We start from the raw sequence: 72,089 nt of genomic DNA on the forward strand, positions 1-72,089 counted from the left end.
TAGCAGCCGGCGGTCCCCAGGAACGCCTGGACCTGCTTTTTCGTGATAGGTCGAGGCCATGCCAGGATGGCGTCCACCTTTCCCGTGTCAGGTTTCAGGGTGTTACCCCCCACCCGGTGACCTAAGTACTGCACCTCGGTCATGCCAATCTGACACTTACTCGGTTTAACCGTCAGATTGGCCATGGCCAGCCTCTCTAGTACCTGGGACAGGTGTTTGAGGTGTTCTTCCCAGGTGGGGCTGAACACCGCAATGTCATCCAGATACGCTACAGCGAACCCTTGCATTCCCTCTAGCAGGTCGTTCACGGCCCGCTGAAACGTGGCGGGGGCGTTCTTCATCCCAAAGGGCATCATCGTGAACTCGAAGAGGCCGAAAGGGGTGATGAAGGCCGACTTTTGCCTCGCGTCAGGTGCAAGTGGTATCTGCCAATACCCCCGGCTCAGATCCATGATTGATAGGTACCTGGCTGATGCCAGTGTATCTAGCAGCTCATCAATGCGAGGCATGGGGTAGGCGTCTGTAGTGGTGATGGCGTTCAGTTTCCTGTAGTCTACGCAGAACCGAGTTGTCTGGTCCTTCTTGGGGACCAGGACAACAGGGGCTGCCCAGGCACTACTGGACTTTTGAACCACCCCTAACTCCAGCATCTCCCTCACCTCCTTCTGCATGTCCGCCTGTACCTCGGGAGAGACACGGTAAGCGGATTGCCTGATGGGGGGATGGGTACCTGTATCTACCCCATGCACCGCCATACTGGTCCGCCCCGGGATACCGGAGAAGGTGTGCTGGTACTGGCCCAGCACCTTCTGTAACTGCTCTTGCTGGGCTGAGGCGAGCTGTGGATTGACGTTTAGGTCGCCGTCCACATCTCGTACGTCAGCCAGCAGGTCTAACAGGGGGTCTGCCTCTCCCTGCTCTAACCGGCTGCACACTGGCAGCGCATACTGGGTCCTGTCATGGTGGGCCTTCAGCATGTTTACATGAAAGCTCTTCTGCTTCCTGCCCCCCATGTTCACTAGATACGTCAGAGGGTTTAACCGCTGCACTACAGTAAAAGGCCCCTCCCAGGCTGCTTGCAGCTTGTTCTGCCTCACGGGAAGAAGGGCATATACCTTGTCACCCACATCAAATGACCGCTCTCCAGCAGTGCGGTCGTACCATGCTTTTTGTTTGGCCTGAGCCTGGGCCAGGTTGTTGGTCACTACTGCGGACAGGGACTCCATTTTGTCCCTGAACTTGAGGACGTAATCGACCACGGAGACATCAGTGGGGTCGCCCTTGCCCTCCCATGTCTCCCGCATCAATTGTAAGGGTCCTCGGACATTCCTCCCATACAGGAGTTCAAACGGGGAAAACCCGGTTGACTCCTGCGGCACCTCCCTGTACGCAAACAACAGATGAGGCAGGTATCGTTCCCAGTCCCCACCTTGCGACTCAACAAACGTGGTCAGCATTTGCTTCAGCGTCCCGTTGAACCGTTCACACAGTCCATTGGTCTGCGGGTGGTAGGGACTGGAGACAATGTGCGTCATGTGTATCTTTTTGCACAGGGCCTCCATGAGTTCGGACATAAACTGGGATCCCTGATCGGAGAGCATCTCCGCAGGGAACCCGACTCGGGAGAAAATGTTAAGTAGCGCGTCTGCTACCTTGTCCGCCCTCAGGGAGGAAAGCGCCATGGCCTCAGGATAGCGGGTGGCGTAATCCACCACCGTCAGGATGTACCTTTTGCCACTGCTGCTGGGAGTGGGCAATGGTCCAATTATGTCGACTGCCACTCTGTGAAAGGGCTCACCTATGATTGGCAGTGGACACAAGGGAGCCTTGCGGGGGTTCCCAGCCCGTTTTACCTTTTGGCAAACAGTACATGAGCGGCAATAGTTGGTCACATCGATCCGCATCCTGGGCCAGTAGAAATGACCCTGGATACGGTCAAGTGTCTTGTGGATTCCCAAGTGCCCTGCCAGGGGAATGTCATGTGCGGACTTCAGCACATGCCCCCGGAAGGCACTGGGTACCACAAGCAACTTGGTACCCACACTTGTTTCACCTTCGGTGGGCTGTACAGGCTCGCTGTACAGCTTACCACCTTCCCAATATACCTTGAAGGTATCTTCATTCGTGAGGGGCTCCGAAGCCTGCCTTCTGAGTGCCTCGAGGCTAGGGTCAGTCTGGAGTGCTTGCACAAATGCAGCACTCTCGCTCTCAGCCAGCTGGCCCGTGGCATATGCAGTTAGTGGCTGAAGGCTACCATCCCTGTGGTCAGAGGAGGGGGAGGAGGCCGGAACCTCTTCCACCTGCTCTGAGCCCAGGTTCTGAGCAGCGCGGCTGCGTGTTACTGCCAGTACAGGTACACCTTCAGACTGGCACATACTGGCATTACTCACATCCTGGCTGCATGCATGAATTACAGTGACAGGTACAACAACATTTTCATCACAAACAATCGGTATATCAAACACAGGTACCTGTGACACAGGTACTATTGGACTCGGTACCCCTGGACTGGGCACATTCAACCCACCTCCCCCCTGTTCTTGCCCCTTGGTGCAAAGTACCTTAGTGTGGGCGGAGAGTCCGTCTCCCTCCTGGCAGTCTGAGGGGCTTGGGGCAGGTTCATAATAGGACACAAGCTTGCCCAGGTCGGTCCCCAACAAAACTGGGACCGGCAGTTGGTCCAGGACCCCAACAACCTTCTCTTGAACCCCCACCCCCCAATCGATGGACACCCGAGCCTGGGGAATGCGAGAAAGAGTGCCCCCCACTCCAGTGAGGGTAAGGTATTTGTCAGGGAGGATATTTTCCGTCGGGACCAGGTGCGCACGCACCAGGGTGACATCCGCTCCAGTGTCGCGGAAACCGGTAACAAGCTGGTCGTTCACTGTAACCAGCTGGTGGTTGCTCGTAGCGGAGTGGATCCCTCTCCCACCTGCGAACATGACGTTGTTGGGTGCTCCCGGCTGGGGTGCGCTGGCTGGCGGCAGTTGCCGTGGGCGAGGTGTAGGTGGTGCAGGAGCTGGCGCGGTCTGCCTCCGCTCCGGGCAGTTAAACTTCATGTGTCCGGGCTTGCGGCAAAAGTGACAGGTGATGCCCTCTGTTACTGCAGGCCTGGACGCAGCAGCTGCGCTGGAGGGCCTCTGGGGCGCACGGCTCACAGAGGTAGGAGAGTCTGCAAAATTGTGGGACTGACCTCCTCTCCAGCTAGATGGGGCAGTCCTGCGGGTCTCCGGCACCCTGGTCGTTGCAAAGGTCTCAGCGAGGTCTGCAGCGACCGTCGCTGACGCCGGTCGGCGCTCCAGCACAAACTGGCGTACATCAGCCGGGCAAATGTTCAGAAACTGCTCCAGGACGATTAAGTCCTCCAGGACACCGTAAGACCCTTTAGTGAGGCCTAGCGTCCACTGGCGGAGTGTGGTGAGCAGACTGCTGACCACATCTTGATAAGAATCAGTAGATTTTTTCTGCCAGGACCTGAACCTTTTCCGGTAGGCTTCTGGCGTCAGCTGGTACTTAGTGATTATAGCCTCCTTTATAGCGGTATAATCATTGTCCTTTTCCACAGGCAGCTCTGAGAAAGCATCAAGCGCTTTGTAGCGCAGCAAGGGTGTCAGATGTCTGGCCCACTGGTCTTGGGACAGACGATACTGACGGCAGGCCTTTTCGAAAGACCTCAAAAACAAGTCAATGTCAGTGTCTTTTTCGATAATAGCAAATTTAAATTTTGCACTTACTGGAGCGGCAGTCCCTTCAGCAGGGAGGCTGGGCGTTGAACTCCGGCTGGCTTGCTGCACTTTCGCCATGTTCAGCTCATGCTGTCGTCTCTCCCGCGCCTCTGCAGATTGGCGTTCCTCTCGCTTTTGCTCCGCCATGTACTGCAGGTACTTGTCCACATCAGTTTCCATCAGCTTTTGCAATGCCTGCTGCATTACTGGATCAACATAACTGGACAGTCCAGTACTGGCCGGTTCCAGGCGAGTACTTTCAGGGGTTCTGGGGTCGGGGATCACACTGACAGCCTCCTGCGTATCTGTTGCCGCATTGCCCGCGGGTTGCTCAACCTCGGTACGCACAGGATCTTCAGTCTCTGGTTCCCCTCGACTTGCGTTAGATGAGCCGGTGTCCTCCACAGTGGACACCTCCAGCGTCCGCAGATTCTGGCTATCCCATCGGTACAAGTCCGTTATCAGGTCCTGCTGTTTCTTGCCGCGGATGTCCATGCCTCTCGCCTCGCACAGACTCTGCAGGTCGGATAGGACCATGACCTTGTAATTCCCGGACATTTCCATGCCAAATAAAAGAAAACTTAGGGGAGGGGTACTGGTTACACAGTCTCTCTGTATATATGAAAAATATATTGCACTCAGTCACTACCAACGAATTAGTTCGTTTCTCGATAGGGCTAATTCGATAGCCCTACCTGAGATACTATCAGCACACACAGATCCCAAACGCTGCCGACCACTGTCACAAGAGCCCCACTGGCCGTGAACACGCAAAACCGTCCGATCCGATTCTAGCACACAGATTGAGAGCTATGGACGCAATCTGCGTAGAATTGGCGGAGTTTGAGCGTCACGACGCAGTAGGGAGCCTGTGAGGTTACGAAAATACACTTTTACTCCAACCCAGGGGTAGATTTGCCACCATCTCTGTTTTCTATCAGCCCAGAGATAACTGCTAACTGGCTATAGACCTGTGAAACAAACAACCGGTTAAAACTGTGCAATTCCTATCTATCTATCAAAACAGTAGCGTCCCTTCGGAAGTTTAGGTCTCGTCTGTGTATACTGAATAGAAGGTTTTACTGAGAGGTAAAGACCTTTTAAAAAGCCTTTATTTGTTACAATATAAATAATTAATATATACAGACAATCGTGAACAATTAAACGATGAGAGACAGTGATAACACAGTACATAAAAGAAAAAGGGATAAAAAGAACGAATACTTATGATTCTGTGGAAAGTCCGTTCGGGAAAAGTCAAAGTTCCTTTGTTGCAGTTAGTTCGCAATATGGCCGAACCACATGGCCGTTGCTCCGCCTGCAAGATGGCCACTGCTATTTCCCCAAGCAGTGGCAGTCTTTTCGGTATGATGGAAAGTGGGGGAATTGGCTGGGGGTCCTCATGCAATCAGTTTTGAGCACTGACATTTCTGGGCGGAGTCTCAAGCTCAGCCCAGGGGCGTGTCAGGCAGTGAGTTCTCAGGGGAGGAACTTCCAGCCATCCACAAAATATGTCCAATTTCATACCCCGCCGGGGTTTTGTCGCACATGCAAACCGATTTCATATTCAGATTGGGCTGAGAATACACGTTCATAGGACATCAAACTTGCAATATTTGGGGCGCACGGGGACCCCATTATTCATATCTCAGCCCCTGCTCGGGTTACCTGGCTATGTCTAGTATCACCATATTCTACAGAATTAGGGAAACAAAATTATGTAATTTTCATATTCCTCCCATGGATGGTATTTGCAAAATGTGACAAAGTTATCAACACCATGCATTCCATACTCAGTTTAGTCGGTGCCGTCAAGACTGGGAGGAATGTAGGTGTCAATAGACCTCATGCTGTGCTAGCTTCCCCTGTTGAATAGACTCTGTTGGTATTTCAGCTCTGCCCAATTAGCACATTAGTGTCACCAGAGCTTTTCCGGGAGCCTTAACAGGATTTCTTGCTAAACCAGGTTGCTTTAGCCATATGCTAACGCAGGCCCATTCAGCCCTCATGGCAAAAGGGGGGGGGGGGGGGGAAGGCAGGAAGGAAAAACTTCTATTTTAAAAATAAAGAATGTCAGTTTTCCGATCACGGTTGCGATCGGACAATCGGCCGCGAATCCTCGGACGACTGGGCGTCGCCCGGCGTCACACTCCCCCCCTTTGCCGCGTCATATTGCTGTACACACATGTGCCTGGCACTTCCTGCAGTGCTTGTGAAGTGTATGCAGACATGCGCTGACCCGGAAGCAGTACCGCGATTGACGATGGGTTCAATATGGTGGCCACGGTTTTATTTTACAAACCAAAGGCAGATTGAGGACTTGGCAATGGTAATTCTTGCACCACATGGAAAAGAAGGATGCAAATTATCCATCGGTATGTCTATTTTAACAAACTTTGGCTGTGCTCAGGGTCCCTTTAAGGGAAGCAGAATATAAATATGCTGTATAACATTAGGAAAGATCTGGTGGTGATGGGGACCTCTCTATACACTACTAGATATAATTAGACCAAGTCCTAGAATGTGCTGCTGGTATTGCTTAAAGGGAAAAAAATATGGCTGCCTCCATATACCTTTCACTTCAGATGAAGAATCTGCCGACACGCCTTACCACCCTTCCTACCTGATTCTTGAGCTTATCTTCTGCTTTTACTACTTTCTGAATTATTAGGTTATATAGTATAGGCAGGTTAGTGGTTTGCCTTCACAATGAACATGCTGACTGTTGCATGTCTGTTGTAGACTAGACTCTATAAAGGCCAAAGACTCATCTTGTCAGTCATGTGGAATTTTTAAATGGGAAAAAAATGGCCGCCTTAATATGTCTCACATTTCAAGTGTCCACTAACTGATATTACTGGTAAGATTCACATTACATCAACTTCAATCTTCATTATAAAACGAAAAAAAAAATGAATAATACAAGCAATATAAGCTCATAGGTCTCATTTATAAATGTGTGGAGTTCCCACAGCTTTCAGCTTTTGATACATTGATAAACTGATAAAATATATTAAATGTAATTTGTGGAACAGATGAAACATTTACTCACTCCAGAATATTATCAAACTCAAAACCCCCCCCCCAAAAAAAAAAAAATCAAAAACAAAAAAATATTGTGCTTCATATTTCCCCATTCGAAAAATGCTGAAAATCTTTCAAATAAGTACACTATGTTTTCCCCAACTAGAGGGTCAATGGGAAACCTGAAATTACCACCAGAAGCCCAGAGGTAGGAGAGTTGCTAAGCACCTTTAATTGTTATAATTTTTTTGTACTTCTGGTGTACATCTTGCTACCCCAAATACTTGTTGTCTACTTTGTAGTATTATGCCTGAAGTAGTTCTTGGTTCACCAATCATCATCACTATTTGCCATGTAGAGTTGATGCTACATCTAGCAAAAAGATGGCTAGGGGCTTTTTTGGATGATGGAAATTTGAAACTGTTCCAAAATTGTAAACTGGACCCCGAGTCAGATTTACTTTTCCAAAGCCCATGGGCACAGAAAACTAGGAGCCTTATACTGTCACCAAATTAACCCAAACCCCAAGTCACTTATGCTTATTCCCATCACTCTACTCCTCCACATGTCCAGGTTCTGCTGCTGACATCCTTTTTGTCTGTGCTTTGCACATTTTGCACCAATTTTTCACCATTTCAGTGCATTTGAAATGAGTCTCAGGGCAGTTATGGTGCCAATTTGTGTATTGTTTCTAAAGTAATTTATTGTTAAAAATATACATATGCATCATTATAAATACAGAAATTGCACTGCAAAGAAAGTTTTTAAAAAGAAAACTGACACAAAGAATAACTAGCTGTCACTATATAAATCAGCATTGTTAAAATGCTGCACATCATCAACTTGTATCTACGGACATTAGATAACAATTAAAAGATTAAATTAGGAAATGTTCTTACTGACAACCTCAGCATTCCTTGGCCAAACCCACTCCAGGAAAACCATCCAAGATAAACTTTGTTCAGATGATCACTATTGTTCTTCTCTTTGGTCCTCTCCATCGGAAAAAACATGTACACGTACAATTGATTGAAGAGTGGAATTAGTTGCTTGATTGGTTCTGCACATCCAGCAGTCATCTAAAGCCAGTATGTAGTTTAAGACTGCTCGATTGCATAGCTTTATTTCTTACACACAGACAACAGACCATATTAAAACTCTTATGACCAAATACTGTATATAATGTCTTTGTCCTTGTCTGTGTCTGATGAGCTGAGGTTTTTTGTAAGAGAATACTGAAGACATAGACTATATACAACTGTGCTTTGGTTTTGATGCACACTTGAACCGTCACTTAACAAGCTGCAAGCTTATTCAGTGATCTATCTCCGTGTTCTTCTTCCGGATACTGGCAACTCCATGTGTCTCCATCTCCCTTTGCAATCATTGGAAAAGCCACATGAGGTGGGACCTGGTCGGCTAGAAAACAACAACATTCAGTGTTTGTAAGCCAAGATAAGGGCTTTAGCATTATAATTGTATTGTAGGTGCAAAACAGTTTGCAAACAGTAAAATAATTGTGTTCATGGTATAGAGAATTGATTTGTTACACATGCACAACAGCAAGCTTAGCTTACCTTATCCGTGCCACTGCCAACCATCTCACATCAGAATTCCTTTGGAACTTCCATTGGATTTTTTGTTTAAAGGGCGACTCAATATTTCATACAAGAAGACCACTCAAACCTGAGTTGAGATGGATTTTCACCGTGGTTGCCATCAGTGCAACCTATGTTAGTGAGTTTCTCTTTTTAATTACTTTATATGCTTATTGTCCCTACTTTCTAACCCCCTCTTCTAATGCCTAACACTAACCCCCTTCCTAGTGCCTAGCACTAACCTCACCCTCGGGCCGCTAGTTGTAGCCGAACAATTCTTCCCTATGTAGCAGCTGAATAGCTGCTGTCTGCATCCAGTGCCCAACTTACTGCACCCGATTACCAATACTTTACATTGGCACCTATTAGACACCTGCCGATCTTAGCACCAAAATGACTTGATCCGTAAATAAGGGACTTTTCTGGCACTATATAATAATCTAAATACACAGTGGGCTTGATTCACAAAAGAGTGCTAACTCAGCATGCCTAAAAGCTTTTGGCGTGCTAACTAGGGTGCTAAGGAGTTAGCATGGCCAAAGCTTTTATTGATCGCGCGCAAAGTTTAGCGCTGCGCAGTGTGCGCGAAACTAAAGCGTCGCACAGGGTGCGCCCAAAATGTTGCACAGTGCAACGTTTCGGATGCACCTGGTGCGACGGTTTAGGGGCACCCGTTGCGATGTTTTAGTCGCACCCGGTGCAACGTTTTGCGTGCACCGCGCAGTGCTAAACTTTGTGCGCACTAAGTTAGCACGCAGAACTTTGCGCGTCCTAAGGGGCTTTAGGCAAGCTAAGGGGCTTTTAGACATGCTAACTAAGTTAACACCCTTTTGTGAATCAAGCCCTATGTTTACAAATGATGCAATCCTAATGCTTTTAATAAATGACCACTATCATTCAAATGGATGTACTGACCTTGGTCCTAACCTAAATGCCAAATGCTGACTATGCATACAGCAATCTGACTGATCAATCCACAATGTTAGGTCAGGTGCAGATATTTGAATTTAGCCGGCCAGAATTATTACACTTTGGTTGACAGACAGATTGTTATCAGTTCTGTTACAGTTCATGTGTGTGTTGCCTTGGCCTATGCTCAGAGGGGGAAAGACAGAGGGAAAATGCAACAACTGGGAATAAAGGAATCATGACAAAATCCACTGCAGACAACCACTTTATGCCTGTCACTAGCCATAGAAGATGGGAGATGTCTGTAAAGGCATCAAAGTGACAGCTAAAGTGACTACAAATCATTCTTTCAATCAACAGTTTAAAGTGTAGGGGAAAAAATGCTCCTCCGGGGTACTCACTTCGGGAAAGGGAAGCCTTTGGGCTCGATTCAGTAAACAGTGCTAACCCAGTTAGCACGCCTAAAGGCTTTGGGCATGCTAACTAGGGTGCTAAGTAGTTAGCACATACAAACTACTTAGCACCGTAGTTAGCACATGCAAACTTAGCACCGTAGTTAGCACATGCAAACTACTTAGCACCGTAGTTAGGACATGCAAACTACTACTTAGCACCGTGCTAACTAGGGTGCTAAGCTCCATGGTTAGATACCCCTGGTCTTGCTAATTATGATCTTGTAAAAGATAGACTATTTGGAAATTTAAATTCAATCTGAGCTCTATATATTATGTGATGATCATTATATTATTGTAAACAATACCTCTCATCTTCCACAGTGATAATTGATGCTGAAGCTACTGTTGGAAAAGTTAGGAGGCGCAACGCTACGCCGCATATTCTGTCATATGTTCCTTTTCTTTGTTGAATAAACACTGATTTAAAAAAAAAACTAGGGTGCTAAGTAGTTTACATGTGCTAACTACGATGCTAAGTAGTTTACATGTGCTAACTACGGTGCTTAGTAGTTTGCATGTGCTAACTACTTAGCACGTGCAAAGCATGTTAGCACATTTTCACTGGCGTGCTAACACTTAGCACCCTTTTCTGAATCAAGCCCTCTGGATTCTAGAGAGGCTTCCCCTGTCCTCCTCCTCCGGCCTGTTCCAGCAATGGGACCACCAAAATATAGCTTGGTGGTAGTGTTGGGCGAACATCTAGATGTTCGGGTTCGGGCCGAACAGGCCGAACATGGCCGCGATGTTCGGGTGTTCGACCCGAACTCCGAACATAATGGAAGTCAATGGGGACCCGAACTTTTGTGGTTTGTAAAGCCTCCTTACATGCTACATACCCCAAATTTACAGGGTATGTGCACCTTGGGAGTGGGTACAAGAGGAAAAAAAATTTAGCAAAAAGAGCTTATAGTTTTTGAGAAAATCGATTTTAAAGTTTCAAAGGGAAAACTGTCTTTTAAATGCGGGAAATGTCTGTTTTCTTTGCACAGGTAACATGCTTTTTGTCGGCATGCAGTCATAAATTTAATACATATAAGAGGTTCCAGGAAAAGGGACCGGTAATGCTAACCCAGCAGCAGCACACGTGATGGAACAGGAGGAGGGTGGCGCAGGAGGAGAAGGCCACGCTTTGAGACACAACAACCCAGGCCTTGCATGAGGACAAGAAGCGTGCGGATAGCATGCTTTGTACCACCATGCAGTCATAAATGTAATAAAGATAAGTGGTTCAATAAACAGGGACCACGCGGCAACGCTAACCCAGCAGCAGCACACGTGATGGAACAGGAGGAGGCGCAGGAGGAGAAGGCCCCGCTTTGTGAGACACAACAACCCAGGCCTTGCATGAGGACAAAAAGCGTGCGGATAGCATGCTTTGTACCGCCATGTAGTCATAAATGTAATAAAGATAAGAGGTTCAATAAACAGGGACCACGCGGCAACGCTAACCCAGCAGCAGCAGCAGCAGCAGCACACGTGATGGAACAGGAGGAGGCGCAGGAGGAGAAGGCCACGCTTTGTGAGACACAACAACCCAGGCCTTGCATGAGGACAAAAAGCGTGCGGATAGCATGCTTTGTACCGCCATGTAGTCATAAATGTAATAAAGATAAGAGGTTCCATAAACAGGGACCGGCAACGGTAACCCAGCAGCAGCAGCAGCAGCAGCAGCACACGTGATGGAACAGGAGGAGGCGCAGGAGGAGAAGGCCACGCTTTGTGAGACACAACAACCCAGGCCTTGCATGAGGACAAAAAGCGTGCGGATAGCATGCTTTGTACCGCCATGTAGTCATAAATGTAATAAAGATAAGAGGTTCCATAAACAGGGACCGGCAACGGTAACCCAGCAGCAGCAGCAGCAGCACACGTGATGGAACAGGAGGAGGCGCAGGAGGAGAAGGCCACGCTTTGTGAGACACAACAACCCAGGCCTTGCATGAGGACAAAAAGCGTGCGGATATAGCAGCAATGCTTTTTGCCGCCATGCAGTCATAAATGTAATACAGATGAGAGGTTCAATAAACAGGGACCGGAAACGCTAAACCATCCCAGATGTTCATCGGTCATGTTACTTGGTTGGGGTCCAGGAGTGTTGCGTAGTCGTTTCCAATCCAGGATTGATTCATTTTAATTTGAGTCAGACGGTCTGCATTTTCTGTGGAGAGGCGGATACGCCGATCTGTGATGATGCCTCCGGCAGCACTGAAACAGCGTTCCGACATAACGCTGGCTGCCGGGCAAGCCAGCACCTCTATTGCGTACATTGCCAGTTCGTGCCAGGTGTCTAGCTTCATGCCCGGTTTCAGGTCCAGCGGTGCCAGCCACAAATCCGTCTGTTCCTTTATTCCCCTCCAAATTTCCTCCCCTGTGTGCTGCTTATCCCCAAGGCAGATCAGCTTCAGCAACGCTTGCTGACGCATGCCAACAGCTGTGCTGCACTGCTTCCACGATCCTACTGCTGCTGGTGCTGGGTTAGCATTTCCGGATGAGGTACAGCTTTGAGATGCGTTGGAGGAGAAGGAGTCAGAGAGGTAGGTGCTGCTGTTGTTATCCAGCTGTTTGCGGCGTGGGCAACACCCGCGCCGTAGCAGGTGAGGAATCGCTGCCAGGCTCCACAAGGTTCACCCAGTGCGCGGTAAGGGAGATGTATCGACCCTGGCCGAACGCACTCGTCCAGGTGTCAGTGGTGAGGTGAACCTTGCAGGCAACGGCATTCTTCAAGCTTCGGGTTATTTAGCTGACCACGTGCTCATGCAACTCAGGCACTGCAGAGCGCGCAAAGTGGTAGCGGCTGGGAACCACGTAACGTGGGATGGCCACTGACATCATGCCCTTGAAGCTGTTTGTCTCCACCACTCGATATGGCAGCATTTCGCAGGCCAGAAGCTTGGCTATGCTGGCTGGCTGTTACTGCCACGGCCCGGGGGTCATTTGCTGGCAATTTCCTCTTGTGCTCAAACATCTCAGAGACAGACAACTCAACCGTAGCGCTGCACACCGAAGGGCTGTTGGTTGTTGTGTTTGATGAACACTGGGAGACCTCAAGAGCACTAGTCCGGAAAGTGACAGTGTCAGCATCGTCTGATGTTTGTGAATGTTGTGAACCACGCAATGGCTGGGCTACTGCTGCTGCTGAGGCGGGTCTGGTGGTGAGTCTGGTGAACCCAAGGGAGGCAGTGTTGCTGGTGGTACCCTGTCCTGCCGCGTTTGCCCACAGAGTGGGATGTTTGGATAGAATGTGGCGGCTCATGCTGGTGGTGGAGAGGTTGTTAATACTTTTCCCCCTGCTCAGGCGGGTCTTGCACACCTTGCAAATCGCCATGGTAACATCCTCAGTGCAGTCTTCAAAGAAAGCCCAGACTTTAACTGGCTGAGGACTCGGACCTCGTGCGTGATGTGCTGGTGCTGCTTAACCCACTGCTGGACGCTTGAGAGGTCATCCAAGTAATTATCTGGTCCTGTTCTTTTGGATCTGTGAGGGTTGTTGTCCTGGACAACATGGGCAGTATTGAGTGGGTTTTCTTGGGTGCTCCCCTGTGGCCTGTACGTGAACCGTCAGGGGAAACACCTCTTCCCTTGCCCCTCCCTCTTTCACCGGATTTCTTCCTCATTTCACTTATCCTTAAAGTACACGCTGACTGGCAGCAGTACAGTGGCAGTACAGAAATGCTATACAGTGGTGGGTGAGCGGTGTACCACTATTGTCAGCAGTGACACAGAGCACAATGCTATACAGTGGCGGGTGAGCGGTGTACTACTGTTCCCAGCAGACACAGAGTGGAAGTAAACACAATGCTATATAGTGTGGCTGAGCCGTGTACACAGAGTGGCATTAAACACAATGCTATATAGTCTGCTATATAGTCACCCCGAACAGGGTGATGTTCTGCAGAACCCGAACAGTGGCAAACACTGTTCGCCCAACACTACTGGGAGGGAACGCAGATTTTAGTACCTAAACACACGATACAACATGTTTTCCGGGGTCGGACTCTGAGGCACATACAGATGGTCCCGATCATCATCCTCATCATACAACTCTTCTCCTGAGTCTGACCCACCCACCACCTCTGCCACCCCAACATCCCCAGACACAGACCCCTCATCGTCCTCAACATTAACTTGGGATGCTGGCCTGAGCCAGACCTCCTCCTCCACATCAGGCCCCATCATCTCCTCAATGGCAGCCCTCATTAATCGCTCTGGCGACGGACTGATGGACACAACGTTCTCCTCCGGGGAGGGCTGCTGCTGACCACTGGCTGCTGGGGTGGATGTTATAGCTTGCGTGGGGCGTTGGCTGTTGCTGTTGTTGGGAGTGCTGCTCACAGCGGAGGTCTCTGGGGAACTCATGTTGAGCTCATATAGTGGTTGACGGTGAGTGGAGTATTACTGATCCCAGCAATATACACACTGACTGGCAGAGTACGCAATGCTATATAGTGTGGCTGAGCGGTGTACACAGAGTGGCAGTAAACACAATGCTATATAGTCTGGCTGAGCGAGCGGTGTACTACTGTTCCCAGCAGAATCAGAGTGGCAGTAAACAATGGTATATAGTCTGGCTGAGCGGTGTACACAGAGTGTCAGTAAACAATGGTATATAGTCTGGCTGAGCGAGCGGTGTACTACTGTTCCCAGCAGAATCAGAGTGGCAGTAAACAATGGTATATAGTCTGGCTGAGCGGTGTACACAGAGTGTCAGTAAACAATGGTATATAGTCTGGCTGAGCGGTGTACACACAATGCTATATAGTCTGCTATATAGTGTCAGTAAACAATGGTATATAGTCTGGCTGAGCGAGCGGTGTACTACTGTTCCCAGCAGAATCAGAGTGGCAGTAAACAATGGTATATAGTCTGGCTGAGCGGTGTACACAGAGTGTCAGTAAACAATGGTATATAGTCTGGCTGAGCGAGCGGTGTACTACTGTTCCCAGCAGAATCAGAGTGGCAGTAAACAATGGTATATAGTCTGGCTGAGCGGTGTACACAGAGTGTCAGTAAACAATGGTATATAGTCTGGCTGAGCGAGCGGTGTACTACTGTTCCCAGCAGAATCAGAGTGGCAGTAAACAATGGTATATAGTCTGGCTGAGCGGTGTACACAGAGTGTCAGTAAACAATGGTATATAGTCTGGCTGAGCGGTGTACACACAATGCTATATAGTCTGCTATATAGTGTCAGTAAACAATGCTATATAGTGTGGCTGAACGAGCGGTGTACTACTGTTCCCAGCAGACACAGAACAGTACACAGAATGCTATATAGTGTGGCTGAACGAGCGGTGTACTACTGTTCCCAGCAGACACAGAACAGTACACAGAATGCTATATAGTGTGGCTGAACGAGCGGTGTACCACTGTTCCCAGCAGACACAGAACAGTACACAGAATGCTATATAGTGTGGCTGAACGAGCGGTGTACTACTGTTCCCAGCAGACACAGAACAGTACACAGAATGCTATATAGTGTGGCTGAACGAGCGGTGTACTACTGTTCCCAGCAGACACAGAACAGTACACAGAATGCTATATAGTGTGGCTGAACGAGCGGTGTACTACTGTTCCCAGCAGACACAGAACAGTACACAGAATGCTATATAGTGTGGCTGAACGAGCGGTGTACCACTGTTCCCAGCAGACACAGAACAGTACACAGAATGCTATATAGTGTGGCTGAACGAGCGGTGTACTACTGTTCCCAGCAGACACAGAACAGTACACAGAATGCTATATAGTGTGGCTGAACGAGCGGTGTACTACTGTTCCCAGCAGACACAGAACAGTACACAGAATGCTATATAGTGTGGCTGAACGAGCGGTGTACTACTGTTCCCAGCAGACACAGAACAGTACACAGAATGCTATATAGTGTGGCTGAACGAGCGGTGTACCACTGTTCCCAGCAGATACAGAACAGTACACAGAATGCTATATAGTGTGGCTGAACGAGCGGTGTACTACTGTTCCCAGCAGTGACACACAATGACTGGGGGGGACCCTGGCTAGCGTGGCTGGAGCGCGAACTACCCTGCCTGCCTACCCAAAGCTAAACCCACAGACAAATGGCGGAGATATGACGTGGTTCGGGTATTTATTTACCCGAACCACGTGACAGTTCGGCCAATCAGAGCGCGTTCGGGTCCGAACCACGTGACCCGTTCGGCCAATCACAGCGCTAGCCGAACGTTCGGGGAACGTTCGGCCATGCGCTCTTAGTTCGGCCATATGGCCGAACGGTTTGGCCGAGCACCGTCAGGTGTTCGGCCGAACTCGAACATCACCCGAACAGGGTGATGTTCTGCAGAACCCGAACAGTGGCGAACACTGCTTGGTGGTACAAGCGCCCTACGATGGACCCACTGCTTCTCCAGCAGAAAAAGCCGAGCCCAATCGGGTCCATGCTACTGAGCATAGGTGAGAAGTCTGTGGCTGCACAGTAGTTCAATCGGGTCTGTGCTACTGTGCAGGTGCAGTATGGCCGTGCTTTGAGGGTCTCATCGCTGGATCGAGCCGGTGGAGGAGGACTGGGGCAGCCTCTCGAGAATTCAGAGGTTTCCCTCTCGTAAGGTAAGTATCTATATTTGGACATTTCAAGTCTCCCAGGTTTTCATTAACTGCCTGACTGCTCAACGCCAATTGGCTCCACTCCGTCACCAGCCTCCCAACGGTGATCGCCACCAGGGACTGTTAGACGGCGAAACCGCCATCTAATAACACTGTACAGCACTGCGATCTAAGGCAGCGCTGTACTGGGGACAGACCGTGTGACACGGCTGTCCCCCTGGGCAGCATAAAAGTGATTAGCTGTCATATGACAGCCGATCATGCTGATTGGCTGGCAGGGGGAGGGAGGGAAGGATTAAAAAAAAAATTGGAAAATTTATTATAAAAAAAGATAAATATTTGCAGAAAAAACAACACTTTGGAGCGATCACAGCCCACCAACAGAAATCTCTGTTGGTGGGCTGAAAAGGGAGGGGGGGGGGATCACTTGTGTACTGAGTTGTACGGCCCTGCAGTGAGAGCTGCAGTGGCCAATTTTGTAAAAAATTGTCTGGTCACTCAGGGGTTTAAGACCGCGGTCCTCAAGAGGTTAAAGTCACACTTTAAAGTCTGTATATACCAGAGAAGACAGACAGATATGCACCTGTGGCTCCTCATTTCTCCTCACTAGGTTAGGTAGGATCATTAAAGGGGGCACTGATTGCTTTCAATGATTAACAATTTCAACATTTCCTATAATGAAGTATTTCACTCCTACTATTATCCATATAGAGATAGTGTCTGGAACACACTGTGGCTTGATGTCTAAAGCATGAGTCGCTACAAATCAATCATTAGAGATTCTTGTATGGCCATGCCATTGAGGTTTGTCATTTGTGAGAAAGAGGAAAGGATCTGATTGTCACACATGCTATGCTTGATGACAGTATTATCTGTCTGTCAATCGGTGAGGGAGCACCTGTGTGGGGTGTGGTGGAGGAGTACTGGATCCAGGATCCCTTATATAGTGTGGACATAGCGCCAAACTATTTACAATATACAACATTTGCATTGGACTGAGCACCCTTGCTTCTTCTAGGCTGGTACAAGGACTTTTTATACACTCATTTTTTTCCATTATCTGAAACAAATCTGACTCAATTTAGGTGACACTAATCAGAGAGAGATCTGTTGGCTGCCAATACATCACAGGCTGATTCCCGATCAATTTCAGCATGAAATCTCTCAGGAATCGTCCTTGTAACACCACCTCTGCCACCTCCGTCACTGTCCTCCCAAATGTTATTGTGCCCGCACATTAACTACTCTGTGACTGCCTAACGCAGGATGGCGGCCACAGAGTGACTTCCTTGTTCAACGATCATGCTATATGGCGTGATCTTGCGAAGAGCAAGATGAGATGGGAGCTCGTGCTCTCACGAGTGCGAATGCTCGTCAGTAAATAGAGCCAGCCACAGTGATCAGCCTGCCAGCCCGTGATCAGAGCTGGCAGGCTGATTTTTTTACTTACAGGGAGAAATATGTATGTATATAGCGCTGCGATCTCCCGCAGCGCTGTACAGAGGACAGCCTTGTCACTTAACTGTCCCATGGAAGGGCTCACAGTCTAATCCCTGCCATAGACATATGTCTATGTATGTATCATGTAGTGATTGTAACGTAGTCTGGTGCCAATTTATGGGGGGGATGGGGGCAGAGATATATATTAGTTTAAATGTAGGTCTTTTTTTTATTAATAAAAAAAACCGCAGCAGCAATCAAATATCACCAAAAGAAAGCCCTATTTGTAAGAAGAAAAGGGGGTAAAATTAATTGGGCGCTACGTTGTATGACTGAGCAATAAACCGTTAAAGTTGTGAAGTGCTGAATTGTAGAAAATGGCCTGGTCACTAGGGGAGGTATAAACCTCTGGTTCTCAGGAGGTTACAATCTCTCACCTGTCCGGCTGTCGGAAGTCCCGCTGCTCCTTCTTACCAATTCAAGTCCCATGTGGTTACCACGTATAGGAAGTTACTTGTGTGGGGTTCCATTGCGTTTGTCGCTCTTGCCGTTATCACGCGGTGTTGCCACTGCACACCCTATTGACCAGATTGACTCAAGATTTTCCAGCTTGCTCGATTGATACAGTGACCGATTTCAGACCGAAATCGGTCAAATTGCCAATTGAGCTTGCTTCCTGCGGCACCAATTTTCATCCGATTTAATAATAATTATCAAATTGTATCTGCCAAAAAAATCGCTAGATGGATGACCACTTTTATGCTCTCACACCATTTACATGTTAGTATTTCTGGCCGGAGGCTAATCAAGTGCTGCTTTGCATTAATGTTAGTGGGAGCTACTTCCATTTGTCATACTAACCTTCAGCTTTTAAAACTTTTGCTGCCTTCAGTTTCCATATAAGGACGTGGACAGTAATTGTGATAAACAACAAAATAAGCATCACAGAAACAGAAAATAACACCAGTGGTGTAATGCTGCTGGAAGGGGAAGCTAGGGAACAAAAGAGAAAAAACACAATAGCTTCAATATCAAGTATTGTTTCAGCTAAAAGACTTCATTAATATGAGACTTTTTTCAGGCTGAAAAAATATAATGTGTTAGTAACAATTATCTGAAAAGATCAGCATGTAACCTCACCTGGAGGAGCACCTGGTGCTTATTTCTAACCTGTCAAGCTAAGCCAGTGCCACTAGTAGATGGCATCATTTGAAAATGGAAGAATACAATAAGATTAAAGTGCTCTGAGCACCAGTACACTTTTTTTTTGTTTACAATGAACCTCCCCATGAATGAAGTATTGAAATGTAGTATGCTGTTGGAGGACCGGGTGGTTAGGGGAGCGGTATTGTGGTATCATAAAAATATGTGTCTATGTAGAGGACATAGACAGCTCCATTCACTCGTATTGAAAGGGAATCTGAAGCATTTTTTTAAATAAAAAAAACTCATCTAAGGAGAGTGAAGGCTCTGGGTCCTATAGAGGCTCCCCGTTCTCCTCCAGTTGTTTGCGTTCCCCCGTAGGACTGCTCTCTTCCGAGTTGGGAGACTTCAGAAGTCTTCGGAAACACTTGACCTTCTGAAGACAGGACGCTCCATACTGCGCACGCACGAGCGCCCTCTCTTGAGCACTCGCACATGTGCAGTACAGAGCCACTGCTCTTTGGGAGCCCGAACGCTTCCAAAGACTGCCAAAGTCTCCTGCGGTAGGAGATTCAAACGGAGCCTACGTTGGAATGAGGACACCGTGCGGAGAATGGGAAGGCTCTGTATGATCCAGAATCTTCCCTATCCTTAGGCAAGTATCTGTTTTTTGTTTTTAAAACCACTTCAGACTCACTTGAATAAGGCTGCACCACTCCATATTCCACCTTGGTCAGCGGCAGTGCCTGGAAGTGTGCACCGATCAGCAACTGCATACAAATAATGCCTTGATTTAGAAGTTGACCAGCACATTTGATTGAACATTTTAACAGATAAATGCATTTATGATTATTTGTACGGCATACTTAAAAGAGGGACAATTGAGGGATGAAGAATTTGGTCACAAAGCAGAGTGTGTTTGGGGAAGCTGTGTAGCAAGCTTGGTAACACAGAGAGGGGGAAATAGACAGCATGTATATCTCCAAAAAGGAAGGGATGAAAATGGGGTTGAATGGTACTAAAAAGCACACAGGACATAGAAACACAAATATTCATGTTTTCTTGTCAGACATTGCATCAAAACACAGCAGGAAACTCCTACAGTTATAAGATTTTTCAAACATAGATAAGGCAGAGAGAAGGGGCAGTCTTCAGATGCGATGTGGTTTTCTGTGAAAAGTGTTACGTTTTCCAGGGTGCCTTTTATGTAGAAAGTGTCAGGAAGTCGAATACTCAGTTTTCAGAAACCACTTTACAACTGGCCACCTAAGACTATGCTGAAACAGTTTTAACGTCCGGTTACCTTCAAAAAAGTTGCATGTGTGAAATACATGTATTTCTCCATCATGTTATTGCTCAACTCTTGGACTATCTTGTAAGATAACAAGCATGCGGAAAAACATTTAACGGCTTTCGGCAACTTTCAGCAGTGTTCTGCGGCTTTTACCCCCACAGGGGACACGGAGGTGTGGCAGTAAATGGCCCTGAAAAACCACCTGTTGCATCCAAGGTCAGCTCAAAAGGGGATAAAAATGCAGAATTTGTGCAAACCATGATACACGGCAGAAAATGATGGTACCAACGCTGCCTATTCACTTAACTGGGCATCGAATAAACCATGAGCGCCTTGGCCGCTAATAAACAATGTTTAAGCGTTTGTGTAAACCGGCCTTAAAGGGGGACTAAACCTTCACCAAATATTTACATATCATAAACCAGTTTTCAGTAAACTGTTATTTTTTTTTAAAAATGTCCTTTTTGTTTTAGTCTGATACCGGTTACGGTGTCCAACCAAATAAATGAAAATGTGATTAAAAGGCACAACGATGGTAAACTATTCGGCATACAAAATGCCCCAAAGTTCCTTTTTATCTGCTGATGAAAAAAGACAAATGCTTAAAAAAAATATTTCATTCATACGGGTAGGTAACCTCCGTATTGAGCTGCCCCGCTACCATCAGCACATCACCTGCCCCACCAGGAATGCAAACACCCTCGACCATTGCTACACGGTCCTGAAAGATGCATACAAAGCGACTCCGTGGGCAGCACTGGGCTCATCTGACCACTGCATCATCCACCTGATACCTACTTACAAAAGGCGCCTAGAAACCTCAAAACCTGTCACCAAATCCTTCAAAGTGTGGTCAAGTGAGGCTAAACTACAACTTCAGGCCTGTTTTGACTGCACAGACTGGAAGGCTCTGGAATCGCCTAAGCTGAACGAGTGGGCAGACAATGTATCCTCGTACATTGGCTTCTGCGAGAACTCCTGCATCTCTACAAAATATATCCAAACGATAAACCGGGGTTCTCAAAAAGACTTTGACAACTGCAACGCAGCAAAGAAGCTGCACACAAGTCCGGCAACCAGGAGGACTACAAGAGGGCAAGGAACGACCTAAACAGGGAACTGAGCTCCGCAAAGAAGTGCTATGCGGAAAAGCTGGAACAGAACCTCTCCTCAAACGATTTACGAGCTGTGTGGAAAGGGCTTAAGGCTGCCACCAACTACAAGCCTCCCCCTCAGCATGCTACACCCAGCACTAAGCTGGCAGAGAGTCTCAGCGACTTCTACTGCAGATTCGAAAACCAGCCAACACCTGCAGGACTTCCACAGCTGCCTGCACAATCCTCTGACATTGACGCCCTGAGCCCGAACCCGCCCCCACCATCAGTGAGGGAGGCGGATGTACTGAAACACTTGCTAAGGCTAAATGCTAGGAAAGCCTCTGGTCCGGACGGAGTGTCACCAGCCTGCCTGAAAACTTGCGCTCACCAGCTTGCTCCCACCCTCTCTTCCATCTTCACGAGGTCCCTCTAGGGAGGCAAAGTGCCCGTGTGCTTCAAGAGGTCCACTATTATCCCTGTCCCCAAAAAGCAGGGAACCCTTGACCTCAACAACTTCAGGCCCGTGGCAGGCCCGCGTACAGAGCAAACAGGTCCACTGATGATGCCATTAACATCTGCTTGGAGCTCGTCTATGAACACCTGGATAGACCAGACTCCTACGCCAGGATCCTCCTACTGGACTTCAGCTCAGCATTCAATACCATCAGCCCCAAAATACTGCAAAACGATCTTGCCGAAACAGGAGTCTACCCCACCCTACGTCTGTGGATCACGGACTTCCTCACCAACAGGTCCCAGGTTGTTAGGCTGGGCACCATCTCCTCGCAACCTAGGACCACCAACACAGGAGCCCCACAAGGCTGCGTTCTGTCGCCATTTCTGTTCTCTCCAAATAACTGCAAATCCACGTCAGACTCGGTAAAAGTAATCAAATTCGCTGATGACACGACCATTGTCGGTCTCATCACCAATAATGATGAGAAAGAGTACCACCACCAGGTTGAAGGTGTCTGTCACTGGTTCAGAGAGAACGGATTGGTCCTAAACACAGCGAAAACTGTGGAGATGATTGTTGATTTCAGGAGATGCGCCTCCACCCCGCCCCCAATCTGCATCGATGGCAAGGAGGTGGAAAGAGTCCCCAGCGTCCGCCTTCTGGGCACAACCATCTCTAATGACCTGAAGTGGAAGGCCAACACTGCCTCCACACAGAGGAAAGCCCAACAGAGACTTTTCTTTCTCCGCCAACTAAAAAAGTTAGGTATGGCCCAAAAACTTCTGACAAACTTCTACTCCGCTACAATCTAATCTGTCCTATGCTCTTCCATCCTGGTTTGGTATGTCAGCTCCTCTGCCAGCGACAGACTCAAACTACAGAGGGTCATCAGATCAGCGGAGAGGATCATCGGGAGATCCCTTCCCTCTCTGGACCTTCTTTACCATTCCAGGCTGTACTCCAGAGCATTAAAGGAAAACTTAAGTCAAAAAAAAAAAATGACATTTACTCACCTGGGGCATCCCTCAGCACCCCGAAGCTGGATGGTGCCCTCGCAGCCCCGCTCCGATCGTCCTGTCCCCGCCGGCGGCTACTTCCGGTTCGGCGACAGCCGCCGACAGGCTGGGAATGCGGCTGTTTTTCCGCGTTCCCAGCCGCTGCTATCACCCTCTATGCTGCTATAGCGTATATACGCCAGAAGGCGGACGCTGGGGACTCTTTCCACCTCCTTGCCATCGATGCAGATTGGGGGCGGGGTGGAGGCGCATCTCCTGAAATCAACAATCATCTCCACAGTTTTCGCTGTGTTTAGGACCAATCCGTTCTCTCTGAACCAGTGACAGACGCTATAGCAGCATAGAGGGTGATAGCAGCGGCTGGGAACGCGGAAAAACAGCCGCATTCCCAGCCTGTCGGCGGCTGTCGCCGAACCGGAAGTAGCCGCCGGCGGGGACAGGACGATCGGAGCGGGGCTGCGAGGGCACCATCCAGCTTCGGGGTGCTGAGGGATGCCCCAGGTGAGTAAATGTCTTTTTTTTTTTTTGACTTAAGTTTTCCTTTAAAGATCACCAACGACCCCTCACACCCAGGCCATCGCTTCTTTAGTCAGCTCCCCTCGAGCCGGAGACTCCGGTTCCGGTCCATCTTCACCAAGACCTCAAGGCATAAAAACAGTTTCTTTCCCTCGGCTGTCAACCTTCTGAACTTTCTCCATGTAACTGCCCATCCCCACAACACCATGCCGGCACGGAGGCACTCTACACACAGATAGACGGCGCTCTAGCTCAAAGTGACTTTTGGGCTGTTTTTTTTTTTTTTTTAATGTCTTTGTGTTGTTACTTATGCTACATTGTCTATCTCTGCAAATGTTGTGTTCCTTTCTAACTGCTTGATTTGTCCTGTATCTGTATCTGTATCTATATCCTGTATCAGTACCCTGTACGTGCCAAGCCCAATTCCGGGCACGACCCAGTCGTGCTTGGCGATAATAAAGATTCTGATTCTGAATTGGCAGCAAGAACATCTTAAGGGATATTTGGATATAAATTTCCCATTTTCTTTTTTTCCAGAAACCCAGTGCTGAAATTGCTTACACTTTCCACTCATCAGTGGTGTGATGCACAAAACTTTTGTAGTGCCCCATGTTTACATTTTTTTCTGTCTTTCCTTTACCTCATAGTTAACTAACTTTTAACACTTCTGAGAAAATATTTTCATTAAAGTAAACCCAAAGTTAGAAAACTCACTTCAGATTTGATAATTACCTAAACAGAGGGAATACTCTGTATAGCACAGAGCATTCCCATTTCTTCAACCCATCATTCCAGCATCATCCCGGGGTGTAGCTATTCCACCTACTTGGTCAAATAGCTCTTTAGAACTCCTTAGGCAATACAGATGTGGTCATCTTCAAAACTACATTGGGGACAACAGTAGTTCCATAGATTGCCTGAGGAGTTATTTGGTGGAATGGCTACAATCGGGAACAGCCCTGGAACGATGAGCCAGAAGGAGGAATGGGATGGCTCTATCTATGCTATTCAGAGCCTTCCCTCTACTTCAAACCTGAATGAGTTTCTTCACTTGCTTGTTTACTTTAACATGCATAACTAACAAGTTCTTGCAAAAGTTTTATTAATGTAGTACAGCATGTTTGCTATCATTGGAACATCTCAGCTTTCCCGCAGTAACATCAGATAAGAATGCTGGTGCACCCTTTTTTGGTTTATCTATTTGACTATTTTGTGTCGGTGCTTACCAGTAGGAGCAGCCGAAGTCTTAGCCGCCAATACCGTACTTTTATTTCTGTTTTCTTCAGTTGTAGTGATTGGTCTATGGATGCAAAAAAAAAAAAAAAAAAAATAGCAATTACAATCTACAACACCTCCAATGGATTAGACATTTATAAAAGTTCTGAAACATTTCACATACACAAATCTTGTCTTTTCCTGTCTCTGGGATAGCGATAAATGGAGGCCTGGACCTTACTTGTTAATTTTGAATGGATACATTCTACGAAAACTGCCCTGTCCTTTTAAGAAAACAAATTTTATAACAGAGCTAACAACAACAAAAAATGCACCTCAGCAAGAAGAAAAAATATATTTGTAGCAACTATGGATGTCCAAAGAGGCCAATGATTCCAGCTTGCATGTAAATTTAGTGCAAACGGTATTTTAGGCCAATCCCAATCAGCAAGCAATGAATTTGATTGGTTTACCTTATATACTCGAGTACAGGCCGACCCTCAGCGTTTACCTTAAAAAAAACAAATCAAACAAAAAAAAAAAAAAAAAAAACCTGGAAAAATGAGTGACCCGAGTATAAGCCGAGGACAGAAAAGGCATCACCTTCTGAAGACCTGGGGCTCTCTGATCCCTAACCCAGAGCTCTGTATAGAGCTATTTTAACTTGAATTCATCCATTTTGATTCAAAATCATTTTGAGTCAATAGGAGCTTTTCTGTATTTGTGACAATCAATGGAGGAATGGCCAAACATAGCTTATATTCTCTGAATCCTCTCATGTGGTGGTGGGCAGCACAATGTCGTAGTGGTTAGCGCTCTTGCCTTGCAGCGTTGGGTCCCCAGTTCGAATCCCAGGCACGGCACTATCTGCATGTAGTTTATATGTTCTCCCCATGTCTGTGTGGGTTTCCTCTGGGCACTTCAGTTTCTTCCCACATGACAAAAACATACAGATAATTTAATTGGTTTCCCCCTAAATTGGTCCTACACAATGACACATACATAGACATATGACTATGGTAGGGGTTAGATTGTGAGCCCCACTAAGGGACAGTTAAGTGACAATACAATATACTCTGTACGGCGCTGTGCAAGATGTTGGTGCTATATAAATACTAAAAAATAATAATAATGTGTCGTATTAGCTTGTTTTATGGAATCAGTTATATTTTGTGGATGTCCGCTATTATGCGGACATCCTTGATACACTTCCAAATTCTTTGATTGGCCAAATACTTTTGAGATGGAAGCATTGGACCAATCACAAGCTGCAGAAGTTTTCCATATTCTGAGGTAATCCTCCGAATTCTATGATTGGTCCAATACTACCGAGTATTCCGAGTCCTGTGTTTGGCCTAAAATTTTAAATTTTAGGCCAATCACAACACTCGAAATCTGGAAATAGGCAGTATTGGACTAATCAGAGAATGAGGTAATTTACCACAGAAATCAGAATACCATGGAAATTTATGACCAATCACATGACTCAGATACTGAGTTTTACTGAGTCTTGTGATTGGTCTAAAATTTCCACAATTTCCATCGGAAAATTCTGCAGCCCGCGATTAGTCCAATGCTTTTACGCTCTGTCATTGGGCTAAAAAAGTTGTGATAATGCGGCATTTTCCCCCCTCCACACCGATGTCCAATGCTCTGCCCTCATGCTGCGACCCCTCCTGCACCCCAAAACGGCCCTAAGTGCCCCCCCCCCCGCGTGTGCAGGGGCTGAATTCCCTATTGTTATGCCCCTGACCTCAGGGGCATCCACATTCTTGCAGAGGGGACCGGTGTCTTCTAGTTATGCCCCTGGATGAGGTCCACGAGTTGGGCCGAACGGTTCGCCTGCGAACGGTTCCATGCGAACTTCAGTGGTTCGCGTTCGCGTCCCGCAGGCGAACTTTTGCGGAAGTTCGGTTCGCCCCATAATGCACCATGAGGGTCAACTTTGACCCTCTACATCACAGTCAGCAGGCCCAGTGTAGCCAATTAGGCTACACTAGCCCCTGGAGCCACTCCCCCCTAATACAAGGCAGGCAGCGGCGGCCATTACGCTCACTCGTGTGCCTGCGTTAGTGAGAGTAGGGCGAGCTGCTGCAGACTGTCTCTCATAGGGAAAGATTAGTTAGGCTTAGCTTGTTCCTGGCTGCATACCTGTTCTGTTCAGTACCTGCATACCTGTTCAGTGAACCTGCCACTGCATACCTGTTCTGTGAACCCACCACTGCATACCTGTTCTGTGAACCCACCACTGCATACCTGTACTGTGAACTCACCACTGCATACCTGTTCAGTGAACCCACCACTGCATTCCTGTTCAGTGAACCCACCACTGCATACCTGTTCTGTGAACCCACCACTGCATACCTGTTCTGTGAACCCACCACTGCATACCCGTACTGTGAACTCACCACTGCATACCTGTTCAATGAACCCACCACTGCATACCTGTTCAGTGAACCCACCACTGCATACCTGTTCTGTGAACCCACCACTGCATACCTGTTCTGTGAACCCACCACTGCATACCTGTTCAGTGAACCTGCCACTGCATACCTGTTCTGAGAACCCACCACTGCATACCTGTTCTGTGAACCCACCACTGCATACCTGTACTGTGAACTCACCACTGCATACCTGTTCAGTGAACCCACCACTGCATACCTGTTCAGTGAACCCACCACTGCATACCTGTTCTGTGAACTCACCACTGCATACCTGTTCTGTGAACCCACCACTGCATACCCGTTCAGTGAACCTGCCACTGCATACCTGTTCTGTGAACCCACCACTGCATACCTGTTCTGTGAACCCACCACTGCATACCTGTACTGTGAACTCACCACTGCATACCTGTTCAATGAACCCACCACTGCATACCTGTTCAGTGAACCTGCCACTGCATACCTGTTCTGTGAATCCACCACTGCATACCTGTTCTGTGAACCCACCACTGCATACCTGTACTGTGAACTCACCACTGCATACCTGTTCAGTGAACCCGCCACTGCATACCTGTTCTGTTCAGTGAACCCGCCACTGCATACCTGTTCTCGCCATGGTGCGCACCAGTCCAGCACGGCCGTCACTACACAAACAGCTGTTTGCGGTGCGTTACACGGTGAGTTTGGTGTGTCAGTCTGAAGCAGTACCTTAATTACACTACCTGATTGATGTATACACATGCAAGATGTTTTAAAGCACTTTAGGCCTGTCATTTAGCATTCAATGTGATTTCTGCCCTTAAAACGCTGCTTTGCGTCAAATCCAGATTTTTCCCGGTGACTTTTGGCATGTATCCCACTCCTCCACCTGGGGGTCCAGGTGTTAGACCCCTTGAAACATCTTTTCCATCACTTTTGTGGCCTGCATAATTTTTTTTCAAAGTTCGCATCCCCATTGAAGTCTATGGCGGTTCGCGAACTTTTATGCGAACCGAACCTTCCGCGGAAGTTCGCGAACACGGTTCGCGAACCTAAAATCGGAGGTTCGGCCCCACTCCACACACATTTTTTTAACAACTCAAACTAATTAACCGCTTGCCGACCGCGTCACGCCGATTAGGCGTGGCCGCGGCAGCAGCCCCAGGACCGCCTAACGCCGATTGGCGTAAAGTCCTTGGGGCTCGCAGTGCAGGAGATCGAGCACAGGCTGCTAGACGGCGGACGCCGTCTAAATACATTGTACAGCGCTGCGATCAGCAACAGCGATGTACTGGGGACAGCCGTGTGACACGGCTGTCCCCCTGGGACACTGGAGAGCGATCGGCTCTCATAGGCAGAAGCCTATAACAGCCGATCGTCATGATTGGCCGGCTGTGGGGAGGGAGGGAGGGAAAGGATTTAAAGAAGCAGCAGGTTTTTTTTAACAAAAACAATAACAAAAAAGGGGGGGGGATCACTTGTGTGCTGTGTTGTGCGGTCCTGCAGCTTGGCCTTAAAGCTGCAGTGGCCTATTTTACTAAAAATGGCCTGGTCGCTAGGGGGGTTTAGCACTGCGGTCCTCAAGAGGTTAATGAGGCTTAATCAGGAAAGGTGTGGTTCAACAGGTAGAACACACTTCTGCATTTCTCAGTCCATTCTAAACGCTGGCATGGATTTGGTCCTCGAGGACTGGAGGTCAACACCTGTGTTCTACTGGATGCAGTTGGGCACACAGTGCACTCTGAATAGCTATTAGACACTGATCCTGATGAAGTAGGGCTGCCCATGAAACATGTTGATGGTGTTTGTTTTATGTTAACCACTTCTCTACCACAGGTTTTTTCCCCTTCAAAAGCTCTTTCCATTCATTTGGTAATAACTTTATCACTAATTAATCACAGTGAAATGATCTATACATTATTTTTTGCGGGAAAAGCTAGCCGTTTTTTGGCCAGTACTTTATGCTAAGAATTATATTATTTTATATGCATTTGACAATGAAGAAGAAGAAAAAAATGAACAAAAAAATCACCATTTCTCAGCTTTCAGCCGTTGTAGTTTAAAAATAAAATGTGCTATTGTAGATAAAACAGACACATTTTATTTGCCCATTTGTCCCGGTTATTGAAATGTTTAAATTGTGTCCCTAGTACAAAGTATGGCGATAATATTTTATTTTGGGTTAGGGGTGAAGGAGTGTCAACAATAATGAAAATGTATTTAATTTTTCTATGATAAGTGAATAATGGTGTATTTGGAAGTAGTTTTACTTTTTGGCCACAAGATGGTGCTATACTTACTCAGTTTTCTAAAAATAGAAAACAGAACCAAACATTTACATGTGTTTATAGGTGTTTATAAACAAGGACGTAAAAAAGCGTGGCAGAAGTTGCTAAGTGGATAAATAAATGTTCAATCAGTGCCTTGACTGTTCATATAGGGTAAGGTTTACATACTTTTTTTTTTTAGGTCACCTTTGTTCTACAACTTTGTGCAGACTTAAATTTTAGCATGGTTTTTCCATTCTTTTCAAAATTAAACAAATGACGGCTCTCCCTGCTGCCGCAAAACTCCCCGGCAGCGTTAAATACCTTTCCCCTCCGAGTCGAGCAACTCGGGGGAGGTGTAATCCCCAAATTACTCTTAATGGACAACTAAGGTGACATGGGACATGATGAGATAGACATGTGTATGTACAATGCTAAACTCACAAATAACTAGGTTGTGTTCCTTTTTTTCTTTTTCTGCCTGAAAGAGTTAAACATCAGGTATGCCAGTGACAGTTTCTATGCGGGTCGGGACTGGGTCGGAATGGATCAGACTATAGCATAACCCTCACTGATAAGTAATTACAGCCATAAAACACTTTCATGTCAGTAAGGCTTCTGAGAACAGGAAACATAAAATGGGTCAATAATTCATAGATTTGAGCTCTAGCATACTTCAGTGAAGGTGTCATTGAGCAGAGACAATGAAACTGTAAAAAACTTAAAAACCAGATTTAAATATAAAATAATATTGGATATCTAAAAAAAAAGTCATTTTTAGGAGAAGGAGGATATATACAATTGTTTTTCTCATCAGTTTATTTTCACCTCAGATGTCCTTTAAGCGCCCCGCGCAGTATAACATTGCTGCTATGGGGCGGCTGGTTTCGGGCACCAAAACCACCTGTTTTTACCATAGACATTCAGAGAAACAAGGTAGCTCTGCTAATCCTACACAGTAAAAAGTGTGGTCAGTTGGACTTATATACTTACCTTTTCTTGCACTCTCCACTTAGCATTTCTAAAAATGTTCCATTCGGACAATTTTCACAAGAGTAGTGATAGGCACCATTTGTATCTAAAAGAGAGTTAGAAATGGTTAAAGTGTGCCTGAACTTAGATGGCCTAGAAAAAAAGCTTGGACATTATAAATTGAGTATATGATGATAACATACAGTGGGATGCGAAAGTTTGGGCAACCTTGTTAATCGTCATGATTTTCCTGTATAAATTGTTGGTTGTTATGATAAAAAATGTCAGTTAAATATATCATATAGGAGACCCACACAGTGATATTTGAGACGTGAAATGAAGTTCATGGGATTTACAGAAAGTGTGCAATAATTGTTTAAATAAATTTAGGCAGTTGCATACATTTGGGCACTGTTGTCATTTTATTGATTCCAAAACCTTTAGAACTAATTATTGGAACTCAAATTGGCTTGGTAAGCTCAGTGACCCCCTGACCTACATATACAGGTGAATCCAATTATGAGAAAGAGTATTTAAGGGCATCAATTGTAAGTTTCCCTCCTCTTTGAATTTTCTCTGAAGAGTAGCAACATAGGGGTCTCAAAATAACTCTCAATGACCTGAAGACAAAGCTTGCTCACCATCATGGTTTAGGGGAAGGATACAGATAGCTGTCTCAGATATTTCAGCTGGCTGTTTCCACAGTTAGGAACATATTGAGGAAATGGAAGACCACAGGCTCAGTTCAAGTTAAGTATCGAAGTGACAGACCAAGAAAAATCTCGGATAGATGGAAGTGACAAATGGTGAGAACAGTCAGACTCAACCCACAGACCAGCACCAAAGACCTACAACATCATCTTGCTGCATATGGAGTCACTGTGCATTGTTTAACCATTCGGCGCACATTACACAAGAAGATGTGGTATGCAAGAGTGATGCAGAGGAAGCCTTTTCTCTGCCCACAGCACAAACAGAGCCGCTTGAGGTATGCTAAAGCACATTTGGACAAGCCCGCTTCATTTTGAAATAAGGTGCTGTGGACTGATGAAACTAAAATTGAGTTATTTGGGCATAACCAAAGGCGTTATGCATGGAGGAAAAACAACACAGCATTCCAAGAAAAACACCTGCTACCTACAGTAAAATATGGTGGTGGTTCCATCATGCTGTGTGGCCAGTGCAGGGACTGGGAATCTTGACAAAGTTGAGGGATGCATGGATTCCACCCAGTATCAGCAGATTCTTTAGACCAATGTCCAGGAATCAGTGACAAAGCTTAAGCTGCGCCGGGGCTGGATCTTTCAACAAGACAATGACCCTAAATACTGCTCAAAATCCGCTAAGGCATTAATGCAGAGGAACAAGTACAACGTTCTGGAATGGCCATCTCAGTCCCCAGACCTGAATATAATTGAAAATCTGTGGTGTGAGTTAAAGAGAACTGTTTATGCTTGAAAGCCACCAAACCTAAATTAACTAGAGATGTTTTGTAAAGAGGAATGGTCCAAAATACCTTCAACCAAAATCCAGACTCTCATTGGAACCTACAGGAAATGTTTAGAGGCTCTAATTTCTGCAAAAGGAGGATCTACTGAACATTGATTTAATTTCTTTATTGTGTTGCCCAAATGTATGCACCTGCCTAATTTTGTTTATACAATTATTGCACACTTTCTGTAAATCCAATAAACTTCATTTCACTTCTCAAATATCACTGTGTGTCTCCTATATGATATATTTAACTGACATTTTTTACCGTAACAACCAACAATTTATACAGGAAAATCATGACGATTAACAAGATTGCCCGAACTTTCGCATCCCACTGTATACTGTATATTCAGAGGTTAGCTTAAAGTGGAGATAGAAAGAGGCTAGGATGGGGAAGGGGGCAAACTTTTTGGCTCATGGGTCACATAGCCATCTTAAATTTACATTTCACTTGGACATAAACTAAAAACCATCTTCTTCTATGATCTCTAACATTATGCCTTACATTTAAATCTTCTACACTGCTGTTTAAATGAGCTCTGATCCCTATCCTAGACCTAAACTTTCTAACCCTACATGATAAAATTCATCAATTGCCATTCCTGATCCTATCACACCTTAAGACCTTCACACACTACTACCTATCCACCATCTCTAGTTTTCCATGACCAGTACATTGAAATAACAGTCATCCATGTAGCAAAAATCAAATACTAAACAATTTTCCAATATAGAAGAATTTGTAAGGGGCTTATCACTGAATAACAACAATTAAAACACAGCAGCAGGTGGCAAAAAAGCAGAGACTCATGCAATAAGGACAAGGAACAGTAAAGAATAATCACAGCTAGGTAACATCTGGATCTCACGCCAATAACGCAGACCGAATGTATAAGCACATCCAAAAACATCACGCCATAAAGAGAGGCAAAAATTCAACAGTGTGATAACACAAGGAGATATATAAAAGAATGTGTAAACAAGGTTCGCTTACCTCTAGGATTCATGTAATTGCTCCGCCTCTCATTGTCCCCCGCTGTGCCTGTCTCACGTGTATCACAGATAGTTCTGCTTCCTCCGAGCTGTGATTATCCTTTATTGTTCATTATTGCAGGATTTTCTACTTTTTGATACACGCTGCTGTGTTCTAATATTGGACAATTGTTTAGTATTTGATTTTTGTTACATGCATGTCTGTTGTCTACATGTGCTGGATACTCAGTGGCGTAGCGATAGGGGATGCAGAGGTTGCGACGCAATGGGGCCCCTGGACTAGAGGAGCCCACTAGAGGCCCTCCTTCATCCATCTTATTAGCTTTTAATTTGTGCTGTGCTGGTATTAATGACCACCTCTATATGCACATTGCACAGTGGTAATCCTTAACAAGACACAGAACATTTATATTGCGCTTTTCTCCTGGCGGACTCAAAGCGCCAGAGCTGCAGCTACTAGGGCACGCTCTATAAGCAGTAGCAGTGTTAGGGAGTCTCGCCCAAGGTCTCCTACTCAATAAGTACTGTCTTACTGAACAGGAAGAGCTGAGATTCGAACCCTTCTCACCTGTGTCAGAGGTAGAGCTCTTATAGAGTACCCGAGGCAGTGCGGCAGGGGGCAGATGAAACACAGAGGCATGTTCCCTGCTGCACATGCCTCTGAGTCCCACCATGCCGCTCTATGCCCCCCACCTTACCCCAATATTGGTGATATATGAGGGTAAGGGAGGAGAGGTATTTGCCTGCTTAACCTTCCTGGCGGCAAACCCGAGCTGAGGCACCGCTCAGGCCCCGCTGGGCCGATTTGCATAAATTGCTTTTTGCTACACGCAGCTAGCACTTTGCTAGCTACCCGCCAATCCGCCGCTATCCGTCGCGCCACAGCCGCCCCCCAGACCCCGTGAGCTGCCTGGCCAATCAGTGCCAGGCAGCGCTGAGGGGTGGATCGGAGTCCCCTTTTGATGAAGACGTCAGTGCGTCATCCCGTCTCGTCGCCATGGTGATGGGGGAAGCCCTCCAGGAGATCCCGTTCTTTGAACGGGATCTCCTGATCTCCAATCGCGAGGGGCTGGGGGGGGGGGGGTTTCCGCCGAGCAGCGGCTATCATGTAGCGAGACCTTGTCTCGCTACATGAAAAAAAAAAAACGGCTTTACTGCCCCTGGCGGATTGTTATAAACCGCCAGGATGGTTAAACGCCCACTGGGGGCGTTCCTGCAGGCCTTCCCCAGCTGCCATTCGGCAGCTCTGTCTCTTCATGGTTGCTCACCCTGCCACTCCACCCCCTCCCTGCATGCTACTGTGTGTGTGAGATACAGAGCAGCGTCTTCCAGCGTTGTGACTCCAGGGGTCATAAAAACAAAACCTTAAAGGAATCATCAACCAAATTTGAAAAAAAAAAAAGCTTTACTCACCTGGGGCTATCTCCAGCCCCTTGAAGCCGACTGTCCCACGACAAACTGCTCAGCTTTCCGCCACTGTCCCGGTCTTCGCGCACGAGGCCGACCCCTGTGCCTGCGCAGTAAGCCGCGTACAATGTTGGCTTGATTGACAGCGGCGGTTCGCACAGGCGGATCTGAGCAGCTCCTGTTTTCAAATAGCTGAAATCCAGCCTTGGTGTGAAGTTCAACAAGTCACTTTTATCATTATTATTATTATTATTAGTTAGTATTTATATAGCGCCAACATCTCCAGCAGCACTGTACAGAGCAGATCGTCTTGTCACCAACTGTCCCTCGGAGGAGCTCACAATCTAATTCCCTACCATAGTCCTATGTCTATGTATGTATTGTGTAGTGTATGTGTTGCAGTCTAGGGCCAATTAACCTATCCGTATGTTTTCGGGATGTGGGAGGAAACCAGAGTGCCCGGAGGAAACCCACGTAGACACGGGGAGAACCAGGGCATAGCAATAGGGGTTGCAGAGGTAGCCACCGCATCAGGGCCCTTGGCCCAGAGGGGCCCCTAAGGGCCCTTCCGCAACTACAGTATTAGCTCTCTATTGGTCCTGTGTTCATAATAATGACTTCTATAGATACTTTGAATAGTGGTATTCATTAACAAACTGCTCCCCATTCACTTCTTGCACCTCAGACACTGTAGTTGCCATTGGCAGGTTTTGGTGCGCCGTATCAATTGCTATGTATAAAATGCTTGGGGGGCCCCATTGTAAAACTTGCATCAGGGGCCCACATCTCCTTAGCTACGCCACTGGGGAGAACATACAAACTCTGACCTGGCTGGGATTTGAACCAGGGACCCAGTGCTGCAAGGCGAGAGCGCTAACCACTAGTGTTGGGCGAACACCTGGATGTTCGGGTTCGGGAAAGTTCGCCGAACATGGCCGCAATGTTCGGCATGTTCGGGCCGAACCCCGAACTCCCTGAACATCCCGCTTTTGGGGGCCCTATGGGGTCGCAGGCATAAGGGGGGAGCATGCCCCGATCGCGGGGGGGTCGGAAATTCCCCCCACCCCCTCCGCTAGCGCTCCCCCCTCTGCCCGCTTCCCCATACAAAAGTTTCAGGAAGTACCGGTCCGGTGGTAGTGGGTGGCTGGCAGTGGGCGGCACTGTGAAGTGAGTGACTGAGGAGGAGGAGTCCGGAGAGTGACGCGTTGAGGGAGGCCGGGCAGCGGGCGGTTCAGCAGTAGTACGGTACTACTCGGGGCATGCTCCCCCCTTATGCCTGCGACCCCATAGGGGGGCAGCCCTGTTCGGCCCTGTTCGGCGGCCATTTAGTAGTTCGGGGCGAACCCGAACTTAAAAGGCCGAACACCATCAGGTGTTCGGCCGAACGCGAACATCACCCGAACAGGGTGATGTTCTGCAGAACCCGAACAGTGGCGAACACTACTAACCACTACACCACCATGCCGCCACCATCACTTATCTTATCTCTTATCTCTGTTGCTTGCGACCGCTCGGCTGGAGAAAGAGGATTACTGCCTGTAATTTTAACCCTTAAATGTAAAAAGATTAAAATTAACTAGTACACTGTGACTAGTACACTATCCAACTGTTTCCTTAGTCTGATTACACCTCTCTAACACTGAAGCTGTCCATGGTCGGTTTTGAGGCTCCATACCAATACACTGCTTAGGGCCTCATGTAAAACTCGCACTGGAGCCCCAAGCTCCTTAGTTACACCACTGTCTTTACTTCATCCATGGCAATCTATTTAGATTATTTGAGTTGGCCCTACACATTAGTTAGTTAGTTGTAGTTAGTTTTCCATGACCTTTTTAAAACGTCAAACTTTGAATACTTACTTGTTGGCATTGTGACTGCTAATACTTGCCGTAATAGGCAGCCAGATGATCTGGTTACCAAAAATGACCTGTCTGACTGCACACCTATCATTATTATTCTGAAAAAGATAAACACAGTGTTTGCTCTACCAATCAGCCAGGCATCCTTACTTATTCGTTTCAGCCTCTGATCTGTGTCACATTTAAGGATCTCTATGCAGGTAACACAAGACGTTGAAGCGCAACCATAGCCCTCAGCACATCGGCAGAAGTTGTTCTCACTCCCAGCATCTTCTTTACATGGCTGATCATTTTTATCTAGAATGACAAAGAATCATCTTGACATTTAGGTGTATTGTTTCTTATGTTTTGGCTTTTGTTTTAAACATTAACAAGCATAGCAAATGAAGGCTTTTCACTCCGCATATTCCATTCAAACAGAATAACATGCTCACTGCAATTTTTGAAGTTTAATTTATGAAGATTATACAAAATAGAGGTGCGCAACCCCCCCCCCCCAAAAAAAAAAAAACAACAACAAAATAAACCTCAAAACACAAACACACACACATATTGCATATCCAAATTCAAACTGAACTGTTCCCAATCCTTTCAGGTGATTTGTTGCGGTGCGGTTTGATGGCTGCTTTGGAACGTGGCTTACCGTATTGCAATGCAAACCTATGTGACGTTCACAGTGAGGCAGTAGTGTTGCGGTGAAACGGGTTGTGGTATGGTAATGCAGTGCGTTACTGCTAAACACTTCACTGTATGCAACGCAACACGTCCGTAATGTTCTGCACAACTTTTTTTGGTCTGTTGCATTGCATTCCTGTTATACAGGGGATACAGTGCAACTTCCCACGGTGAAAATTTAATAAAATACATTTTTCCTTTCGGCATCCCCACAGTTCTTTGTTTTTTTCTCTCTAGGCCCTCCTTTACCATAATTTGTAATGATTTTTTAATTTCAAACATTATAAACATTAAATAAAAACATTTTTAACATTTTAAGCAAAGAACGTACCCCTCCTCTTCATAAAAGCAGATCTATTGCCACAATAAAAATCAAAACATATAGCATTAGCAGGTGGTAATAAAAGTCCTTATTTACCGCTATATGTTGCATTTGCATTGCAGCAGGTTTTCTAGCCTCAGGTTAGTTTCCCACTTGTTGTGGCGGACCATGAACGGCCAGCAATAGCGGGCTGTGTAGTGTCCGCTCCGATGGTCCGCTGAGCTCTGGCTGGTACCCGGGGCAGACGTGTTTGAACCATAGGCTATATGAAAAACACAATAGCCTTGATTCACTAACCAGCACTAAGCTGGTTAGTGTGCCTTATCACTTAGTGGGCACAAACTACAGCGCTAACCTTATCTGAGGTTAGTGTGCCTTATCTGAGGTTAGTGTGCCTTATCTGAAGTTAGTGTGCCTTATCTGAACTTAGTGCCCCACTAAAAGATGCACAAAGCTACATCGCACACTGCACCGCGCACAGCGTAATGCGTCGATCTTTGCACGCAGTGTGACGATAACGTTGCACCTGCTATACTGTATATGATGCGACCATAAGGTCGCATAGGATGCGACGATAATGGTGCACTGATGCGCCATTTAGGTCGCATCCTATGCGATCGACCTTAAGGTCGCATCATGTACAGTATAGCGGGTGCGATGTTATCGTGCAGTGCGTGATGTAGCTTTGGGCATCTTTTAGTGTGCACAAAGCTACTTAAGGGGCACTAAGTTCAGATAAGGCACACTAACCTCAGATAAGGCACACTAACTCAGATAAGGCACACTAACCTCAGATAAAGCACACTAACTCAGATAAGGCACAATAACCTCCAATAAGGCACACTAACCGGCTTAGCGGCGGTTAGTGAATCAAGCCCAATAGCTCTTCCAGGAAAATTGCAGGTAGCAAGTGCAGTCTGCTTACTGCTTCGAATCCAACGTATGTTGCAGACATCACGTGTGAACGGATCCTATTTATGAAACAGAATCCGTTCACTGTCAGTTTTACAACGTGGAGAAACAGACCAAACAATGTTAGTTTTCAGCTTGAGCAGGAACACAGCCCAAATGCTAGTTTTTACAGACAAAAGGTATGAAATAAATGATAAGTGCAGACAGACTAGTGTAGAGGTTATGTTAGAGCAGGGTTCCTCAAACTTTTTCGGTCAAGGGCCGAGTCAACATACTTCAAACTAATGGGAGGAAGGGGCGGAGTCAGAGCCGGGACAAGGTCCTCCAGCACCCAAGGCTGAGACACTAAAGTGCGCCCCTCCATCCCTCCCACCCCAGGTGTCACACACCGATTGCTATTAGACTAAGAGGCACTACAGGGCCCACAACCTCCCCAACACCTTAATATCTAGTTATCTGGCTTGCAGTCACTGCCATGTATCCCCTTTTCTTATTTCTTTCTGCTTCAAACACAATTAGGAATGACAGCTGAATGAATTCTGCGCCCCCTCCTACACTGCGCCCTGAGGCTGGAGCCTCTCCAGCCTATGCCTCGGCCCGGCCCTGGGCGGAGTATACATAATATGATGTAGAAAACATTACATTGAACCTAGGTAGTGTAAACTTTTATCTGTTAACACGTGCAGCTCTTTTGTCTCCCATTTAAGCAGATATTATGCCCCGAACACAGCATGTGCAGATGGGTGGGTGCGCGCGCACGTGCAATTTAAAAGACAGACCTAGAGCCCGTTTTTAAATGGGCTTGGGTCTACTAGCTATAATAATAAAACAATAATATAAAAATAAACACAATTCTGGATACAACATTTTTTTCTGATAATTCACAGATTCCAATTCAGTGTGTGATCTCTTACATATTCATGTGATTCCATTCATATACAGTGCTACTTAACATTCTGTATGTGCCCCTACTAAATTTAGCAAGGCTTGGTGTACAGAGGCGCCAGAGTAGAATAAAAACATTTAAAAACCGTCTAAAAGAGGGGGATGTTCAGGTGGACTTACCTCCCTCAAAAAATGAAAACTCAATTGAGTCACAATATATCAATACAAAAATATTTTATTGAACTCCACTTAGTGCAACGCGTTTCGCAGGTGTGGTCCTGCTTTATCAGGCAAACAGGAGTATAACTCAATGGGTCTAGATGCAGAAGTGAGCGCCTCTGACAGAGTGACTGAATTTGTCACATTACACACAGGCAAGCTGATAGCATCTCCAGCCCTCAGCCTGTGACAATGTGACGAATAGAACATGGCTGCCTTCGTTGTATCACAGGTATATATAATCATAAACTATTGAAGCTGTTTGCAGCTAGATTTGCTGTGTAAACTATATAAACTTTAGATAAGATATATAGACAAGTTACTTGTTATAGTTAGTTTTTCATCTCGAATCCGCTTTAACCACTGTAACTATTTCTGAATCTATGAGACCAGGGGCATAGCAATAGGGGTTGCAGAGATAGCGACTGCATCATGGCCCTTGGGCCAGACATGGGGCCTTTCCTCAACCAAAGTATTAGCTGTTTATTGGTCCTATGGTGGCAATAATCATTTCTATAGATGCTTTGAATAGTAGTAATCATTAACAAACTGTTCCCCATTCCATTCTTCCCCTTCTGGCACTGTGGTTGTCCTTGGCAGGTTTTGTTGCGCCGGATCAAGTGTTACATATAGAGTGCTTGGGGGCCCATTGTAAAACTTGCACTGGGGCCCATAGCTACGCCACTGCATGGGACTACTGCAGCTATGGTTACCTATACCAAGGCATTTGTGGAAATCTGTTACTACCCCTGCACATTACTGTGGCATGTGGGTGAATTGTGCATGTTACTTCTAATTTTTCTCAATGCTACTGTCAATACTCTTCAATGTGTTTTGAGACTCGCTTATGTACATGACCTGTCTGTCTTGCAATAAAAGAATCACTACTGTACTAGGCTCCTTTCACCAATTATCACTCATCGTTGTGTCAACCAGCAACCCTGGCACACCAGAGAGACTAAAGTGCAGCAAGGCAGCTGGACTGCTGGGATAAAAGTAATTAAAAAAGATTTTCAGAAATAGAAATGTATTCTACATCAGTTCAGAGAAGTTCCGTCTTCAGCCAAGCAAACCTATTTCCTCCTTTGTATCCTCAGAATTTTTTTTAACACCTAACTCTCTGCTCCCTCTTCCTCCTCCGCCCTCCACATCCTGTTTAGTTTGACTAACACTTTGTAGATAACATCAGTGACATTAAACCTACTTGACCATGACACAGCCTTGACAGCCTTGCCTTTTTGTACTGTTCCTTCCCCACATTTCTGCTTTAACCTTTTCACTGAACAACAACTATGCATCCTAATTCATAAAGCCCACTTCACTACCTATTATGTTGACCTCATTCACGGTCATGTTATTCCTTACCTATCCTCCTTCAAAGATTCCCTAACTTCTCTATGTAATCTATCTCTTTCTGCTGGGATCTTACCCTCCTCATTCAAATATGCAATCATACAGCGCCTCTACAACTCCGCTCTGTAAAGCCCTACACTGGCTCCTCATCAGCTTTAGGATCAATTTCAAAATCCTGTGCTTGGCATACAAATCAGTGCACAAGACCTGCCCAACCTACATCTCTGATCTGGTCCACAGTCACATACCAGCCCGCCCCCTCCGATCCTCCAATGACCTGCGCCTAGTCGCACCACGCATATCTCAGTCACATGCACGATTGCAGGACTTCACCAGGGCTGCACCTACTCTCTGGAACTCACTCCCACCAGCCATCAGACTCGCCCCCACCTTTAATACCGTCAAACAAGCTCTCAAGACTCACCTTTTCATGCTCGCATACTCCCCTACACCAGCACCATAATATGTTCTGTTAGACACCCTCTCAAAAGATGCACCTATTGTCTCCACCCCCACCCTTTAGATTGTAAGCCTCTGGCAGGGCCCTCCTCCCTAGTGTTTCCAGCTTGATTATGCAATCTTACTGACAATCACCCCTCTTGTGGACTAGAACAGTCTCTATTTTGACCTATGACACTATTGTTATCAAATCATTTGCATGATCTTGTTTTGTTGTGAGTTTCCTGTATGTTCTACCTTGTATGTTAAGCCATTTATCTATTGTGCAGCGCTGCGTAATATGTTGGCGCTTTATAAATACAATAAATAATAATAATATAACCAATTCAAAAGAGATGCTCACTGGACACATCAGTGCACTCTGTTGACACATCTACCTTATTCCCTTCTCACTCAAACTACTGGAATAGCTATTTAATGCAGATTTGATTAGACACCTCTGTAATACTGCTGTGTTTGACCACCTGTCACAAGCTAGTGGCCGGACTGCACAATGCCTTCCAATCGGTTTCAGCACACAGACCATGCAATCTGTGGACGCAATAGGTGTGCACAAACCGCTGGGATTTTGGCAGCAGATTGACTAGAAGGGACCTTGTGAGTTACGGTAATACAATTTACACTCTATTTCAGGGTATAACTGCCACCATCCTACAGAAGGGTAGGAGCCCTAACTATACTGAGACAAATACCTGCAAATAAAAACAGTTAAACACACTCTATTTTGTCTAGCTATCAACAATAGTAGCGACTCTTCAGAAGCTACAATTCTTTCTGTGTGGCTGAATAGCAGGTGTAGCCGAACAAATAAAACAACTTTTTAGTCGTTTATTATTAATGCAATATAAATAATTAATATATACAAAAATCTTTTTTACAATTATAGAGACAAATAATAGCACAGTATGGAAAATAAGAATAAGGGAAGAAAATACTTACGTTCGTGGAAATATGTCCTTTCTGGGAAAACACATGCAGTTCTTAGGCGTACGTTAAAAAGGGGCGATGGGAAAAAAGGGCGCCGGGATTTTAACGATAAACATGGATTACGTTTAAAAATGTATTTCGTTTAAAAGTAATGTTTTTAAACGTTATAAATCATTAAATAATGTGTATTAAATCGGCAATTGTAAAAACGTTAATCTTTCGTTTAAATAATGAAACGCATAATAACGTTTAAAATTTTTTTTACTAAGTAACCCTCCCTGTACCTACCCCTAACCCCTAGACCCCCCTGTTGATGCCTAAACCTAAGACCCCCCCTGTTGGTGCCTCAGTAACCCTCCCTGTACCTACCCCTAACCCCTAGACCCCCCTGTTAGTGCCTAAACCTAAGACCCCCCTGTTGGTGCCTAAACCTAAGACCCCCCTGTTAGTGCCTAAACCTAAGACCCCCCTGTTGGTGCCTAAACCTAAGACCCCCCTGTTGGTGCCTAAACCTAAGACCCCCTGTTGGTGCCTAAACCTAAGACCCCCCTGTTGGTGCCTAAACCTAAGACCCCCCTTTTGGTGCCTAAACCTAAGACCCCCTGTTGGTGCCTAAACCTAAGACCCCCCTGTTGGTGCCTAAACCTAAGACCCCCCTGTTGGTGCCTAAACCTAAGACCCCCCTGTTATTTTTTTCGTTTAAAAATAATGTAAAAAAAAAAAAAAAAAAAAAGTAATGTTTTTCGTTTAAAAATAATGTTTGGGAAAAATATTGTACTGGTTTTCGTTTAAAAATAATATTTAAACATGTATAAATCATTAAATAATGTGTAATCATGAGAAACAGTAATAAAACATTAAGTCTCCGGGCGCCGCTTTTAAAACGTTAGTTTTCTCCGGCGCCCTTTTTTCCTACCGGGCGCCCATTAAACGATATTTATTATAGAAGTGAATGGCGGCGCCCGATTTGTCCACTAGCCTCAGGCGCCCGAATTTACTGTTTCCGTTCTTAGTTTCAGTTCAGGAGCCAAAGTTCAGACAAGATGACTGCTGCCCATCCTCAAGGCAGCAGCAGGCTCACATGGAGATGGAATTGGAGGAATGCCCCTCCCTGTATGCACTCTGGTTTTATGGAAGCTAGTTTTGGGGGTGGAACAAAGCCAGCCCCCTCCGGTTCACAAACCAATTACAGTTTATTCCCTCGGAGAGAGATTTAGGTTTAAACTTATAAAACGATGTAATTCAAAGCCGATAGATGCCACATTTGCGCTGATAACAGATTAATATTCCTCAGATTATGACAATTCCTATGACATCAGACTTGATTAGGGTAGAGGGTCCAGTTTCTGAGAAGTTTAATAACTTGGTTGTCGCATACCCCTTGCCCCTCAAGACTGGTATCAAAAGGTTCAGCAAGACCCTACAAACCGTAAATAGGCAAAAAATCATATACCGCCTTCAGTTTCTCTCTGCTTCTGACGGAGTCAGGCAGTCTGGTCTCATGCTGAGTTTATCCTGTCTCTTAAAAAGGCAGTACCACCTGCCATTTTGGGCTTACTGCTGGAGACACCTCGGTGTCACCGGCCAGGAAAGGGACTCTTTTGATCAAGTTAATTAACCACACAGGCTTTATCAGAGAGCATACTTGGCTCTCATAAAAATAACTCTGCTAACACCTATGAAGACAACAGAGACCCCCAGGCTTGACTGTCTGGTATCCATAGACATAAGATTCTGACCTGGCACGTCAATTGACACTTGCTGCACCTCAAATATAATCTCTTCAGGTAAGAACAGAATATGACCTTCCATATATTACCCAGTTTCTGATCCAGCTTGGATAGTCAGGAACCAACAGCTTACTAACTGCATCCTCCTTACGCTTCATGCCTTCATTCCTTTAGACCAGGGGTTAGTAACCTTTTTGGCTGAGAGAGAGCCATAAACGCCACATATTTTAAAATGTATTTCCGTGGGAGCCATACAATAGGTTTCAAACTGGGACAGTGCACATGCGCAGGCTGTCCCTGTTGCCATGGTGATATGTATACAGTTGATCCGCCGGGCAGCGGAAGTGACAGACATGTCTTCAGCTTCTCTTGGGTTTCAGCAACATCAGCAATTTCTCAGAGAGCCAGACAGGAGAAATACTGACTAACAGCTTGTATAACTAGCTAGCTAACTTGGGGGTTGATTCACTTTGCAGGATGAGATCACCGCACTTTGGCCCAATAGGCTGCCTGTCAAGTGACAGGCAGCCTATTGGGCCAATCAAAGTATGGGGATCTCATCCTACAAAGTCACTGGACCTGACAGGGTCCAGAGTGGGACAATTGAAGCAGCTGTCCGTTTTAGTGGAAATAAGGCGAGTAAGGCAGTAGCGTGCCTGTTTGAAAATTTTTACTTGCGCTGCCACACTAAGCTGCCCTGCTTGAGCAGGGCAGCTCAGTGAATCAACTCCTGCTGATTTGTGTGTGAGCCAGATGTAGTCATCAAAAGAGCCACATCTGTCTCCCGAGCCATTGGTTCCCTACCCCTGCTTTAGACTGTGAGCTCTTATGAGCAAGGCCACCCATCCAAATGTGTCATAGCTGTTTATTGTCTAGCCCTTCTGATATGTGCTTTCTACCGGTATAACTATGTATTACTTTATATCTATTGACTTGGTTTGTACCATGTAGGTGCATCCATATTTTATTCATGTCCCTGTAATTGTAAAGCACAGGTCCGGATTTATGTCACATGAGCCTATAGGCACAGATGTCCTGCCATCCTAAACTTCACCGTACAGAAACCCACAAACCCCCGCTGACCCAGCTGTGACTTCTCCCTTACCAGTCATAGGTAGCTACAGGTGTCCCTTAGCATTAGGTAGCCAACTAGTGGTGCCCCAACTGAAGGGAGATCTTGTCAGTGGAATGCCAAGAGTCAAGTGACTAAACTCTCATTTAAGCTCAGCTCAGAACTTTGCATAGGGAAAGAGGGAAGCACTAAGGGAGGGGAGTGAGCCGCCCCTCCATCATCAGGCGCCTGTAGGCACGTGCCTACAGTACCTTATGGTAAATCCGGCCCTGGTAAAGTACTTCAAAATAGGCTGAAACCATTATTATTATTTATTGTATTTATAAAGTGCCAACATATTACACAGAGTTGGACAATAAATAGGGGCAACTTTGTCAATATATGCTGCTACTGCTACTACCACTACCTCCACTATTGCTACTACTTCATCATCATCAATATCCACATCCAGACTTTTACATAAGATGACAAAATAAATGAGACTTTCAAGGATAGATGTACATATAAATAAATATACTACATTTTCTTGATGCACCGGGACCTGATAGAATCCCTCCAAACTGAATACAATTTGCATTCAGTCCAGAAATATTAGCATGTCATTGGCCATCTCTAGAGAGCAGCTCAGCCTCTGCAGAAGATAACACATGCCCTGCAGTGTAACTAGAACTTACTAATGCCAGGTCACCAGAAGTCACTAGCCCTAAACTGAGCAGGATTCCAGCAAGCACTGCTCCAGGGCAGCTACTGCTCTAAAGAGTCTCATTTTGCCAAAATCAAATTGAAGCATTACTAGAGTCTCCTCCTCCGTTGTATACTGAATCCTGATTTCAAATTTTCTGCCAAGTTGGTCATTATCAAACAAAACAAACAACTAGGTCTCCACCTGGATGTTGGCCTAATTACAGTAGGTTTATTCCATAAGCTTCACAGTACAGATGCACAATGTTTTGATCTATCTGACCATGAGAAAGGTCCCATACACCAAAACGTTGTTCTTCTGAATCTGTATTGTGGAGATCATTGTTTGAACCAGCCTAATTAGGCCAAAATCCAAGTGGAGACGCAGTAGTTTCTTTTATTTGGATGTTTACTAAACCTTTCTGGACATTGGCTAGTTTGACTCCCTGGTGCGTGGAATTCTGTGGTTTGCAGCTCTTAAGCTCTCTTTGTTGAAATTGGGGATGATTTCAACTCTGAACACCTTAACATATCAAAAGAACACATCTGCCTTCTATATGTAAAGCCACCCTTCGAGGATAACCCAACAACAGTCAAAGCAGAACAGACCGAAGAGTGCAATTTTAATATATCTCAGCAATACTCTGAGAGGAACAGGTATGCATGAAGAATTGCAGAGTCAACATTTTTCACCATTTCAGTCACAGAGGAAAAGTATGCAGAAAGATTGTAAAGGCAGAATGCTCTACAATCAGGGTTGCCACCGCATCCCTTTGAATACTGACACATCTACGTTATACAGGTTCTGGGGCTACTCACACATATTCAGTGCCTAAACTGCATATAACTAGCCACAAGACATGTATAATTCATATGTATATTTAAAGGGATGAGGTGGCAATAGTAAAAACAAATGTGCAGGCACGTTGCAGCATCTCTCACAATTCCCTGGAGATGACATCCTTCTTACTGTAACTGTGTAATACAGACTACTATAGTTCATAGTGACCCAGTACTACTACAATATTATAAGGGGCCCAAACAGTAGCATAATAAATACTAATAGGCCCCTATACAAAATTGTTATAGGTCCCTCAAGCCCAACACACCCACTGCGCTGTCAGGCATATACATCCAACCCCCTCCCCATGCCCAGTCACACATATTTCTCCATCCAATCCCCATCCCCAACTGCTCGGAAGAGTAAGCGCAGGGAGCAGTGTGATAATTACCTGCTCCTACTGCATCAGGTCTCCTCTCCTTCCCGGAAGCCACTCACTCTATGGTGCATACCCGGGCCCCAATCACATGACATGCAACATGAGCCAGAGAATGGCAGCATAGCGCTGCTGGAAGAGGAGACCCAATGCAGCACTGGAGCAGGCAAATGTTACACTGCTCCTTGTGTTACTCTGCAAAGTGTGAGGAAGGAGAAGTGGGCCTTCATAGCCCTGAGTCCCTCCAGAGTAACAGTGGCTATTGTTAGGAGGAAAGGTTAATGATAGGTATTGGTTGGACAAAAAGTTTAGTGTCAGATCTGGTACACACTTAGGGCTTGTTCACACCTAGGGAGTTTTGCACTTTTTTTGAGCGCCGGTGACTTTAAAAATTGCCCTAAAATACCCTGTGCAATGAATCCTTATGGGATAATTCATATCAGCGCGTTTTGTTTGCTTTTCGTTCACAAAAACGTTGCACGTACCATTTTCAGGGCTATTTTGCTACAATGGAAGGTATAAGAAAAACGCAAAATGCTCACGAATCATTTCTTTTTTCATCTGGCGATTACGTTTAAGTTTTTAAGAATACATACGTTGTATTCTTTTCCGGGTCAAAGAGTTCACTTCCTGACTGACAGCAGGAAGTGAAAAAATGGAATCGCTCTGCAAAAGCGCTTACAAAAGTGCTTTGCACAAAATCATACCAGGCAGTTGAGCGCCGGAAGGAGGGGGGGTGGGGGAAATACTAAAAAAAATTGAAAATCGCTGCCATCAGCGATTTCGATTTTAGATGTGAACAAAGCCTTAAAGAGAACCCGAGGTGGGATTTAATTATGTTAGTGGGGTACAGAGGCTGGTGTTAGTGTGCACAACAGTTGCCCCATGGTGTGCCTCCAGGACCCCACCTCCAGGACCCCCCTGCGCACCGCTATTCCCCCCGCAGTGCTGGCGGCGAGTGCGACACGCAGCGTGTTGCCAGCACAATGTTTACCTATGTGCTGTCTGTTAGTGCCGCTCTCCTGCCTCCTCCGTATCGGCGCTACACGCTGATTGGAGGGAAGGGACGCGGGCGGGTAGCGCCGATATGGAGGAGACAGGGGAGCGGCGCTAACAGACAGCACATAGGTAAACATTGTGCTGGCGACACGCTAAGCGTCGCCAGCACTGCGGGGGGTATAGCGGCACGCAGGGGGATCCTGGAGGCACACCATGGGGCAACAGAAGCTGCTGTTAGTGTGCACAACCAGCCTCTGTGCCCCACTAACATAATGAAATCCCACCTCGGGTTCTCTTTAAGGTGGCCATATATCAGGCGACATAAAAGCCAATCGACCTTCCAATTCGATTATTATAATCGAATTTGATGAAAATCGGTGCCGCCAAGTGCATGCCCAACTGACAATGCAACCAATTTCGGGACGAAAATGAGTTGCATTCTTGATCGCACATGCTGCAAGATGTTGGTCAATCGGGTGCGCGGCGGTAACGGTGCGCAATTACCCGACGATCGTCGAACGTGCTGAAACCACCAACACTGTCCTCCTAATGTAAATGTCCCCCCCCCCCCATGCCCCCATGTAAAGTATACATTACCTGTCCTAGCCTGTGCCTGTCCATCTGTTGCTCTGGGCACATTCCCCTCTCCATACATGCACGCCCCACGTGGTTTCCTAGTAGGGGCGCATGTGACGTCACACACTCATGCCCTTACCAGGAAACCACGTGGGGCGCGCGTGTAAGCAGTGGAAGGATCCTAGTAGCCATCAGGGGGACAAGCGGAGATCGTGGACAGGTAATATATCCTTTACATGGGGCACCGGGGGGGGGGGAACATTTACATTGGGGGCGGTGAGGCAGCAGATGCGGCACACAAGGCCAATTCCGGATCGATTTCAGCATGAAATTGACTGGGCATAAGCCTGTGGTGTATGGGCAGCTGACAGACCTCTCTCTCTTATCAGATTCGATAAGAGAGAGATTTGTCAAATCTGCCTATACATCGCTAGATGTATGGCTACCTTTACAGTTTTTAATTTGGCCAATGATTGCCCAATTTTACCAACTCCCTATAGTATGAGGGCCAACAGATTTTGATTACTGTGAACAGATTATGTAGATAATCTCTCATACTACATGGAGGTGGTAACACTGGCCATACATTGGAGAATTACATTTGAATGTGTGGATTTGGAGGTTAAAGCCTTGTACCTTCAATTTCGCTTGACCAATTTTACCACCTCCATGTAGCATGAGAGCTTACCTACACAATCTGCTCATAGTATTCACAATCTGTTGGATTTCATACTACTGTGCATACAGTAATCATCAAAGTGATAACAAATAAAGGCTTGAAATATCTCGCTTTGCATGTAATGAGTATTTTTCATATATTACTTTCCCCTTTGAAGTTGAATTACTAAAATAAATGAACTTTTACACGATATTCTAATTTTTCTAAATTCACCTGTAGAGGTGGTAAAATTGGTCAATGATCGACCAGTCTTTAAGCAGTTGGTTGGGGGCTAGGGTTGAGTTGTGTGTTTATGACACACGTTTCTAAAGCAGTTTGAAATTGTTCTGAATATAGTATGAGATCTTTAATGGGATCTTATGGAGCAGTCAAGACAAAATTTTAAAGCCGATACACTCTCATCTTCACAGTGTTCCAAAGATCCAATCAAAATTCAAGTGCTGGATTCAGGATACCTTCAAGCTGCATGCTCCAGTCCCGGGATAAGGCAGGAGGAAGAAAAGTGATTAGCTAGGAAAGGCGGTTAGGCAAAGTAAGTTAGTCAGGGGATGAATTGGGGACCATGGAGTTCATATTTTAGCAGTGGAATACCTTTACCTGTTTGGTGTTCAAAATCGACTCACTGAAATTAAAGTGCTACATCACACAGCAAATGACCAGGCTTATTTTCATGTGTGGCGAATGAATAACACCGATAATCAGGTACAGTTCCACAGTCTCACCCATGGTTACGCTAAATATTGTTGTAAATAACTTGTATGAAACTTGAAATGGAACTGGTCAAAAAATATTCATATCTGATTTTCAATGGCCAAAGTCCAAGCTGCCAATTAAATGCAACAAAATTTGCGTCAGCTAAGAAAAAAATAGCACCTCATTAATCATCTCTACTCCTTACACAGAGATGTCAAAAATCCAGTCCTCAAGGGTCGACGTCCTTAAACATTTTTGGCACAGCTCAAATTAATTGATGGGACTGAATCAGGAAAGGCGTGGTTCATCAAGTAGAATCATTTTTCCATTTTTTGGTTGATCCTAAATGCTGGCCTTGTTATGACACTTGAGGACTAGAGTTAAACACCTGTGCTTTACAGAGTCAGTAGAGAATCTTCACAGCAGAATTTGAAACCATACATAACAATAAATTAAAAAAACAGTAAAAGTCAGGACAACTCATATCAAGCATATATAACTATATACTGTCATTGAAAATGAAATAATACAATACATATGCAGTTAAAAAGGCAGAAATATTCCAAAACATGAAATGCCTTAAACATGAAATCACAAATACAAAAATGCTTAGGAAAAAATAATAAAAAGTAAAACACAATGTAATGTAATCTTAGTTATGCAAGTGTAATCATATCTGACACAAGGAATTAGTTACTCTCACCTTTAGGGCAGTGTGGGCAGCATTTCAAACCCTCTGTAGTATAAAGTGCATGCTGAGCAGCATCTTTGCATGGTTTTATTTCATGTGCAGCAGATTTACTCATAAAAGTTATGTACCAGGTTACGATAAACAGTTCAGTCAAACAGCAGAGTCTCATCATTACAGGGTTCTCTCTCTTTTTGTAATAAGTCTGAGAATTTTATAGCTAATGCATCAGCACTCTCTTATATAGAAATGTCAAACTGATCCTGAAGTTTGTGGGAGCTGACAAGAGCACGTCATTTCCTCTTTGTGGCTCTGTGACGCCTACTTAAACTGAGAACATCATGCAAAAATTTGTCATTAATCACCCGTTGGCTTCTTCAGTAAGTCTTTGTGTGTACGTGACCAACACTGCAATGGTTACACTCTCCAATACAATATAACTGTGTCACAATTAGAGGTTATTTTCATCTTGTGGACAGGACCAGTTTTAATGTTTTATGAGAAGCCAATGTCCTCTTTTCTTCAGCAATAGCTGAATCCTTAATGACACCTAAGCGATATATAGATATAAATATATACATTCTTCACTTAGGAGTATACTTACTTTTGTTGTTAGCAGTTTAGACATTAATGGCTGTGTGCTAAGTTATTTTGATGGGACAGAAAATGTATCGGAAATATTTACCAGTATTTTACTATCGGAATTATCACCGAAAAATAGTAGAATATTGGTAAATGGTGCCGATATTTAACTTTCACTTATTTCCCTGCGCCAAATTTCCTGGCGCCTTTATTTCACATACGCTAAATTTAGACTGTTCTACTAGCTGTACACTGACTACTTTACATGTTATCAAAGTGTCCTATCCTCAGTGTTATTTCAAACAACAATTATGGACAAGCACCATCCAACATAATTATAGATAAATAAACTCAGGGGAATGTGCTAATTGGGCAATGGAGGAATACAGACACATAAAAAGAAAAGTACCCAATAACTACAGCACCAAACCACTCCTAATGATAATCAAAGATAATACAAAACTTTATTGGTAACCAGTTAAAAAAATTAAAAAAAAAACAATTTAAAAATCACCAAAGGTGATGGCAGCGGTGTACAAAATACTATAATAATACAATAATCACAATACCTCACAACCACCTCTAAATAGCATATCAATACAAAAATATGTAAGCCAAAGGAGCGCATGAATAAACAAATAAATAAACAATTATAAAGTGCATGATAGTAATACAGTGGAAATGTGCACAGATGGCACAATGCCAGATAAAACCAGATAGGGGGTCTAAAAAGAATAAATGTCCAATAGGATTATATCAATAAGAGAAATAAAGTGCTACAAGGGAGACCCAAGAGGTCTCCAGTGAAATTAATGACGTGTCCAATAGGACCACGAAGACAACAAGAAACCGTGCACAAGGTAAAGGAATAAAAAGCGCAATACTTACGAAGCAGAGGAGGGAGGAACAAGTATCACCGCTGCACGCCTAAATGCATCGCGCAGGCTCTACCCACTTCAGGAGGAAGCCTCCTCCTGAAGCGAGTAGAGCCCGCGGAATGCATTTAGGCGTGCAGCGGTGATACTTGTTCCTCCCTCCTCTGCTTCATAAGTCTTGCATTTAGGCGTGCAGCGGTGAACCCCTATCTGGTTTTATCTGGCATTGTGCCATCTGTGCACATTTCCACTGTATTACTATCATGTGCTTTATAATTTTTTATTTATTTGTTTATTCATGCGCTCCTTTGGCTTACATATTTTTCTTTAAACTTTTTATTTCCATGAAAAGTCAGAGAAAATACACTTTCACATAGAAAGATATCCAAGAATATATAATCCAACATATACAAATTAGGACATATAGTTAAGCAGCCATAAACATAGATATACATAAATTCGAGTGATGTATCTGACATTTCCATGGGTTTTACCCCTTATATTGGTCTATATGTCAAATTTTACGAGAGAAATGTGTATATATAAGCAGAATAAGAAAAACTTTTTATATAGATATAGAAACCCCCCCTCAACCTTACCCACCCACCCCTCCCCCCCAAAAGAAAAACACACAGCCCCGGACCCCCCCTAATAACTCCGGTCATTTCGGAATCAGAAAGGTCCGGGACTGCCCACCGCAGCCATCTCATTACATAAGGTAGATATAGTGGGTCCAGGTCTAGATGATTATGAATATCTACAGGGCGAGAGTTGATAGAGCTACTATCACTGAATATGTCTTTTGGTAAATTATTCAATCAGATCCAAGTCACCCGTCTTCATCACTGACTTCCAAGGGTCCCAAAGAACCCGCTATCTTCCCCCTCAGATACCATGCGGTGTAAGTAAATGGTCTCATTATTTGCTTTATCTCTGCTTTAGGAGCAAATTGTATGATAAATGGTCTCCAGAGCCTAAAGAACTTTTTTGTGTTAGCTTTTTTGGCTTGTTCTGCATTAAATTTAGCTATATATAGCAGCTTACGCATCAACTCCAATACCTGTTTCTGAGAGGGAGTCTCCGAATGTATCCATAAATTAAGGATGCACTTTTTGGCCGCTAAAAGAAACAGATGCTCTAAAGGTTTTAGAGGGGTTAATTTCAGCGAAGGGTGCTGAGAAACACTATGGAATATATAGATTATCGGGTCTAGAGTTCTTGTGAGTTTAGTTACCTTATACATAAGTTTCCCCACTCCTTCCCAGAAATGTCTTAATTTCGTACACGTCCACAAGAGGTGGAATAAATCTGGTGAAGATTCTCCACATTTAGGGCAGGCAGTCAGGTAGTGTGAGGTCTTAGTTATTTTTTTAAAATTGAATGCATAGTATCCCTTACAGATTATTTTTAGTTGCATCTCCCTCCACACCTCCCCTACTATAGCTTGTCTAACATTTTGCCAGCCCTGTTCCATTAGAACAGTTAGCTCTTCAGATGTGCAACCCAAGGATTTGGCCCAGTAGCTCAGATATTTTGAAGAGTTTTGGTCTAGTTTAAAATATTTTATTTCACTATATAAATCCGAGATCGACTTCTTTTCTTTTAAATTACCTAACAATTTAAGCAAATTGTCATGGTTTGGTAGGGAACCAGATTGGCCAAAGGTAGACTTAAAGAAGTGTTGTAGCTGGATGTACAGAAAGCTATGTGTGTTAGGGAGGTGAAAGCGTGCACGTAGTTCTGGGAAGGTAAGCAGTGTTCCTCTGTGGTTCAGAACCTGTGATAGTGATATTATTCCCTTGCGCTTCCATGTTCTGGCCATCGCTCCCCCCTGACCACCCGGAAAAGAAGGGGATGACCATAGAGGCATCAGGGGGGAGAGGTGGCCTGGCAGGGCCAAAAACTTTCTCGTTTCCCTTAGTGCAATACAGGTGTCTCTGAGCAGGACATTGCTTTTAATGTAAGTTGGTAGTTGAGCTATCCTAACATGTAAGATTCCTGCCAGAGACCATGGGTTTACCAGTTGTTGTTCCAAGGTAGTATTAGTAAAGAATTCTGTGTTTCCCAGCCAATCTCTGCAGTGACGCAAGAGAGCCGCTACATTATATGCTCTAATATTTGGGAAGTTGGCCCCAATGGCAAGTGTCGGTCTTTGAAGTATGCGCAAAGGGATTCTAGATCTTTTCCCTTGCCATAGAAAAATCCTGAAAGCCCTAGTAAGGGCCTGGATGTCCCCATGTCTGAGCAAAAGAGGTAAGGTTTGAATTGGGTATAGAAGGCGACCAAAGCTGATCATTTTTATTAAGTGACATCTTCCTAATAAAGAAAGAGGTAAATTTTTCCAAGTTTTTAGTTCAAGCAGTACTTTATTTATAATAGGGGTATAATTTAACCTATATATTTGGGTAGCATTTCGTGAGAAATGTATGCCTAAGTATTTCAAGGAGGTTGCTGGGATTTGGATCCCCAAGCGCGAGGCCGTTGTCCTCGTCCTTTTTGTATCATTGATGTGGCCCGATAGCAACAGCATCTCTGATTTTGTTCTATTTACTTTAAACCCAGTAAATGACCCAACTTGTTCAAAAAATTTAAATATATTGTTAAGGTCCTTTTCTGGGTTATTGAGATAGAGCAAAATGTCATCGGCAAATAAGGAGCAGAACAATGTCGTATTTTTCACTGTGATTCCTTGAAACAAAGTCCCTTGTCTGAGGCATACCGCCAGGGGTTCAATGGCTAGATTAAAAAGTAAAGGGGATAAAGGACATCCTTGGCGTGTGCCCTTTTGTAAGTAAATGGGAGAGGAGGCCACCCCCTCCACTATAAGTCTAGCCGTAGGACATAAGTACATAGAGGATATATAGTCCTGAAAAGCACCTTCGAAGCCCATAGTGGACATTACCTGGTGTAGCCACTGCCAATCAACGTTGTCAAAGGCTTTCTCGGCATCCAGGGACAAAATTGCCCCCGGGTGCCGAGAGTTGCATGAGAGCCTATTATGTTCTAGAACTGTCATCACCTTCCTTACATTGGATACTGCTGCCCTACCCTGAACAAAGCCGACTTGGGATGATTCGATCAACTTTGGCAGTATCGTTGCTAGTCGATCAGCTAATATTTTGGACATCAGCTTGACGTCGCAATTTAATAAGGAGATGGGTCTGAAAGACCCGGGGTCAAGTGGGTCCTTGTCTTTTTTAGGGATCACTTTTATATAGGCTTCGTATCCTGTCTGGGGGAAAGTTTTTTTATCATAGATGTAATTAAATAGTTTTGCCAGACATGGGGATATATGTTTTTTCAGGCCTTTATAAAACTCCAATGAAAAGCCATCCGGGCCAGGGGCCTTGCCATTGGGGCCAGTTTTCAGTAATATAAGGACTTCACTTTCCGTTACCGGGGCATTAAGCAACTGAATATCTTCCTCTGACAGTTTAGGTAATTGTAGTTTACTTAGAAACTCGTGCCCTTTAACCTCGTCATGAGTGGAGCTACTGTATAGGTTTTGATAGTATTTTTGAAAGATTTTAATAATTTTTTTTGGCTCAGAGTGAACTACTCTTTTTGCGTCTCGCAGATGAGTGATGTGCTGAGTATAGCGTTTGCCTCTAGCAATGTTAGCTAACAATTTTCCGGACTTATTTCCAAACTTAAAAAAGGTCCAGTCAGAGCGGGCTCTCCACAGCATGGCATATCTGTCATAACAAAGATCCAAGGTTGCTTTGGCATCAAGCCAGTTTTGCCTGGATTGTTCCGTCATGTCAGATAAGTACTTCAAATATGTTTGTCTAGCCTTAGAGGCTGCCTCTGAGTAAGCAGCAAGCGACTTCTTTTTTCTAGCACTAACATATGATATTATTTCTCCGCGGAGTACCGCCTTGGCAGCCTCCCAGAAAAGCATAACATCATCCGCATGTCGAAAATTATTTCTCCGATAATCTAGCCACCATAGTTCAAGCTGAGCCAAAAAGTCCTCGTCATATGCCAACTGACTGGGAAATCTCCAGCTAACAAATGAACGCTCGCTGGTCAAAGGCAGCCGCAGATCCAGGGTCACGGGAGCGTGATCCGAGATGACTATATCCAGAATCTCTGAAGTATTAACCATTCGCATAGTGTTAGGTGAGACAAGAAATAAATCAATACGTGACAGTGACTTATGGGGAGGTGAGTAAAAGGAAAAATCCCTTTGCAATGGATGGAGAAATCTCCAAGCATCAACGAGGCCTGTGACTTCGACAAACTCTGCCAACGAGCGGTCATTTTCATTTATTCTATGTTTTGTCCCTACTGGGTCTTCATAGCGCCTGTCTTCGCTAGAATTAACAACTCCATTAAAATCGCCCGTAACTATAAGATTAGAAGATTGTTCTTCCTGGGCAATAAGAGATGCAATCGTATCCAGAAACGCACCACTCGCTGCATTGGGACAATAAACATCAAGAACTGATAGGTGGTAGCCTCTGATGTTTAAACGAATCATTGCCCACCTACCTTCTGCTGAATCGAAATGTTGTTCTTCTATTTGGCATTGAAGAGCTTTATGAATTAAAATGGCTACGCCAGCCTTCCGTTTAACGGAGGGGGCTCCTATAACTGTTCCCACCCACAACTTTTGAAGAAATTTTAGTTCCTCTGCAGCAAGGTGCGTCTCCTGTAACACGGCCACATCCGCTTTTAACTTTTGTAGATGACGTAAGACTTTCATCCTTTTTTCACCTGTTCTCAGCCCTTTTATATTCCACGTCACAACCTTAACATCAAGGAGGGTCAACATAGGTTAGACTTATGTACGATGTCAAGGTTGTGGCTGTGACAGGCAAGGGTGTCCCACTCGAGCACCCCCCTGTCAAAGAATGACTAGACCTAAGCCATAGGTTCAAATGGACTGCGATGGGATAACAAATAAAAACCAACATTAACTTATAACATGAACATAAATAATGAAAGTTAGATACCAACAGGCCTTGTGGAGCAATGTCATTTACAGGACTTCCTTTTTTCCCCATGTGAATAGTAACCTCAGTAAGCATGGAGAGCAGTTTCTCACGGCGACCCGGAGCACGACCCGCACAGCCTAACTTAATAGAAGAAACGATCAAAACTGATAAAATCAGTCTTGCCATTGCTAGGCCGGGCCCCGTGTCCCCGCGAGCCGCTCCCTCACATGACTGTGACATTACATGTTGTTACCCCGGTAGCCCGCCTCCCTACCCCCAGCATATTAGTGTAAACTTTATATGAACAGGTTAAATTGAAATATATCTACATGTATTTTTCCAGGAACCGCAGGTACGACTAATTAAAAGTATTGTGCATCCGCAATAAGTCAGTGTCAGAGAGAAAGACAGAAGCTTAAATGGCCTTTGCGGGTGTATCCTTATGAATCAAATAATTAGTGCTACTACTTCACCCGTTTGCTGAGCTCAATAGCAACCCGAACCTGCGGGTATCCTGTAAGAAGATGTCCGTGTCCCAGCTGCATTCTAAAGCTTCCCGCCTAGGCCCAGTCGCTCCCCGTTTGAGATGGACACTCTTCTCCGGTTTCCTGTATACGTGGAGATTTAGGAGATGATCCCCCTTGGTTTTGGTTCCGGCTTCGTGGGCTAACAGGTAAGCCATCTGAGTCCTCCGGTTGCTTAAAGGATTCATCTGTAAGCGCCTTGGCGTAGGAGAGGGCCTCTGATGGCGTTGAAAAAGATTCTGCTGAAGCGTTGTCTGGGAAGATTTTCAACACTGCTGGGTATATCAAAGCGAAGCGCACCTTCTTTTTAAATAAGATTTGGCAGGCCGGACCAAATTCTTTTCTTGCCTTGGCCACTTCTGACGAGTAATCAGCAAACACCAACAGCTTGTGGCCATGTACCTGAAGCGATTTCTTTGCACGGAAGGCCTTCAGAACTTGTGCTTTTTCCGCAAAATCGAGGTAGCGTGCTATCACCACTCGCGGACGAGTGAATTCAGGCTTAAGGGGACCTAATCTATGCGCTCTTTCAACTCGAAAAGGCCCAGATAGTCCAAGAGCATCAGGTATAACATCTGAACATATTTCCGCCAATTCGTCGGGCTTAAAAGATTCAGGTAGGCCGACAAACTTTAAGTTATTGCGCCGAGATCTGTTCTCTAAGTCCTCGATCCGGTCGGCCATGATCAACTGTTTCTTATCGCTCAACTCAGCTTTAGCTTGCAAAGAGTCGATCTTCTCCTGCAGAGAGTCATGTTTCTGGTCGATATTTGCAAGGTGGGTAGCGTGTTGTGAGAGCTGTGCTGTGATCGGCGCCATGTGCGCATCAATCGTTTTTGCTAGAATGGCCGTCACGTCTTTTTGTAAGTGTGCTGCCACTTCTGCGGCCAGTTTTTTATAGTCCAGTTGAGTCGGCCTACCTTCTGTTTCATCGGCGATGTCTTCCTCGCTCGCAGAGTCTTGATCGACAGCCGGGGCGGTGGCCCGTGTAATAACCCTGTCTTGAGACTTAGCCATCCGTGATGACCGCGGAGTTTTGGCCACAAATTTATCCATATCAAACACGAGAGGGTGTTCCAGCATAGAGTAGCTTCAAAGCGGGAGCAATTTTAGCAGCCAGGAACGCTGATGTATGTAGATTATGAGGGAGGGAGACGGAGCTCCAGAAAAAGCGGCTACTCCATGAGGCGCCGGAACCGGAAGTGCTTACATATTTTTGTATTGATATGATATTTAGAGGTGGTTGTGAGGTATTGTGATTATTGTATTATTATAGTATTTTGTACACCGCTGCCATCACCTTTGGTGATTTTTAAATTGTTTTTTTTTTTTATTTTGTTAACTGGTGACCAATAAAGTTTTGTATTATCTTTGATTATCATTAGGAGTGGTTTGGTGCTGTAGTTATTGGGTACTTTTCTTTTTATGTGTCTGCTATCCTCAGTGTTGTCCCATGAAGAGATGTAATAATATTTTAACAAAAATTCACATGAAGAGATATAATAATGTTTTAACAAAAATGTGAGAGGTGTAGTTACTTTTATGAGATACTGGACCCCCAAAACATATTTAACAAGAGCTTGTCAGATATGTGTTCATGGCTATTCCCCCTTCCCCATGTATGAGCCCATCCATGCTGCACCTGTGCAAGTATGGCCACACCTTCACAGTATGCTGGAGCAGCTTAACCACATGCAACTCCATGCTAAAGCTCAGGGGCAGCCATACTCGCGTGGCCACAGCACAGCTGTATGTCTGCATAAAGAGAAGCATAGCTGCACACTTCCAGAGGTTCCCAGGCAGTGGTGGTGGTCTGGAGGAAAGGATATAAGGCCAGATGGATTTTTTTTGTTAGGATCCTCCTCTGGGTTTCTTTAATGAGAAAATAAGACACAGATGGAAAACAATATACAGGTAGTCCCCGGTTAATGAACGAGATAGGGACTGTAGGTTCGTTCTTAGCCTGAATCTGTGCTTGATACGGAACATTGTGCCATCTCTGCCCCCTGTACCTCCTCTGTGCCCCCCCGTGCCTCCAGTGTCTCTCTCTGTGTCACCTCTGCCCAGGGGCGGACTGACAGAGAACCCTGAGTAGGAGGGGAGGCAGCCAGTGAAAGAGGGCGATGGGCAGTGGCGGAGAAGGGGGAAAGTCTCCCCCCCTTCCCTCACCTCGGGGCCCCCCTTCCTGGCTCTCCCCTCCGGAATGTGTAAGTGTCACACAGCGGCTGACAGCGGGCGGGGAGGGGAGAGCCAGGAAGGGGGGCCCCAAGGTGAGGGAAGGGGGGGGTGGAGACTTCCCCCCCTTCTCCGCTGCTATGCCCATCGCCCTCTTTCACTGGCTGCCTCCCCTCCTAGGAACACCTATAGACCTAGATACATATACTGGGGGCACTTTTAGACCTAGCTACATATACTGATAGCACCTATAGACCTGTCTATACTGGGGACACCTATACACCTGGCTGCATATACTGGGGACGCCTATACACCTGGCTATACTGGGGACACCTATACAACTGGCTGCATATACTGGAAACACCTATACAGCTGTATACATATACTGAGGACACCTATAGACCTGGCTACATATATTGGGGACACCTATCCACCTGGCTACATATACTGGGGACACCTATAGACCTGGCTACATATACTGGGAACACCTATACAGCTGGATACATATACTGAGGACTCCTATAGACCTGGCTACATATATTGGGGACACCTATCCACCTGGCTACATATACTGGGGACACCTATAGACCTGGCTATACTGGGGACACCTATACACCTGGCTACATATACTGGGGACACCTAAAGACCTGGCTATCTATACAGGAGACACCTATAGACCTGGCTATCTGTACTGGGGACACCTATAGGCCTGGCTTCCTATTCTGGAGACACCTGTAGACCTGGCTACTTATACTGGGGACCCCCATAGACCTGGCTACCTATTCTGGGGACACCTATAGTCCTTGCTACCTATCCTGGGGACACTTATAGACCTGGCTATCTTAACTGGGGACATCTATAGACCTGGTTATCTATTCTGGGGACACCTATAGACCTGGCTACTTATACTGGGGACACCTATAGACCTGGATACCTGCACTGGGAAAACCTATAGACCTGGTTACTTCCACTGGGGATACCTTTTGACCTGGTTACCTATACTAGGGGAACCTATTTTGGGGGAACTGCTGCCAGATTAACTATTTTTGGGGAACTGCTGCTGCCAGATTAAGGGTATTTTGGGAAACAGCTGCCAGGTTATGTGTATATTTGGGAAACCGCTGCCAGATTGTGTATAATGGGGGAACCGCATGTCACTGACTGTCCTCAGAGGAGCTCACACTCTAATCCTACAATAGTCATAGTGTAATGCCCTACCATATTATTATTATGTATGTATATAGCACTGACATCTCCTGCAGCACTTTACAGAGTACATAGTCATGTCACTGACTGTCCTCAGAGGAGCTCACAATCTAATCCTACCATAGTCATAGTGTAATGTCCTACATTATTATTATTATGTATTTATATAGCACTGACATATTCTGCAGCACATTACAAAGTACATAGTCATGTCAATGACTGTCTAGAGGAGCTCACAATCTAATCCTACCATAGGCATAGTCTAATGTCTACCTTATTATTATTATTATTTTTATTATTATTATTATGTATTTATCTAGCACTGATACCTTTAGCAGCACTTTACAGAGAACATAGTCACTGTCCTCAGTCAATTGAATTACCCTAATCTTGTGATCAGAATCTCTAACCTGACTACACTGGGCTTTATTGGGGCTTCCTTCAGCCCCATGAGCACTGTGGCCTCCTTCGCCGTCCTCATTGCCCCCTCCGTTCTAGCGCAATGACTCCCAGTAATCCCCTGCGATGCGTGTGACCCTGCAATGCTCTTGTCCTTGGGAGTATCCTGTGCAGAATGCTCCTGGCCGTGGTAACGCAAGGAGGGGTGTACATGTGGCTGAGCTACGCATGTGCTGAAGACCACTGCCAGCTGGATATCCGGGAGGCATACTGCATAAACGGAGGGGCTGAAGAGGACGGCGAGGGAGGCCACAGAGTACTTATGGGGCTTAAGGAAGTCCCAGGTAAGTATAAATAAAGCCCAGTGTACCATCTCAAGGCCACTTTAATTTTAACCTTTTTCCCATAATCCTATTCTCCAATGCCAAGGCCTAGCCGTTAATCTCCACTAACCACTTTTTTTTTTTTTGTAAATACCTAACCCTAATATCCTGATTTATCAGTTTCTGTATTTAAACCTCTCCCCTTTCTTATGTCCACAAACCCTAAATCCTAATCCCGCTGTTGTCATGGGGCGGCTGAAGGTAGTGGGCCTTGGGCAGTAAAAAGTACAAATCCGGCCCTGGCCGCAGGTGTTGAGGAATCATCTGCTTCTGACGAGAATTGATCCCACAACTCTTCCTCCCATTCCTGTTCCTGTTCACGCTCCTCCACAGCTTGATCCACCACTCTACACATGGCACGCTCCAGGAAGAAGGCATATGGGATCAAGTCGCTGATGGCGCCTTCACTGCGACTCACCAGGTTTGTCACCTCCTCAAACGGCCGCATGAGCCTGCAGGCATTTCACATCAGTGTCCAGTACTTCGGCCAGAACATCCCCATCTCCCCAGACTGTGTCCTTTGACTGTAGTTGTAGAGATACTGTTTTATGGCTTTCTCCTGTTGTAGCAGGCGGTCGAACTTCAGGAGGGTCGAATTCCAGTGAGTCTGGCTATCGCAAATCAAGCGGCTCACCGGCAAGTTGTTTTGAATATCGGCAAAGCGTGCCATGGCCGTGTAAGACTGCCTGATATGCCCACACACCTTCCTGAACTGCTTTAGGACGTCCTGTAAGCCTGGGTAATTAGACACCAATCTCTGAATTACGAGTTTGAGCACATGTGCCATGCAGGGGTACATGTGTCAACTTTCCCAAATTCAAGGCCGAAATGAGATTGCTGCCGTTGTTACACACCACGTTGCCGATCTCCAGTTGGTGCAGGGTCAGCCACTGATCCTGCAACACGGTAGAAAAAGGCACTCCACAGGCTTCAAACTTTCGTTTGTGATTTATTAGAGCATGGACACATACATGTTACGGGTCACCACTGATCCACCTGTTTGTTAAGAGAAGCCAGGAGAGCTGCTCCAGTGTAACTCTCCGCTTTGAGGCAAGACATGTCTAAGATGGCGTGACACCGTCGTACCTGGCCTGCAGCATAGGCCCTGGGGAGCTGGGGCTGTGTAGCTGGAAAGGAGATCGAGCACCAGTAGAGTTAAACTGCCACTCAGCCAAGGAGGAGGAGGAGGACAACAGAGAAGAGGATGTAGCAGGAGGAGAGGAGGTGGCAGCAGGCCTGCCTGCAAGCCATGAAGGTGTCACAAGTTCTGCTGCACAGCCACGTACTCCCTGCTTGCCATCAGTCACCAGGTTGACCCAATGGGCTGTGTAAGTAATGTACCTGCCCTGACCGTGCTTGGCAGACCAGGCATCCATGGTCAGATGGACCCTTCACCCAATGCTGTGTGCCAGAGATGACACCACTTGCCTCTCAACTTCATGATACAGTTTGGGTATCGCCTTTTATGAGAAATAATTGCGGCCTGGTATCTTCCACTGCGGTGTCCCAATGGCCACAAATTTTGCTGTGGGCAGAGGAGCAGGAACCGCTCAAGGTGAGAGGCGGAGTGGAGGAGGGTAGCTGTGATTGTCAAGGTGCAAGAGAGAATGCGGCTGAAGATGATGCACCTGAAGGAGGAAGAGGAGAAGGAGGGTGGCTTTTCTTTTGTGTGCTGCTTTTCCTCAGGTGGTCTTCCCATTGCAGTTTGTGCCTTTTCAGCATGTGCCTTCGTAAGGCAGTTGTCCCTACATGGGTGTTGGCCTTTCCACGGCTCAAATTTTGGAGGCAGAGAGAACAGATGGCATTGCTCTGATCTACGGCAGACACACTAAAAAATTTCCAAACCGCTGAGCCCCCTGGGGTGTGGGCACTATGGTGGCCTCAGCAGCTGACGTTGAAAGGCATGTTGGCTGGCTGTCCATAGGTGACGATATATGGCGCCAGACACTGCCACCAGCTGTTTCTGATGATGAGCTCTCCCTGCTTCTTTCAGCAACTCGTCTCCTCCTACTCCTCTCTGACTCCTCCTCTGAACTGTCCCCCTGTTCATCTCTTCTATTGGGAACCCATGTGGCATCCGTATCATCATAATCATCCTCCCCGGCTTTGCTTGCCTCAGAAACCTCATAAACTGCACCAACAGCAGGTACTTCATCCTCCTCCTCCTCACACATTACGTCCATAGTGTCGCCTAACTCAGACATATGAGGTGGTGTAATTTGCTTAGCACCTTCATCTTGTTGTAACAAGAATGGCTGTGCATCAGTGATTTCCCCACAAAATAACTCCTGCGAAGTGTCAAATGCAGCGGATGTGGTGCTTCTAGTAGCACTGATGGTTGCAGAAGATGAGGTGTTCTGTGTTAAATAGTCAACCACATCCTGACAATCTTGGGAGTTGATGGGACGTGCCTTCTTCTGAGCACTGTACTTTGGGCCAGGGCCAAACGAAATCATGTCAGCACGACCTCGAACAGACCTGCTGGGTGGCCTGCCTCTGGGTCTGCCCCTGCCTCTGCCTCTACCTGTTTTGTCCATATCGGGGGATGAAGTGAAAAGTATGCACTGACTTGACTAATACAATGTGCAGTCACACAGGTGCAGTGAAAGGTATGCAGTGACTGGTATTACAATACAATGTGCAGCTGTCACACAGGTGCAGTTAACAGGTATGCTCGGAGTGGTATATTACACAGCGTGCGGTCACACAGGCACTGTAAACAATTATGCAATGACTGGTATTACAAATTTGCACCTGTCACACACACGGAGGTACCGGACAGACACAGTGACACTGCGTGCGTTCACGTAGATGGGTGCACTGTGAAAAACAGGTAAATATATGCGGTGATGGGTATTACAATGTGCACCTGTCACACACAGACAGGTACCGGACAGGCACAGTGATACTGGGTGAGCTCACGTAGGTAGGTGGGTGCACTGAAGTGAACAACAGGTAGGTATATGCAGTGATGGGTATTGCAATGTGCACCTGTCACACACACACAAACACAGGTACCGGACAGGCACAGTGACACTGCGTGTGCTCACGTAGGTAGGTGAGTGCACTGTGAACAACAGGTAGGTATATGCAGTGATGAGTATTACAATGTGCACCTGTCACACACACAGGTACCGGACAGGCATAGTGACACTGCGTGCGCTCACATGGGTAGTTGGGTGCACTGAAGGGAACAACAGGTAGGTATATGCAGTGATGGGTATTACAATGCGCAGCTGTCACAGTAGTAATTATACCACCAAAGGGCCAAAGACCAGCTGCGACTGACTGACAGGGCTGTATATAATGCAACTGGGCCACAAAATAAAAAAAAAAAATAGATCACAAGAACAACATTAGCTCTCAAAAGAACTGTTGAGGGGTGCTTTCTTTTAGCAATAAGAATCAGCAAGCAGCAAGCTAACAAGCCTACAAGAGTCTAACTAAGCTTTACCTATGTGAGTCTGCAGCAGCTCTCCCTTCTCTAATTATTGCAGGCACACGAGTCCAATGCCTGATGCTGCCTGCCTTTTATAAGGGGGGGTGGGGTTCCAGGAGGGAGTGTAGCCTGATTGGCTACAATGTGCCTGCTGACTGTGATGTAGAGGGTCAAAGTTGACCCTCATGATGCACTGTGGGGGCGAATCGAACTTCTGGGAAAGTTAGTGGTTCTCCGCGATCGCGAACCCCTGAAGTTCGCCAGCGAACAGTTCGGGCCATCTCTACTGCCTGTTGTATATGTAATGATCCGCTCAGCTGGCTGCACAGGCAGACAGCTGTTTGACCATTCCTCTAGTCTGTGGGCTGCAGGTCTCTGGAAGAGAGACCTGTCTTTTCTTTGCAAGTTCCTGACCTGCTCTGCTGCTGAGGGATTTGCATACATTTGTTATGCAAATCGCCTAGCTGCCTCCTTTGAAGGCTGGCAGTATAAAAGCCAAGTTCTCCCAGAATGCTTTGCTGGTCATAATGGTTTGTTAATACACTCCTAGAGTTTCAGCCTTGCTATTGTTTGCTAAAGTTATCTTAGAGTAATTCTTGGGACTGCACTAGGCAGCTCCTCTAGTGCTAGTCAGGTTGCTTTATCTGTTTTGTCTGTGTTGCCTCTTGCTGCGATTGTCCTGTCACCAGCGGTGTTTGACAGGAAATCGTTCTGTCTGTCTGGGGGTGCTAACCAGAGCAGCGGTTGCTACTGGAAGCCCCTTCTGTTCATCTGTTTGGATCGCACTAGCCTCTGGCGGCAGCGGCTGTGGATCCTTCTGATCTGTATTCTTGAAGGGTAAGCTGGAGCAGCGGTTGCTACTGGCTACCTCATCTGTCTGTCCTGTTTGGATCGCACTAGCTTCTAGCGGTAGCGGCTGTGGATCCTGCTAGCTTTGTTTCTGTACTTGGATCACACTTGCTCTGGCAGAAAGAGCAGTGGATCCTGCTAACTCTGTTTCCCTACTTGGTTCACACTCGCTCTGGCGGAAAGAACAGTGGATCCTGCTAAGCTCTGTTTCTGTACTTGGATCACACTTGCTCTGGCGGAAAGAGCAGTGGATCCTGCTAGCTCTGTTTCCCTACTTGGTTCGCACTCGCTCTGGCGGAAAGAGCAGTGGATCCGGCTAAGCTCTGTTTTTGTACTTGGATCACACTTGCTCTGGCGGAAAGAGCAGTGGATCCTGCTAACTCTGTTTCCCTACTTGGTTCGCACTCGCTCTGGCGGAAAGAGCAGTGGATCCTTCCTGTGCTGTCCCTGAACCTAGATCACACTCGCTGTGGCGGAAGAGCGGTGGATCTTATCTGACCTATTCCTGTTTCTGTTCATTTGTCTGTCTGGATCGCACTCGCACTAGCGGTAGCAGCGGTGGCTCCTTTTGAACTCTGTCTGGGAGTGTAGGCCAGAGCTGTGGTTGCTGCTGGCTGCTCCTTCTCTCTGTCTTGTCTGATACGAATGCTTGCTGTAGGCTCGGTGGGGCAACCGTTAAGCAAGCGTTCACGTTCTTTGTTTTGTGTATTTGTGGCGTTGGTTAGTTAGGGTGGCGTGCTTGTCTCTGTTGCGCTTAACGTGTGGAGACCGTGCCGGAAACGCGTTCGGTGTGGCGAATGAGTGGAGTGTGGTGTTCGCATTTAGTTAGCATTTGTTATTTTCCTTATCTTCTCATTGTTGTTTGCTGTGCCTTTGCTACTCTCGTGCTCTGTCTTGCTCAGTCTGGTGTCACTTCTGGCAATCGCCTCTCTCGCGATTGCGTTCCTACTTTGTTTCTGCTGTTGTGTGTTCACCGTCGCGGGTTGGCGACTGGATTGGTGCACACACATACATTCTGTCCCTGTGCTCACTCTCATTGGCAATCGCATCTCTTGCGATTGCATTCTCACTTGGTTTCCACTGTTGTGTGTTCACCGTCGCAGGTTGGCGACGAGATTGATGGACATACATACATTCCTCCTCTGTGCTTATTCAGTCTTCTGTCGCTGTTAGCAATCGCCATCTCTTGCGATTGCCTTCTCACCTGATCTTCATGGTTGTGTGTTCATCGTCGCTGGATGGCGACTAGATTGGTGGACAGTGGACACACATACACCCTGTCGCTATACTCTCTGGGCTATCTTGCCTTGCATTGCTTCCCTTCGTACAATTCCTAACTGGCATCTGTAGCAGGGCAGAGTATCTGTTCCTCTGCACTCCACAGCTCCATCTGCCGACAGGAATTTCCCTCTACAGGTGCGTTGCACCTTTTGCTGGGTTCTCTGAGATTATACGCTTGTGGAGGATTTCCGCAATGTCAGCGCGCATCCTGTGCGCTGACCACGGAGAGAATTCCACAATCGTTACAATATATTTGTATTTATATTTTGTATAGATTGGTTAGTTAGCTTCAGGGTTCCATGTGCACACTGTGTTACTTAGGTTGATGGTTCTTTGTATAAATTTTGCATTGATTGCATGTGATGTGAATGCATGCATGTTTTGCATTAATAATTCCTTACAATAAACCTGGTTTCATATTATACCCCTGTTTCAGTGCCTGTATCACTGCTCACCATGATCATCTCCTGTTCCTCTGTTTAGGTTTATGAAAATTATCAGCTTCCTGCATTATGCGGACGTGTAGAAAACGTACCGAACAGGTAAATTTTCTACACATGTGGGAGCCGAGCCTAAGCTACTCAAAGTTTTTGGCAAAACTACCGTATTTCGCGCCGTATAAGACGCTCCGGAATATAAGACGCACCCAGGTTTAGAGGGCAAAAACCAGGGAAAAAAAAATACTAAACCTGGTGCGTCCATATTCCAGGAGCGTCTTGTACATGTCCTTCTGTGTGTCCTCATGTGTGCTCCTGTGCCCCCCATATCCCTATGTGTCCTTCTGTGTGTCCCCCTGTGCCCCCATGTGTCCTCCTGTGCCCCCATGTGTCCTCCTGTGCCCCCATGTGTCCTTCTGTGCCTCCCATGTGTCCTCCTGTGCCCCCCATGTGTTCTCCTGTGTGTCCTTCTGTGCCCCCCATGTGTCCTCCTGTGCCCCCCATGTGTTCTCCTGTGTGTCCTTCTGTGCCCCCATGTGTCCTCCTGTGCCCCCCATGTGTCCTCCTGTGCCCCCCATGTGTTCTCCTGTGTGTCCTCCTGTGCCCCCATGTGTCCTCCTGTGCCCCCCATGTGTTCTCCTGTGTCCTCATGTGCCCTTATGTGCCCCCCATGGGTTCTCCTGTGTGTCCTCATCTGCCCCCATGTGTCCTGTGCCCCCCATGTGACCTGTGCCCCCATGTGTCCTCCTGTGCCCCCCATGTGTGCTCCTGTGCTCCCCCATGTGTCCTCCTGTGCCCCCATGTGTTTTTCTGGTGCCTCCTCATGTGTGCTCCGGTGCCCCCATGTGCCCTCATTTGCCCCCCTGCCTTCCTCCCTCCCACCTGCCCGAGTCTCCTGGCCCCCAGATTGAGTGTTAATAGCGGCAACAACTTACCTTTGCCAGGCTCCCGCGCTGATCCTAGATCATTGTGCTGCCCCCCGCTAGCTTCCTCTGCCTCCCCCCTCTGTATCTGGCCCCCCCGGGTGTAGGAATAAGTATCGGCAGCTTACCTCCGCAGTGCGCCCGCGATGACTGCAGACGTCCGTCTTCCAGGCACTTCTCGCTCTAGTGGCCGGCTTGAACTGATGACGCGCAGTTCAAAGCCGGCCACTAGAGCGAGAAGTGCCTGGAAGACGGACGTCTGCAGTCATCGCGGGCGCACTGCGGAGGTAAGCTGCCGATACTTATTCCTTCACCCGGGGGGGCCAGATACAGAGGGGGGAGGCAGAGGAAGCTAGCGGGGGGCAGCGCAATGATCTAGGATCAGCGCGGGAGCCTGGCAAAGGTAAGTTGCCGCCACTATTAACACTCAATCTGGGGGCCAGGAGACGCAGGCGGGCACAGAAAGGCAGGCACAGAAAGGCAGGGAATCCCCAACGTGGCGGCGGGTTGGCGGTTCGGATCGGCGGGCGTTATTAAGTTGGGGATTCCCTGCCTTTGCCGTATAAGACGCAGGGACTTTTTCTCCCCATTTTTGGGGGAGAAAAAGTGCGTCTTATACGGCGACAAATACGGTACTTGATCAGATCTTGTCTTAACTGAAAAAGTCAGAATGAAATAAACAACTCAAAGCATTGAAAGCAATCATTTTTACATCCTTGAGCAGAAACTCTTTTGCTACTACATGCTTCAGTAAAACAGGTGACAGTTCTGAAATGTCGGGAAATTCAAGTTTCTAGTAAACATCTATGAAGCAGAATAATATTTAATAGGTACTCGTGGCTCACCAGGACTATGCTTGCCACAATTCTGTGAATGTGTGTGAATGTTACAACTGCCTTTGTGGTTAATTGTATTTTTCAGCTTTATTACAGTCATCTTCAGCTACATATATATGGCTGGTTTACTGTAAAAAAGTTTAATTTTCAAATATTTTTACAATACAAAAATACTCAGGTTGATTCACTAAACTTCAGTAAAGTTGCTGTGTGTAGGTATCACATGGCAATTTTACAGATACTAGCGGCAGGTACCAGTGGCGTAGCTAAGGAGCTGTGGGCCCCGGTGCAAGTTTTACAATGGGGCCCCCCTAGCACTCTACACATGACAATTTATACGGCGCACCAAAACCTGCCAATGGCAACTACAGTGTCAGAGGTGCAAGAAGGGGATGGGGAACAGTTTGTTAATGATTACCACTAATCAAAGTATCTATTAGAAGTGATTATTATGAGCACAGGACTAATAAAGAGCTAATACTGTAATTGAGGGAGGGCCCTTCGGGGCCCCTCTGGCCCAAGGGCCCCAATGCGGCCGCTACCTCTGCACCCCCTATAGCTACGCCCCTGGCAGGTACGTAATGCGCGTTGCGCACATAGTGCAACTCATGTTACCTAGGTTACCTAGGTAATGCGTTACTTACACTAGGTAATGCAATTTGGGCAGTTTGCGCAATGCGGGTAACGTACCAGAATTTGGTATTGGTGAACTTGCCTTGTGCTACCTGCACACAGAAACTACAGTGGGATGCGAAAGTTTGGGCAACCTTGTTAATTGTCATGATTTTCCTGTATAAATCGTTGGTTGTTACGATAAAAAATGTCAGTTAAATATACAGTATCATATAGGGGACACACACAGTGATATTTGAGAATTGAAATGAAGTTTATTCGATTTACAGAAAGTGCGCAATAATTGCCTAAATAAATGTGGGCATTGTTGTCATTTTATTGATTACAAAACCTTTAAAACTAATTATTAGAACTCAAATTGGCTTGGTATCCAATTATGAAAAAGAGTATTTAAGGGGGTCAATTGCAAGTTTCCCTGCTCTTAATTTTCTCTGAAGAGAAACAACATGGGGGTCTCAAAACAACTCTCAAATGACCTGAAGAGAAAGATTATTCACCATCATGGTTTAGGGGGAAGGATACAGAAAGCTGTCTCCGCTGTCTGTTTCCACAGTTAGGAACATATTGAGGAAATGGAAGACCACGGGCTCAGCTCAAGTTAAGGCTCGAAGTGACAGACCAAGAAAAATCTCAGACAAACAGAAGTGACGAATGGTGAGAACAGTCAGAGTCAACACACAGACCACCACCAAAGACCTACAACATCATCTTGCTGCAGATGGAGTCACTGTGCATCGTTCAACCATGCGGCACACTTTACACAAGGAGATGCTGTATGCGAAAGTGATGCAGAGGAAGCCTTTTCTCCACCCACAGCACAAACAGAAGTATGCTAAAGCACATTTGGACAAGCCAGCTTCATTTTGGAATAAGGTGCTGTGGACTGATGAAGCTAAAATGGAGTTATTTGGGCATAACAAGGGGTGTTATGCATGGGAGAAAAAGAACACAGCATGCCAAGAAAAACACCTGCTACCTACAGTAAAACATGATGGCAGTTCCATCGTGCCGTGGGGCTATGTGGCAAGTGCAGGGACAGGGAATCTTGTCAAAGTTGAGGGACACATGGATTCCACTCAGTATCAGCAGATTCTGGAGACCGATGTCCAGGAATCAGTGACAAAGCTGAAACTGTGCCAAGGCTGGATCTTTCAACAAGACAACAACTCTAAACACTGCTCAAAATCCACTAAGGCATTCATGCAGAAGAATAAGTACAACGTTCTGGAATGGCCATCTCAGTCCCCAGACCTGAACATAATTGAAAATCTGTGGTGTGAGTTAATGAGAGCTGTCCATGCTCAGAAGCCATCAAACCTGAATGTATTAGAGATGTTTTGTAAAGAGGAATGATTCAAAATATCTTCAACCAGAATCCAGACTCTCATTGGAACCTACAGGAAGCATTTAGAGGCTGTGATTTCTGCAAAAGGAGGATCTACTAAATATTGATTTCATTTCATTTCTTTTTTTGTGGTGCCCAAATTTATGCACCTGCCTAATTTTGTTTAAACAATTATTGCACACTTTCTGTAAATCTAATAAACTTCATCTCACTTCTCAAATATCACTGTGTGTGTCTCTTATACAATATATTTAACTGACATTTTTTACCAACGATTTATACAGGAAAATCATGACGATTAACAAGGTTGCCCAAACTTTCGCATCCCACTGTAATAGTCGTATCGGATGGTCGATCGGCCACCAAGTTGCCTGATGTATGGTCACCAATAGTCTAATGTCCTAGCGTATTATTATTATTACTAGCCGACCCGCGGCGTAGCATACGCCGCATAAGAGGGTAGAGGGCAGGAAGGGGGTATTGGGCACAGCGGCGGGAAGGGGGGTTTGACCCCCCCCCCTCAACTGGGATGCCCCTGGTGTGTTCTACCTCCAGCTTAAGCTCAGCAGGAACCCCCCCCCCCTCACCTGGGTCCCTGGGTCCCCCATGTGCACTCCCCCTCCAGCTTAAGCTCAGCAGGAACCCCTGCCCCCCTCACCTGTGTCCCCCATGTGCACTCCCCCTCCTGCTTAAGCACAGTAGCAGCCGCCACACAACAGAGTAACCAAGCAGCTCAGGGTGACCCGAACCACTCGGAATGTATAGGGGGATAATAGGGACCAATAAGACCTCCTACTAAAAAAAAGGAAAGCTTGGTGTAATTTGCCTTCCTAAAACAGAAGGAAATATGCAATAATTCAGCTATAAGTGAACATTTGTGGTTACCCACAATGCACTGCTACTAAATATGCAAATAATTCCTTTTCACCCTTCGTAAGCCAAGCAAGCATCCAGAACCACTGGTGTATAGCAAGCCTATAGCTTTAAATTTCACACAGCCATATCAAACCCACATGTAGACAGCCTGTTTCAGACTTTTGGTCCTCATCTGTACACGACAAGGATTAATATGGCTGTATGAGATAGGGCTTGGACCAGTACAACAGAGTAACCAAGCAGCTCAGGGTGACCCAAACCACTCAGAATGTATAGGTGGAAAAAAGGGACCAAAAAGACCTTCTACTAAAAAAATTACAGCTTGGTGTAATTTGCCTTCTTAAAACAGAAGAAAATCTGCAACAATTCTGCTATAAGTGAACATTTACAATTACCCACAATGCACCGCTACTAAATATGCAAAT

The 72,089-nt window shown here is 46.0% G+C and overlaps 1 protein-coding gene across 1 annotated transcript; it reads right to left on the reverse strand.

Annotated features, from left to right (window-relative positions):
* Window positions 1-7,471: 7,471 nt before the first annotated feature.
* TNFRSF18 (TNF receptor superfamily member 18) lies at window positions 7,472-50,181 on the reverse strand. The gene is made up of 6 exons (XM_068242784.1): window positions 49,977-50,181; window positions 36,025-36,171; window positions 30,143-30,227; window positions 24,474-24,547; window positions 18,586-18,717; window positions 7,472-8,168 (listed from the first exon to the last, which is right to left on the reverse strand). The coding sequence occupies exons 1-6, from the start codon at window positions 50,134-50,136 to the stop codon at window positions 8,044-8,046; spliced, it is 723 nt and encodes a 240-aa protein (XP_068098885.1). The 5' UTR covers window positions 50,137-50,181; the 3' UTR covers window positions 7,472-8,043.
* Window positions 50,182-72,089: the final 21,908 nt, after the last annotated feature.

Source organism: Hyperolius riggenbachi, chromosome 6 (assembly GCF_040937935.1).
Source record: "Hyperolius riggenbachi isolate aHypRig1 chromosome 6, aHypRig1.pri, whole genome shotgun sequence".
Lineage (NCBI taxonomy): Eukaryota > Metazoa > Chordata > Amphibia > Anura > Hyperoliidae > Hyperolius > Hyperolius riggenbachi.

What these genes read in the sequence shown, in the direction of transcription:
- TNFRSF18 (XM_068242784.1), bottom strand. Translation starts at nt 50,136, where the DNA reads ATGATGAGACTCTGCTGTTTGACTGAACTGTTTATCGTAACCTGGTAC. An exon ending in AGTGGAGAGTGCAAGAAAAG is followed by an intron (nt 24,548 to 30,142) that starts GTAAGTATATAA and finishes TTGCATCCATAG; the next exon opens with ACCAATCACTACAACTGAAG. An exon ending in GACTTCGGCTGCTCCTACTG is followed by an intron (nt 18,718 to 24,473) that starts GTAAGCACCGAC and finishes TTTGTTCCCTAG; the next exon opens with CTTCCCCTTCCAGCAGCATT.